This window comes from Serinus canaria, chromosome 9 (genome assembly GCF_022539315.1).
Source record: "Serinus canaria isolate serCan28SL12 chromosome 9, serCan2020, whole genome shotgun sequence".
Classification (NCBI taxonomy): Eukaryota; Metazoa; Chordata; class Aves; order Passeriformes; family Fringillidae; genus Serinus; species Serinus canaria.
Genome location: NC_066323.1, coordinates 17417630 through 17489718, shown reverse-complemented (window position 1 = coordinate 17489718; position 72089 = coordinate 17417630). Strand labels below are relative to the sequence as shown.

The window sequence follows — 72089 nt, the reverse complement described above, 5'->3', positions numbered from 1 at the left end:
TTATTTGTTATATTAATTACCAGTAATCTCTGCCTAGACATAATTAGACTGGAAGCAATTTTATAGTGGTGCAATGTAATTATGTCATTAATATGAAAAATAACAGATTATTTTACTTTAATTTGACATATTATGTGTTTAAGAGCTTTCCAATTAAAGAACAAAGTGCTGAGTTAAAGAACAAAGTGTGCAGCAAGTTTTGGGATAATTTCTCACAGCAACAGCATGTTTAGGCAAATCTTAAGATCTGTACATTTACATTCTTGTTGAGTGCTTAGAAATATGACCTGAACCTAAGTTTTCAGTAAACTTTCACTTTGGACCTGAATTAATTGCTTTCCAATTAAGTAGAGTAGCTGTAAACCCTTGTGCAAATTTTACCCCTACAAATTCTCGTGGAATGCACCTTTCAGAGATACCCATGCTCATCTCAGTAAGAGTGATCTAATGAGCAACATCATTTATTCACATTTATTCCCATTTTTTTTAGTTTTCTGCTGGAATTAATCTCTAATACTTCAGAATAACTTTACCTTAAACACAGATTTTTCAATAAGCAAATATTTTGTGTAGTCCACTGATGTCTGCTCTGTCTTCCTCTTTTTCCCTTGTTTGTCATGGTGACAGTAAATAAATGCCCTTGGGAGTTTCCTAATTTAAGTTCAGATCAGCAAGGAAAAAAAGGTGATTTCAGAGCATAATCATAAGATAGTAAATAGTGATATAGAATATTTCTTTTTGGGGAAAAAACCCCAAACAAACAAAGAAAAAAGTCCCAGGTTTTTAATAAGATTAAGGCTCATATCACAAAGGAAAAATATTTTGCTGAAAACTTTTTGCTGAACTTTTTTGGAGTGGGGCAGTTTGTGAAACACATTTTCAAATTAGGTACACTTCCAGCAGTGAATGATAGTGTTTCTGACAAGTGACTTAACATCATTTAGACAAAGCTTTTTTGTCTTTTTTGCTTGGTGGCTTTTTTATGCACGATGGGGTTTTGTTATCATTAACAATCAGATAATTTCATAAGCACAAGCCCACAAAAGAAAGATTAGCTGTCTCAGATGACTTTATATATATAACTTTATATAGGTTTATCACTTATAATAGCACTAGTTTTATGAGAATTCACTGATAAGAAGTGTGAAAATATGATTATTAAGGAACTACTTTCATTTGTACCATTGTATTACTGCAATTTCTTGCTAGAGTGTTTTGACAGAGGCTCTTCTGCTGAGGAATGGAACAATAACCCATAAATATCCAGAATCCATGTCAGGAGCTCTCACTTTGCTGTTCCCAGACCATCCTCAGAGACCCAGTGGATGAGAGCATTTTGCTGTATTCCCTACCTGAGCAGCCCCTGGTCAGGTTTTCCTGAGTGCCTGCAAGCACCTCCTGCAAATAAAGGCTGACTTTTCACAAGTCATTTTCACATAAAGGAAGGATGCAAATTAGGGTTTGTGCAGCCTCAGATGCATCACTTCAGTGATGAAATTATTTCCAGGGTTTTAATGTGTAAAATGATCCAGCACCTTTTAAAAGGGGTGGTATGTATAGAAGAAACTAATGACTAATGTAATCCCCTCTTTTTCAAAACCTTTTTATTTAAAAATAAATACTTCTTATTACTGCTAAAGCATCTGCTAAACCTGCAGATAAGACACAGTGTAGGTACTCTTTCCAATTTTAAGAAGATTCCATCCAAGCAAATTATTTCTAGATATCTCAATTTCTGAAAAGTATTATATGTTCCTACTTTCAGATTATTTATCAAACAAAAAAAAAAACCCACAAAAAAATCAACCAACTAACCAAGCAACAAAAAACCCCAGAATCCTGCACATATTTGGCTTAGTTCCTCCATTATTCACTGCAGAGTACTCATGAGAGATCTAAGTTACATTTACTGGAATCTGAGGAGTCTGAAAATCATTTTCATTTCAGTGTTGAAACAAAAAAAATCCTACTCTGTAATTGTCTTTAGCTTTTAGGTAGCTCCTGGCTTTCATAGTGAATAGCTCATTTTGAATGTGATTGAGATTTTTAGAGGAAATTAGTACCATTTGTTTGTTAAGTAACTTTCAAATTAGAAGTCATGCTAAAAATGTAGTCAATTTATGGAGCATTTCAAGTTTTGATTTTTTTTTTCCACTCATATTTAGTGATAGTGACAAATCCCTTTTTAATGAAGTTTTAAAATGAAAGCCAACCTCATGTGGCTTTTTTTTATCACCTATTTACTTTAGATCAAAACTCCTATTGTCCTGAACCACAAGCATTATGCAGACTAAAAATGCCATATTAAAGCTGTCATTTTAATCCCAAGCCATGGATTGCACCATAATTTATTGGATAAAATTATAGTAACAAATAGCAGTGATGATGTAACACTATATTTCAACATGTTTTACAGCACCACAATGTTATTCTAGTGATTATAGTGTAGTTGGAATAAATATTACTAAATTTGAGACAGATTTATTATGGTTTTAGACTTTCTTTTCCTCAGTCCAGGAAACAGAGGATTCACACACTAACTCTTATGAACATTAATGAGCATTAATTGCTTATCTCCCTTGTGTGCTGTGAGGAGTCTCTATCCCTCTGGCTGTCCTGTAAGTTAGCACCTTCTAAGGTTTAGTTTGGGACTAGATTGTCCCTCCAGCTTCAGCACTGTGTGACAGGAGGCACTGAGCCAGGAAAACATTTCAATCCTTCTTCCCTTCATCTCCCCTGCCCTTGAGAACCCATCCACTGGTTTCTCTCAGCCAGGCCAAACCATGTGCAGACTTTTTGCAGCTCTGATGCTCTCCTGGGTGAATGAAGGGCAAAATGGATGAGCAGGTCAAACCCAGCCCAGCCTTTGTGCCCCTCGTTCCAGCTGCAGAGAGCCAGGAGGCCACGGGAGGGACCTGGGAGGATGGAGAGCCTCATTTTGCTTTACTGTCCTAAACTGGCAGGTGAGGTCTGATTCCTCATTATATACATCCTGAAAAGACAGCTTCAGGTTTGGAACAAAGAGATTGTTATCAGAGAAATTTGAATGTCTGTTGGGAATATTCAGACCCCATTTTGGGTGAGATGCTGAACGGTGGGAGAAACTTGCACTCTCCACTGACTGGTCATTGACTCTCATCATTCTTGCAGTCAGAGACATCTCTCTTTGATGTTAAGAAGAACCATTTATGGCATTTTCAGCCAGCCCCAAAACAGGAGAGGAAAACCAAACTCCCTAGAGAACCTGTTCTTATGTCAGCAGCGCAGTCCTGCAGAGTGCCATGGCTCTGGCTGTTCAAGGCAGGAGGCTGACAATATGCATTTGCATTTCTCACCTGCTTGCCAATATCTCTGAGGAAGAAAAGGCTGAAACCTGTTTCATCTGTACCAGTCCATACCATTTACTTCAATTACCTTGGCCTGAAACAGCTGATTTCCTTTTCATACTTACACTCTGGTACCAATACGTTACAGGAATGGCTCTATCTGGCCTGTGAAAAGTTTCCTTCCACACTATAAAGTCTCTGCTTAACTTCTGTTCCCATATTTACGTTTTAGATAATTTTCAATATCTCAGAAAATTGTGTCTTTTAAATACAGTCCCCTGCCAACCTGATCTCTGGGGCTCAGCCTAGTGCTCCAGCCAGAATCTCACAGATGGAGTGCTTAATGGAAATGAGCAAAAACTGGGTGAGATTTCTCCATTATGAGTTAAGTCTTTGAGAGCTTCAGAGCACTTTGGGACTACAGAAGGGGGAAAAGTATGGAAAACAATTTCAGCTTTTCAGTTTGGAACCTGTTTTGCTGTAATTTTGAGACAGGACCTAAACCACGGGTAGTTGATCATAATGAAAAAAACGCATTAATGAAAGTAATTGACAAAAGCCAGTACACCTGTCAAAGAAGAGAAACCTTGAAAAGGAACGGCGAGCTTTTGAAGGTCAAGGCTCAGTGTGGTGTAATCCCTACCATCTGTGTTCAGGCTGGTGCTATTCTCAGACTGTCATATGCACTCTCTTCTTTGAAAGTAACAGACAAGGGAAGAAAGGCTTACCCGACAGGGAGCCTCAGTGGAGTTAGTTTTACAGAAAATGAAAAAGCGCCACTGTATAAACTTAAGATGACCCTTAATTTTCCTTCCCCTTGACCCACACACGTCCACAATTGGTTTCAGAGCTGTAGTGGCCCTGGGAATGAAAATAACTAAGGGGCCAATAACATGTAATAGTTATAACTGTGAGTTGGAACAGTAGGCCACCCTAGCCAATGCAATCAGCCAGGCATGGCATTGCCCTGCAAACTCTGATCAAGAAATCTCAGCCTTTCCTTCAGCTGAGACAGGTTCTTGCCTTGACCCTGTGAAAAGCTCTGGGTGCATTCCTGTGCCCACACCAAACTTGCAACCCATGGTTGCCTCAGCCTATTGGATTTTTGGCATGTCCTGCTCCCTAAAGCTTCTGGACAGCAGGGAGAAGCCTGACACACTGGTGCTGGATTGTGAGGGGGAGCACATCCACGTGCTGCATCTGCAGAGCCCAGAGCAGCTCTCAGCCAGTGCCCACTGAGGGCTGGACCAGGCAGTCTGGGCACCCAGCTCCTGCCAGAGGCACTGCTCAGAGTGGGAGAAGCTGTGCTCAAGGCTCTGTGCTTTCTGAACACCAGATATCAGAGCAACCAGCCTCCTCCACACCTGGCTTAGCACCTTGCTTGGGTGACTGAGTATGAAGAGAGTCTTCTTCACCCACAAAATAGCTTGGCTTGCTGATCAGGTCACTTTGTGTGGTCTGGAGTTCAAATCCCTCAGGCAGACGAGGAAATTGAATTCAGGTTTCCCACACACTGACAGGATATATTAATCACAGCGTTATTATATTAAATAAGGGCATTAGCTCCTCCATGGCAGCTCTGCTTTGAAAGAAAAGCTTTAGAAATCCAGCCCCAGAAGCTGGAATGGAAACTCCAACTGTCTCCTCCAGACATCCTCATGGCATCTGCACATGAAGTCCTGATGAAGTGTGACATTTAACACACGTGTTTGTTCTGGTTAAATCATCAAATGCAGAGGGAGCTCCCTGCTTGCTTGTTTTGTTTCTTATTCCTCTCTTTTCAGACATCCACATACATCCCTCAGGGAACCTCCTTGGGAAGTTTCTCCTTTCAGAAGATGGACAGACATCTGTAGTGATCAAGCATTTGGTCTCCAAGTTCAACCCATTCAGGTTTCTTTCCAACTCTATTCTAAATTATTTCACAACAAAAATTCAAGGATGTGAAAATTTTCAAAACCTTTACAAAATCCCTAAATTTTCTAATTTCATTTCAAAATAAAGTTGATATATGGATACAGTAGGCTGCTTCTTTGTTTTAAACATTTTTGCATGAGAAAGGTTCATCTATTAAAATAACGATAAAGGAATTTTTATAGACCTTTTACTGCGGAGTGCAGACATATGAAACTACAAAGCACAACCAAACAGATCCCCCCAGAAGGATCCCTTTGTGGGAAATGGTGTGTATGAAAAGCTGCTATTTCTGTTACTTCTGAGTCACAGAAAGGGTGTGACTCAAAGAGCAGGTATAAATACTATATATGTTATATATATTTCTTGCTCCAGAGAAGAAAAATTAAAAAATAAAAAGTCTGCCTCCATGCACAAAACCAGAACACACCACATAAAGCATCCCTCTGTTAAATGGAGATTCCTGAGAAAACAACCTCCATAAAAATAACCTATAAAAAAGTAATAGTGTTCCACAAATGTCTAATTAAAAAGGTTCTCTACCTCTTTGAAAGAAACACATTTTATTTGCCCTCATTAAGGTGACCTAACCACTGTGCTTCACCCTTCCCTGCCTGCGTGGTGTAATCAACACAATCCCTGAAAGCAGCAAACAAGAGGCAAAGAATCCTTTCTCCCACTGAGCTTTAACTGCCTAATCAACTTTAGGCATCCACCTCAATTAATGATTCAAAAGACATCGTGTTGACCCTGTACCATCTAACTCCACAGCAGATACAGAAGTTCAGAGCTGGATCTGCCTTGAAAGGCAGCTCCAGAGAATCTTCACTGATACCTTTTTATTCACACTCACTCCAGGTAAACATTTATCTTACTATTTTTAACTTTGACCTGGATGCACTCTCTGCTGATAGAATGAAACCTCTCACTCAGAACTACAAGCAGGCAATTCTGGCAATCCTTCCTGTTTGCATTAATTACCTTTTTCAATCAATTCCCTTTCTTTGCCTTTTTCTCCACTGCAGGTCTCTCAGGATGTGGTTTGCCTGCACCAAAGCCAAGGTCAGGGAAACTGAGGGAGGCTGAAGCTGCATTAACACGCAGGAGCATCAGAGCCCAGCTCACAACTGCTCCTGTGGCCAGCTCTGGGGGACCTCATGGCCAAAGCTGTGCTAGGCTACAACACCTTGGAGAAAGCTTGGAATAGGTACAAAAGGTGAGAAGTGTGATCAGGGCAAGGAATGCTTTGGCTGGGATGCTCACTGGACAGTCATGGGAGGAGAAACATGACAAAAAACAGTGTGAGACAAGGCTGAAATCTCTTGATTTATGGCTGTTGAAGCTGCATAGAGGAATAGAAACTTCAGAAAATAAATAAATAAATAAATATTTTAAAGAGTTCACAGCTACACTTCACTAAAAAGAGTAAAGGTTCACAGCTTTACTTCACTAAAAAGTAAAATTGAAATCTAAATTTGAGATGGAAATGCGATGAAGCCTTACTAGTCTGAAACTCAGTACCCAGTGGCAAAAAAAAAGGAAATATGCAGAGAGAAAGAAATGAGGAAGACAATCCTAAAACTCTGCAAAATGTTTTATTAAAATGCATAAATAAACATTTTTCTATTACAGACTGCGAAAAAATCCTATTTTGAAATTTCCAGAGTTTGGTATTTTATGCACTGGCTTGCCAATCTCAAGGCACACCTGAAAAAATAAAGTGGGAAAGAAGTAAAAACATTCATGAGGGGAGCATTTCCATGCAGAAAGAGTGAGAGAAGCCAGATCACAAAAAAAGCTACTAAAGCAAGAGAGATTTCCATTTGTGATGAAGCTCGTCATCCTTTAGGAAAAGAATCTGACAGTGGCTGGGAATAAACTTCTCAGCTCACAATTCCAAGCAGTTTATGCCAACATTTTTTTTTCTTGTAATCCTCAGGGTAATACATTTTTTCTCCTTCAAGAGGTATCAGCTCTGGTCAACACGTAGTAGGTGCAATATTTGTGCATTTCAGCATTATTGATATGTGGCTGGTACATCTCCTACATTTTAATTAGCTGCCCAGCAAAGAGGAGGAGCTGCTGAAGCACTCCACAAAGTGAGTGAGGATCTGGAGGGGTGGAGATCAGGGTGCAGGGCAGGACCTGCCCCCAGCTGCACTTCTACATTTCAATTTGTCACCAATTGGCTCTCCAGCCCTCCCTGCTTTTTTGCAAAGCCACTGGAGAGCAGGCAGGAGTCAGGAGACAAGGCACTGGCTGAGCAGGACTGCACAGTCCCTGCTTGGGCTGACAAGCTGGCAGTGGATGTCTTTCATTCAGTACATCTCTGGAAATTGCACAAAAAAATGCCTGGGGAGCCTTGGTAATGAATACATCAACTTTTGCCCTGCACTGTAAAAACAGCTGTAAGGAAATTATTTCTATGCTACAGAGGGGGTACACAGGCTGCAAAGAAAACACAACACTCGCCAGAAAAATAAATGCCCTGCTCCATCAGAGAGATGAGGGAGAAAGATAAAGTGCTCTGTTTGTACTGGGTTTGCATGGCAAGGTCTGGGGAACAGGGGAGCCACAGGGGTGACTTCTCTGAGGAGGTGCCAGAAGCTTCCCCTGTGTCCAAAGGAGCACAGGACACATCCCCTGCTGGCCAGGGCTGAGCCCCTCAGCAGCAGGGCAGCACCTCCAGGAAAATGGGTTAAGGAAAGGGAAAAAAACCTGCAGAGCTGCACCTGGGGAAGGGGTGAGGTGTGGGAGAGCAAATGTCCTGCAGCCCCCAGCAGTGCAGAAGGAGGGGCAGGAGCTTGGTCAGGCAGAGGAGCTGGGATTCCTCTGCAGCCCCTGCTGGGGCAGCTGTGGCCCTGCAGACCCTGGAGGTGCTGGGGAGCAGAGATCCATCCACCTGCAGCCCGTGGACAACCCCATATGAAGCAGGAGGGATGCCCTAATAGGCTGTGATCCCCTGGGGTGCCCCTCTGGGTCAGTATTGCTGGCAGGACTTGTGACCCTGTGGGGGACCCACAGTGGAGCAGTCTGTCCCAAAGGACTGTAGCCTGTGTGAGGGACTTCCATTGGAGCAGCTGATGGAGAACTGCACCCTCTAGACTTTTGGTGGAGAAGTTCATGGAGAATCTCACCTCCTGTAGTAGTGGGAGAGTGTGAGGAGTCCTCTCCCTGAGGAGGAAGCAGTGGAAGAAGCAATGTGTGATAAACTAACCAAAACCTCCAATCCATTCCCCTGTGTCACTGCCAGGGAGGAGGCAATAAAAATGGGAAGGAAGGAGGGTTGGGGGAAGGTGTTACAAGATTTGGGTTTTTTTTCTATTATCCTGATTTGATTAGTAATAAATTCAATTAATTTCCCCCGAGTTGAGTCTGTTTTGCCAACACAGGTTGGTAACTGGTGGGGGATCTCTCCCAGTCCTTATCTCAGCTCAGGAGAATTTTGTTATATTTTATCTCCCCTGTCCAGCTGATGAGGGGAATGACAGAGCAACTTGGTGGGCCCCTGGCTCCAACTGAAATGAAGCAGACTACAAACCCTTCCCCTCATTACCAGGGGCAAATATCAACACAGACACATACAGCTCCTACCTTCCACGGGATGCTGCTTGCTTCCTGAGTGGAAACTGATTGAGGAAATCCTTTCACTTAAGAAAAGCTGAAGGAAACAAATGAGAAAAAACTGTCATGTGATCTATTGTTACCAGTCCCAGTTTTAACCTTGATGTGCAAAATGCAGCATCCAAAACTCCCTGATGCTGGTCAGTGCTTTCATCCAGCAGCAGCAAGACAGAAGTACCTGAGCAGCCCGTGGTCCCCACCTTGCTTATCCTTTGTCAGGTGCCAATTAAATCTTTGCAATTTTGGTGCTGCACTCTGCTGTTTCCAGAGTCTGATGGAACTGGCAATGGGTATTGTTGGGATAACTCAAAAACAGCAAGAGTTTTGTGCATTTCACTCTCTGGATTCTTGAATTTCTCAGCTGAAGTCCAGTTTTCCACCAGCCACAGCTGAGCTGAGAGCAAAAATAACCACAGAGCCCACGATTTGAGTTTTGATTGAAACAGCTCTCTGATTTATTGGCCTCAGACAGAATCCTTGTACAGATCCATGCAGCAGAAACAGCAGCAGCATCTGAGAGAGGGGGGAATTGCGTGTCCTGTCCACCAGGATGGGCTCTCCATTGTACATATTTATGGAGCTCAGCTGAACCCTCAGGGTAAAAGGGAACAAAGAATAGACTGTTTTTCTCCTGAAGCATCTGGGTGTAAGTCTTATTTTGCCAGCAACCGTGGTGTTTATGGGCATGTTTTACTGGAAACCTGCTGCTTCTCACAACGTTTCCTGAGTGACTGTCTTAGTAAAACTGCATCTGGAAATGACAAGCACACAGCTGTAAATCTGAAAAGCAGTGTGCAGCCCTAATAGCTAGCAGCTACAGCACAGCTGTCCTGCTGAACATTGGAAAGATTTACAAAGACAAAGCAGAGCAATGAATACATTTCTGAGCCCTCTGTGATCACATTACACCTCTTCCTCTTCCAAGATTTTTTTGTTACAGACATAGAAGGGAGCATCACTGCTCTTTGAGTGAATGCCTCAGGCTGGTAACCTATTACTGCTTACCTGCCTGAGGCACCCAGAATTTCTGCCCTGTACCTATCCTCCAAAGCAATGGCTAATGTTGTATTGTTATATCATTTTTCATTTTCACCTGAGCTGGATCCATGACAAGAGCAAGGCCAGGAAAATGAGCCAGCTTGAAAAAATACACACTGCTACAGCAGCGTGCAGCATTTTGAGCATTGCAGGGAGGGTTCATGTAGTGGAATCATCACAAAAAAGACATGCAAGGGGAAGAGATGAAGGAGATTTGTGCTTTTCATTATCATGTGCCCTGAGCTGTGGAATCCCATAACAACCCTGGATCTCCTGAAGCTCTGCATGTGAGGAAGCAGAGGCAGGAGGTGCACAGGGGAAATGACCAACACACTTTGCAGAAATCCTGACTTGGCTGACAGGAGGGATTGTTGCTCTACTGGACCAGTCATTGCCAGGGAGGACTGGAGCCAAGGTGTTGGAGTATGGAACAACATGGCAAATTGCCCAGCATTGTAAAGATATATAGTGGCTCTCTCCTGTGTAAAAATCTAGGCAATAAAATACTCATTAAGAAAACCCCACCCTGATATTTGAAGAATAATAATAATAATAAAAGCGTTTTAATTTATTTTTAATAAAAAAGGGGTTTTTTTTTCATTCCTAAAGCAAGAAGTTCTAATTTTCTAATTCAAAATATCTTTTGTTTCAAGTTCCAGGAAGTATTGCTTAAAGTATAACACCTAAAACCACTAGAATCCTTAAACAAATCATCTCACTTGACCTAAGCTTTTTTGCAATTCCTGCAGAAACTCACACTTAAACATATTAATATGTAGAGGTGTGTTTGTGAAAAACCAGGTGTTATTGAATTTAAACTGGATTGTTTGCTTAAAACTAGTGTTAATTTTATGCATATATATATATATATATGGATATATACACACACAAGTACTTACAGTCCATGCTTGGTTTTGGATTTGCAATGGCAGAAAACAAATTATCCACTAATTCTCTTTCTGGAGATGCTGCTACTCGATGTGTTCTTAAACTTGAGCACCTGAGAATAAGCCTTGAATTTGCTAATTTTGCATCTGCTTATTAATTCAAACCTACTGCAGACTTGAGAGAAGGCTGAACACAAACTGCAGAAATTCATCAAGCCCCTCTTTCTGTGAGCCCAGACCTCTAGATTTTTGATAGTTTTACCTGAAGACCTGTCAATAGCTTCATGAACTCAAATAAGCCTCCAGCCAGGATTCATCTTTGATTTAGAAGCAAATACCTTGTTCCTTTGTAGGTTTTACATTTGCTCCTCTCTCTGTTCTCTGTTTCTGGCATTTTTCCCATTTTACTGTGCTATCCTTTGCCCACTTAAGCCACCTCAGGGTATTCCCATGGAAGGGATCCCATGGTAGAGCAGGCTGCTGAAGGTGCCCAGCTCCACAGGCTTTGTTTCCTTTTAAAGTAATGTGGATGGGGATAAATGAGGCCCTTGAGAACCAAGGCTCTGGGGAGAAGGAACAGAAATGTCTCTCCTCCTGGATAGTTTATACATCTCCTATAACAGGGAATGTGTTTCCAGGCCCATAGAAACATAATTTTTCCTTTTTTTTTAGTTTCCTTACCTCTCCCCCCTCCCTCTTGTAACCTTGATTTTACCTTTAGATTTTAAAATAACAGCTATTTAGGATTTGGGAAGAGTCACCAGGATTAAATCCACTAAACCCCTTTCCTCTTAGCGAGGCACAAAGTGAGGGTGGAGGTGTTGGTTTGTGTTTCTCTGCAGTGCCCTCCCCTTGCTCTGCCCCCAGTTCAACAGCAATGAAGATGCTCCTCACTCAGCTTGTTTGAAGATTAAATTAGCTGCTATTAGCTCAGCTCTTTGAAGATGGACCCAAAGTGGTAGGTGCTAAGTGTTACCAAATGAATTTTAGTCATTAGACCCTGCAGAAGTTTTGTTTCTGTGGGTTAGAGTTTGAGCCAGGGTGAATTCTGGTGCACAGGAGCACCCCTGGGTCCCCTTGGCTCACATGAGAGTTTCTGTCCTTAAACACAGCCACCTTAAAGGCATTTAAAGGACCAGGCTGCAAACTGACTTTAAAGAGTAAACCTTGGTCTTCACAACTAAGAGGAGCTTTCATTTTCCAAGTGCTGTCTCAGAAAATTTCTGTCTCCTTTTTAACAGAACTTTAGAGAACCAAATCACCTACATGATTTATTAAGCTGAACTTCGATTTAATTTAAAATAAAAAGAAACCCTGTCATCCTGTCTTTCAAATTTAAAGCAAAATGGGCAACTACAATTTCCATGAAATCACTCCAGATTGTAAAAGGTGTAACAGAGGTAAGGTTTGAGTCCTTATTCAAGCCCTCTAGTGGTAGTTGTCCTGTTTGTTAACATGGGAAATTGCCACATTACTCAACTAAAGATTTGGAATCTCTAAAGGAAATTAGAGGCAGAGAGAGAAAAAAAAGGAAAATGTTAGTAGAAATTATTATTATAGAGTTATTTCTAGGCCAAAATAATTGTGATTTAAATGAGCAGAGTAGTAGAAATTCTAAATGGCAGGTCAAGGAAACAGGAAAGGCAGAAAGTGCCACTCCAAGCAGGTGACAAGGCCTGTCCTCCAGGGAGTGACAGGTGGGATGGACTGAAAATGCTTCTGCAAAATCAAAGCTGACCCAGTTCTCCTACAGGCAGGGTCAGAGTGTCTAAAAGTCAGGATCTGAGTACCCTGCTGCTGTGGAGAAGCTCTCAGAGGATGTGCTGCACTGGCTACACAGGTGAGCAGCTCCTTTCATTCCTCCAGGCTGCATTTCTGCCACTTCTCTCCAACCCCTACATTGCCATTGCAGTGTGTTTCTTAGACTTTCCTTCCTCTGTGAAGTTCCCTTTCAAAACCAATTTACAAATGGCCCAGTCCAAGGCAGCAGAGACAACACAGAAGCATTTCAGTGAAAATATTGCTGAAATTAGGAAAAAAAAAAAAAAAGGGCTCAAGATTAGGGAAAAATAATCATGGCAATAAAATCAGTATAGGTAGGAGCACTCCTGTGGTAATGTGTATTATATAATGGTTGGCTTTTGTAGAGAGAAACTGTTAAAAAATTAATGTTAAATTTAAGCTTAAACTAATTTTTATAAATGGAGGACAACGTCCCAGTTTGTTTCTAGAAGAAATGTCAGGATTTTAACAATAAAACTGACCTGTCCAGAGCCTGTCAAAGAATCAGCCTGCCTGTCTCAGCCCCCAGGTTAATCTGTACATTCTGCACAGGACAGTACCTGAAGCTATTTTACTTGTTAAATGGCTAAATAGTGGCTGATGTGCCTGGCAGAGCATTCAGTGTTTCTCAAGAATAACTCTCCCAGAATTTTCTGGCAGATAAAAGCTTTACTCTGGTTCTGAGTGTTTCTTCAGCATCTCCTCTTAACCATCTAGAGGATTTTCTGGAGTGCTTACATGAATAGAGGTGCTTGTTAGAAGTACTCATTTCAAGGGAGTGTTTTGTGAGTGAAACAAGAATTATAATAGACAGTCAAGAGATCCTTTGGGGAAAAGGGGCTGGTGGGAACAGACAGAAGATCCTTGCTGAATAAAACATTTTTTCAAGGAATGTCAAAGCTGAGCATAACAAGAGATCTGTTCCAGAGGGGAAGGTCTTCACCCTGGATACTTTCCCATTACTTTTCTCATGTTCCATGAGAGCTCTAAAGTGTCTGAATCAATTTTGGGCTATCCCAGAAAAGTGTTTAAGACATTTGTTTGTATTCTAAACATTTGATAAAGTAATTTTTAAAAAGGCAAAATAATAGATAATACCCTGCTTAGTACAGTCCTGATAATTAGAATAATGAAGTGTTTGCTGTTTTGCTTGCAGTAACAGTATTACCCAAATAAGACAAAAGAAATATGCATATAAGGCTCTCTGAAAACTATCCTTTGTGAGAAGGATGATCACTAGGTAATGTATAGGCCATGTCCAATAAAAATGTACAATGAACACACTGTGCAGCAGAGTTTAATTTCCTGGCTCTTGTGGAACTTAAATCTCAGCTTTAACAAGAGTTTGCTGTTGCACAAAAGGCACCACGAAGCAGTGATGCAATGGCTACAGTGCAAGCTGAGTGCACAGAGCTCTGCTCTTTCCCTGGATCTACCACTGGCTTCCAAAATCATTTTGTACATGTCACTTCTACAGCTCAATTTCCTCCTTGATAAAAATGGGACTAACAATGGCTTCTCACCTTTGACACTCCTGGATGAAAAGTGCTTAGTATTATTAATTCTTGAATTTATCAACCTCAAGCAGAGTTGTGACCTTGAAAATGGAGAAGAGTTCCAGAGTCTGCAGGGGCTTCTGGGGAGAGCATTAGAGCAGTTTATTTTACCAGGCAAGCACGTGGCTGTTAAAGTGATGCTGCAGGGCTCAGGAGGGGAGGCAGTGTCACACACCAGACAAGGGCTGGTTTTCATGCCCACCCAGACAGAACTGTGCAATCACAGTACAGAGCAAAGGCTGGGATAAGCCCATCATGTCCAAGTGGAAGGGCTGCTCTCCTCCTGGGAGACTCAGAACAAAGTTTTGAAAAACTCTCCGTGCTTCAGTCCTATATGCTATGGATTAGTTACAGCAATCAGTCACAGCTATTGATTAGTGTGGCAGTGCACAGGGACTCACAGCAAAACCTCCTTCTCAGCAGAGATCCCTTGGGAACATTTTTCTTTTTTAAGGTATTAAAGTGATCAAGAAAACTGAGGTTGTGTTTTGTAAATCTTTACCAAAGAATGACAAATCCAAGACAATTCATCACTTGAGTTCCAAAAATTCTAAGAACATTTTTCATATGGAAGTCAGCCTTAGCCCATTGATATTTCATAAGTCTATATAAAAACAGCCCAATAGTTTGCCTTACCAAAATATTCAGTGCTTTATTAACTTGCCTTTTTGCCTTATTGCAAAGAGAATTGGAAAGCCCTGAGTGAGTTACAGCTGAGGGTTCTGCAGCTTTTCACTCTGCTCCACAATTTCCTTTGTGCCCTTTTAGCCTATGTTAATTGTGCACCACTGCTGTCACTGGAGCCTGTGTCCCCTGCTGGACTGCATCCCCAGAAAGCAGCTCTTCCAGTCCATCTGTGACAGCTCCAAGAGCACAGGAAACACTCTCTGTGGAGACACTGATTCAGTGTGGCAGGGGATAAGTGGGCTGGCAGCAGTGGCTTTGTGCATTTTAATAACTGACAAAAAAAAGATGGGAATGACATTCAGGAAGTGAAACAGAGAATGTAAATTTTCTCTTCTCAACTGACCCAACATGCTTGGGCTTAAGTTGCATTTTAAAGGACTGGAAATTTAGCTGGGACAATGAAAACTGCATGCATCTCTTATAAAATATATAACACCTCAAAATAACTTGTAGAACAGATAACATTTTACCATATAAAATACACCAATGTGCTCCCAAAGATTTGCTTAGGGCTTTCTTGTGTTGTTTTGTCTTGTTCTTCATGGGGATCAGTGATTAGAGCAGTAACTTGTCTAAGATTAGGCAGTGCAGAGAAAGGAAAAGAGAAGTCCAGCCAAGCAAAATACTTCCCTGGATTACCCATACAGTGTCTGTGTAGGTAAACAGATGTAAGCACATAACCTCTGAAGCTGCAGAGATGTTCTTTAATCTGATATACACAGTGTGGGTTTGGTCCAACAAATGAGCAGGTATCACATCAGACAGTGTGTGCCATATAATCATACAGTGTGTAAATGTGACACACAGAGATTAATGCATGACACATTTCTTCTTGCAGTCTTAGATCATATTCCTGAAACTGGAAAGAGATTTTGGATATCAAGAAAAAAATAGTACAGAAAATGATTTCTTTTCTTCTCTAGAATCTCTGAGCCTTCCATACAGATCAGACTGATATTTCAGCAACTTTCCTCACAAAAGCACAACAAACACATCACAGCAATTCACTGGAACAGACACCAGTGGGACTCTCAGTTGAGAACCTTCTGCTTCATAGGGAAAATTGTGACCCTATGGATTTTTCAGTTCCAAGGAAATTATGACTTAGTGAATCCTAAAATACCCTTGTGCCCTGTCTTAAGCTGCTGTTAAGTCTTTATGTTCCATTTTGAGTTACTGACCAGCTCCACATGGAGGTGATCTAGGAGCCAAGGGTTGCCTTAGCTATTTATTTTTTGTTTTGTCTCCTTGATGTGAAGGAGTTTAGGACACTTTGAACAGCAAAGAAATTGGAACTGTGAGACAACATTTTCTTCTGGGGATGTAAAAAAAGTTGAAGAGAGATACCATCTTTTTTCCACATCATGCATTTAGTAGCCTTTAAAAAAGACAACACACTATCACTTTCCCAGCAAATGAAAGAAAAGAGAAAAGCATGGTTGTTCATAAAACCATGTGAAAACTCTTCCTGATTTTTTTCAAATTTGATTGGAAACATTTTTGCAGCTGTTAAGATAGTGTGTGTGCCATCATCTTTAGCCTTTCAGTCTGAACTGACTGTAAAAGACTCACTTTAATTTAAAACACAAACAAATCTCTTATCTAGCTTGCCTACTTTGGAACATCAGTGCAAACATAGCTTAATAACTAATATAGCTATAAAACTTCTGCAAGGAGAAATTTATAGTGCATTAATCTTTAGATTCTGTATTTGGACTGGGAATTATTAGATGATAATGGAGTAAATGCTTTGCTAAGTGAATACAAACTTAAATACTGTATATATCAAATGTGGACATGCTGAAGAATAAATCTACACCACAGATTAATTAATTTACAGAAAGAACTTTCTTAAATGAAAGCTTCTGAAATAATAAGTCCAGGGAAGTGAGTAGGCCATCATTAAAGGGCAGGAAGTGAATTCAATGTGAATCTATTAAATGAGAGACAGCAAAGTTTTCTATTGGAACTGTGAAAAAATAACTACAGCCACCAAAGTTTCCCTCCCCCAGGTAGGAATCAACTTTTTATGCAGACTGGAGGCGCTGCCAAACTTATTAATTAAAACTGTCTTAATTGTGGGGTTACCTGAATGCAGAAGACTGAAGATCCTGTGGAAATATTCCTTCCACAAGGAGGAAAGTGCAAATAAAATACATCCCAATGTGTTCACTCACTACCCACCAGTGAAAAGCCAAACTCTGTGTCAGGTTTAGTTTGCCATGCATTCTTCACCTTTTTTTTTTTTTTTAATGAGAAATCTGTGCAGCTCTATTACCAAGTGTGGTTCTGCATGTGAAGTTCTAGCAAGCAGCTGGATGAAAATAGAGATCACCAGAAATCAAGAGGAAATTGAATCCTTGCCACATGGTTTGCACTAAGGCAGTCCCAGAACTGAGCCTTGGCCATTTCTGTACCTCCAAGTCAGCTGTGACCCTCAGAATCCTATGGATAGCTTGGGTAAGAAAGCCACAAACACATATCTTGTGCTATTTCTGTCACTACTTCTTTCCTTTCTTCTCAAAGCACTTCTATGCTAATTGAACTGGGAAAAAAAAAAAAGGAAGGAAATTCCCCTTCCTACATTCCAGTGATTTTCAGTTAAAATTAAATCTGGTTAAACTGCAGCAAATGTCTGCTCTGTAGGACTGAAACAGGGGGAAATAGGTTATTTTAAAATGAGAACTTATGGTGGCCCATGTGCATGATACCATGGAGGATTGGGTTGCAGGGCAGGGTTTTGGTGGTGGGGGAGCTGCAAGAGTGGTTTCTCTGAGAAGGTTCCAGCAGAACCAGTGGCAGTTTATAAGGACAGGGCTTCCTTCCCATGTGTCCAAGTGCATTTGAAAGAGACAGGCCCAAGCATTTCAATGGATTAAACATTGCTTCACTCAGCGTTGCCCAAGTTCTCATTCTGAAAATTGAGCTGTGCCATCTATGTCAGCTCAGCTGCACAACACCAGGTACAGCCTCCTGTTTGTGTAAAAGCAGATTTTCCTGACTCATGGCCCTCTATCCCAACGAAATGCTCACTTCCACTGATAAGGGTATTGCAGGGAGAAAAACAGCAGGGTGTTTGTTGGCAAATAATGTTTCCCAATTTGAGGAAACAGCTGGGGAAGACGATTGTCTGACAGGTTTAAGAAGCACAGAACAGACAGGAGTAGCAAGAAAGGCGAGGAAACATGACCTCAACTCCACCCAAACCACAGGCCACCCACATTCATTTTCTGATATTTACAGATGAATTAGGAGTTAACTCTTCCCAGGTTCTTTCTGTTTTCCTGCCTGCCCTAAAGCTGTGACCTATGGCTGCAGCTCCTGCCCAGGCTCAGTACATCCCAGTCCAACCCTCTGCATCTCTCTTACTCAGACCTGGAGTTCTCCCAGGGCACGAGTTGAGCTGCAAGGAATGGCCTTGTCCAGACCTGGGCACACTGGGAATAGGAGTCCAAGGAATGAAAAGGTGATAGTGAAATAAAAGCATGAAGATGGAAAAGAGTAAAGAGGAATAATGTTAGAAGTTAAGAATAAAGATAGGTAATGGAAAAAAACCCCTCTCCTCCAGCCTGCCAAGAAAACTTTGGGATGTTTAGCTTTGGAAAAAAGTCTTAATTAGAATACAAAACTTCAAATGATGAGCCCAAAAGCATTCTTATAATCTTGAAATAGTTTTTCAATAGAGAAGTGAAAATCTGAGAGAGCTGTGTTAATTAACATCCTAATATCATGTCAGTGCTGGTATAGGTATGAATTACTGCCACAAACCCTAGAGCAAGAGGTGTGCTGTTATCTCTCTGATAGCACTCACATATTTGTTTCCTGAATTATTTTGGTAATGCTGAGAAAGCTATCACCCTATGTAATCACAAAAGACAGCTGAACATGGTAAATAGATGGTCTCTTAGTATCAAAAGTTTTACAAATATTGCCATTATTTCCTTGTTAAAAAAAGTCTTGGTTGGGATTTTTGAAAGAAAAACCTTTTTACCATAATCATGTACTGGACTCATCACTGGCCTCATTTTTCACACACCAAACTTAAACAATTTGCAGTCAAAAAGAATAATTTTCACTAACTTGCCATGAACCATTTTTGGTTTCCTCCTGAACTGGAGTCATTATCAAGTCAACACAGAGCTATTCTGTAGGTAAATTCACAAATTATGTATGCCTACAGGACACAGGACACAACACCTTACTTATTTACAGTTTTTCTCCCAGTTACTTTTCTTTCTGTTTTATTTCTCCCTCCTGATCTACTTCCAAGAGCTAAGTCTTTTGGAAAATAATTTTCAGTGTTGCAGCTTGTGTGTATTTTCAATTTTAGAACTGATTCCTGATAGTCTGTGCTCAGGTGGGAGGAAATGAGTGATAGGGATATTAAGGGCCAGGGATACTGAGGGCTCTTCAAGGTATCCCAGTAATTCTGAAAAATCTAAGGCAGCCACAACTGGTTGACAAGGCCTTAGCACCCTTGTAGTTCACCTCTCAGACTCTTTGCAATGATCCTCCATCCCTTTCAAGTCACAAGGTCTCCATTCATTTAGCTGGGCAGGATCAATCCCACCAGGCTAAAGCATGCCAAAAACCTGTCAGAAGCTAATAGCCAGGACATGTGACAGCAACACTTCATTCCCTGGGTGAACATGGGGGTTCACCTGGCATGAAGAAGAATTATGACTTCAGAGGGGAATTTTCTGATAAAACCTCTGATATGGATCAGCTGTAGTCCCTGTGACTTTTAGTTCTAAGCACCAGACTTCCAGGCACATTTGCACTTCCCTCAGCTATCCCATGCAATGCCAATATCCTGTCCTTTCCAAATTGCTTTCCATAAATTAAGGTGGGGCTAATTTAGCAAACTGTCCATCAGAAAGGCTTTTCAGATTAAGGAAAATTTTTCCATAAAGCGATTTTTCAAAGATGCCATAATAAAAAAAAAAATCAGAGAAAAAGTATTTCAAGGGGCCACGTTTGTGAAAAAACCACATTTTTAATGGCACATGGTGGCCAACAGCAACAATGGCTGAGGCTGGGACACTGCTGCACAGCAGAGGCTGCTGCTCCCCTAACCACTCCAAGTCCACAATGAACACAAACTTAAGTGAGGAATTTGAGACTATTACTAGCTTTCATCAGTTTCTCTGTGGCTTATTCATGGAATCTGGACAGATCCCAGAAGCATGGTTTCTCAGCCCTCATTAGGCTCTGCAAAATGAGCCTCTCCTACTTGGAAATACCTACTTGGCACTGATTCTCTCTGCTCTCTCTTCTTTCAGAGGGTGTTCTGTTGCAATATTCAGGGTTCAGATTGGGCCAGATCCTTTTCCAGAGGAAGGGCTGAACCACGCTCACAGCTCGCCTCTAACAGTGAAGGGAAGGCTGCACTTGCCATTATTTCTTACAGCTGCACACACAACACAACTGAAAAAAACCAAGTTCTGCAGAAAACCAAGTTCACTCTCAAGCACCATGAAAAACTCCAGCAGGACTGCCTTTGTCCCTGTGTGCCCTCTCTCTTGGGTACACACGCTGCACCAGACCTGCTCCCTTGCAAACACACAGAGTCAGTGACCTGTGAAAATGGTCCTGATCTTTCAAAAATGGTCCTGATCAAACAAACATGAGCTCTGCTCTGCCAGCCCCTCATCAAATAGAAAGATCATTTATGTAACGAGCCATCCACAAAAGGCTTTTATTTAGAACACACAGACCCGTGAGTCACTTTCTGCTCACAATACCCAACATACCAGCACAAAAGCAAATTCACGAGGATGAGGTGGCAAAGGAACAGACTTTTAAAAGGTTAGAGAAATGCTGAGTTCACTTGAATTAGCCAGAAGGAGCTAGGTTTGGGATGCTCTGTCTCCTGACTGAAAGCTTAGCTGTAGGTCAGCCAGAGCTGACTTGGGTTAACAAGCTAGCATCCAAAAATGATTGTTTTGTCTGCTAGGAAAACAAACCCACTGAAGTCAGGAATGTTTTCTCTTTTGAAGAATGGGCAGCAGTAGTGCCAGATGACAATCCTCTTTTGGCTGGATGCTGGCTTCTTGCTTTCAAGCGTTTCATGGACCTTTAAAGTAATTCCCAATTTTACTAACTCTTCACATTTAATTTTCCCAAATTCTTCAACTTCAGGGAGATATTTGATGTTTATACTTACTGAAACTGCAAGGTATTTTCAACACCAGCAGTCCTATTTTACTCTTCATCCTTCTCTGGCACAATTTCTATCACCAATTCCACCACTGTTACACCTTCTCCTTCAGTTAGACTCATTAAAGCATGGTGCCCTCATAGTAGAAATTTTTTGTCTAAAGCAATGACAGACAAAGAAAAAAAACCCAGATCTGTTAACTGATATTACTGACACGAGCCCTGATTTCTAAAGACAAATATATGAGGTTTTCATGAGGGATTTTTTTCATGCAGCAATTTTTTTAATTCCCTGCAGATTTTAAATGAGTTTGTTACCAAAAATTTGAGCTTTGTAAGTGGCTGTTGGTGTATTTTTATGTGCATAAAGGACAGAAAAACAAAAACACTGATGTTAATCAGTGGGGATTCAGTTGGCATTGATTACAACCACAACCAAAGTTTGAGTTCTGCCTCCTGGATGTCTTACAACACAAGCAAAGCTTTCCAAATGTTTCATAGAAAATATCCAAAACAAAGTGGTGGTATGTCATAAGTGTACATTTTTTTTTGTTCTTTGAAAACCCAGTAATAATGCATTCAGTTAGCATCTTTAAAAACATGCAATTAGGGTTTCTTTTCAGTCATATTCTGTTCAATATTGAGAAAATAAAAATGAATCATGCAAAGTGGACTTGAAAGACTATAAATATGACTGTTAATTCTGGGATATTCCACTTTTCTGGTGGCAAGGATTAAGAGTTGGGAATTTGCTATGTCTCAATGGAAAGTTTGATATTAAACAGCTATCATTAGGCAGCACCAAGAAAACCACTTGTTCTCAACATATTTTCCTTTCCATAAACCAGGGAGCCAGAACTTTTCCATAGAAAAAGGAAGAGGAAATAAATGGATTTCATATAAAACCGCTGAACATTTTTGGTCAGACCTCAATTATTTTCAAAAGCTTCCTGGGGTGGTAGTGGTTCTGTTTCAAATTAGGGAGATGTCCAAGAGGCACACAAGAGACTGGGATGTGCCTTCCTCAGAACACAGGGATGCTGCTACCCCAGGCAGATTCAGTTAACTGGGGAAATAGAAAGCACACACAAAATTTTAACATGAATACAACCAAGGAATGCAGCTGCTGGTTTCATCTGCACTGTTTTCCTACACAATATCTAATTTACCTCTTCCAAAACCACTGACTGGGAAAAGGTTGGCTTGTCCAGGCACAGTTTTCTTCTTTCCCTATGAAGCCTGGATTTTATGCAACATATCTAAAATCAGCTACTTCCCAGTGCTTAAACTTGCTGCTAGTCCCAGAAAAATTATATTGCTCATTATTCTGTGTTGTTGAATGGCTGGTCTGCTGCTGAACTCATTCATCAATCTACCTTAGATTTTAATAGGAGGACCCAGCTGTGCTGCCACCAAAATTCATGGCACAACTCTCAGTGATGGACACTGCTGGTTACCAAGGAATACCAAGGAACAGCAGCATTGTACACACACATTTATATAATGTATAGCATTAATTTCTTAGCAGTAGTAGACGTGAGCCCAAATATTGCCATTCCAAAGCCTCAGTAATCAATAATAATGATGAATGAATTATCAACATAGAACTTAATTCAGGAGGTCCTGCTTATGGAATTTTCACAAGGTGGCTGTGAATTATTCAAACACACACTGGAAACAGTGTGTTTGCAGCATTGTTCAAATACTCAGAACTCAGACTGTCTCTTGTTTTGGCCAAATCCATCACATGGTTCCCCATGGAATGAGTGTGCTAAAGCCTTTCCTGTAAATCTTCCACAGGCAAACACAATCATGGAGTGATAGAATCACTGAATCATTTAGGTTGGCAGATACTGCTCAGATCATGAAGTCCAACCATTGGCCCAACACTGCCAAGCCCACCAGTGAATCATAACCCTAAGCACCCTATCCATGGTGTTTTAAACACTTCCAGAGATGGTGACTCCACATTTGACAACCCTTCCTGTGAAGAAATGTTTCCAAATATCCAAACCAAACTTCCTCTGGTGCAACTGAGGCTGTTTCCTCTTGTCCTGTCTTGGTAGCCAGGAGAAGAGACCAGCCCCCACCTGGCTACACCCTTCTTTCAGGTATCAATGGCAATGATTAGCTAAGAGAATGATTAGTTCCTCCCAGAGTTTCCTTCTGTCCAGGCTAAACTCCCCAGCTCCCTCAGCCACCCTTGTGCTCGAGAGCCTTCCCCAGCTCCATTCCCTCCTCTGGACCTACTTCGGCCCCTCAATGTTTTCCTTGCAATGAAATTCCAAAAAACTGGACAAAGCACTCAAGGTGCAGCTTCACCAGTGCTTATTACTGGATTTAATTCCCTTTTCCTCTGAATCTGGTTGCAACTTTTAGAACTTTCCTATTGCAACTCTGGTCCTTTGCAGACTGGGCTTTTTCTTGGACAGACTTTAAATAAAGTCAGTTACTGTAGTCCAAAATTTTCTGTTACCTGACTGCCTGACACATGACAGGAGAGGATGGAGGTACCCCAAAATTGTCATTCTTCCTTGTCCTCCCTCCTTTGTTTCCTCACCACTCTTGTAATCCACAATAAAACCCCCATTGAGAACCTTTCCTGTGCAGTTCCCAAAAGTTCCCACCTCTAAAGCTGGAAGCTCTGGCTCAAACAGCTAATTAGAGAATTTGCCTTCTATAGTCTCCTCTACCCTGTAGTTTGCTAACCCTAATCAGCTTTGCCCATTTGAATGCTTCCCCACATCCTGCATCCTAACTAAGCTGACATTTTGTCAGCCTGAGCAGCTTCCTACCTTCCTTTCAGCTAAACTCCATAATTTGATCAAATAGTCAAGATACAATTACTCTGCAGGCAGGAACTCAAAGCTTTCCACAGTTTACTTTGTCCAAAAATACCAGTATTTGAAAAACTTTTTAGAATGGGCAAGATTTTCATTTAATTTAAAAGTGAAGGGCAAGAAAATATTTAAGAAACAAACTAGAAAATTCTTGTTCTAAACCCATTTTCAGTTCAGATACCATTTCAATTTATTAATCTTGCACTTTCATCAAAGAGGAATACAGCTCTAAAATTTGTCTGTGAGACTCCTTATTTCCATATACTTCCTTTTAGAGAGAGACAGTTTCAGGAAGAATCATACAGCAGAGGCAAAACCACTAAAGAGATCAACACAATTTATCAGCCAGGTTCAGTTTTTCTTATTGATTTTTACAGTATGAAATAATTTTGCTTGGATTTTTTGGAGCTGTTAAAGATTAGCAACTCCCCTGCTTCCCTAAAACAGCCTCTAGAATCTCAGGAAATCTGAGCTAAAAACTTAGAGCAGTTGATTTGCATCATTTCTGCAGAGGAATGTGACAGCTGAGGCATCCACCATCCTTTATTTGCCAGAGCTTTCAGACAATTGACTCCATCCACGCAGATTCCTGACCAAGGATGCCCAAAGGTCACTCCAAAAGGTGTCCCTCCAGGCCATGTGGCCTTGAGTGCTCCTGTCCACAGCTTATTTGCTGTAGCCCACTGCTTTTAGGTCCATGTGAAAAGAGCTTTGTGCAAAGCTCATATTAAGACATCTCTGCATGACCTTCCTTTGCTTCTTTCAAAGATTCTGGACAGATCTCATCTAGGTGGCAAAGGTCAAATGGGAAACCTCTTGAAAAGAGCTACTGAAGCAACAAGGGAATGTGAAACTTTGTGCTCTTCTGCTCTCAGCCATGAAGCTACTGTACCTTATGAGTAAGCTCATGGTTCTTTGTTCCTTTGAGACTATTTATTAAAAAATAAGCCTTTGAAAGCCCTCTTTATTTTCAGTTTGAATCATATAATTAAGGGGAGGAGGTGGAAGCACACTTAAAATGTTTTCACTGGAGTCACCTTTGTGAGTTGAGGGGAAGGATCTGTACTTACAAGAGATGAAATACAGGTCTGTGAAACATAATCACAGAGAATGTATTGGTATTTGAAAATGGCAGTGGTACTGAAAAACTTCATCTTGAGGTACATTTTTTAACAGAAATCTGACAGTTCAGAAGGTTTGATCACTTGTGAAGCTTTTCATACTACATTTCTATTCTCTTTTAGCATCCAAGACAAATGGAAAAAGAGGCAAATCATTCCAAGCCTGCTCAGATTCACAGGTTTTAGTAGAATATTGCCTTGTTTTTCATAGTTTGAGATCTGATTGCCTTGATATGTCCTCATATCAATTCTTTTTCAGAACAATCAGTTTTCCTGCTACAAGACCTGCTACAATTTTGCTCTCAATTTCAGAAGAAACCTCCTGAACCTCTCTGAGATAAGCAAGCAATAATATGTCACACCCAAAGAAATTATGGGAAATATGCTGTTATTAAGGCTCCCCAGAAAAGGCCAGCTATGAAAACAAGAATAAAACCAGCATTTCCATCCCTGCTGAAGGCAGGGAATGTTAAGCACTTCACTAAGCAGAGCAAAGTGCTGCCCCAGGCTGGGGGCACCTTGCAGCCCAGCACAGGGGGCTGTGCTCAGGCAGAGGTGGCCATGGAGCAGATTTTAGGGGACAGGCTCTGTCCTGCCCTGGCCAAGTGCCACCACTAGGGCTTAATTTGAAGGTTTAAATGGAACCTTGTTGTGCCAAGTGATGAATGCGTTTAGAAACATCTGTATGAAAGGGACAGATCCTTTTTGAGGTCCCATTTCTGTACCTTTCAAACAAATTCATGGTGTCAGGTGAAGAACAGGGTGCCATTTGAAAACCAGGGATAGGCCTTTTGGCAATTTGCATAATATGCAGTGGTATTTGTGATTTTCATTTTGTAACTCACACAGAGAATATTTACTTGATATAATGTTAAATGTGAGCTCTGTGAAATATTGCAATTCCAGAAAAGTGTCAAGAAAATGCACTCATCTCAAAAATCAAGCCGAAAAACCATGATCTGCCTTTTCAGAATCTGCCTGTGCCAATAACTCCAATTCCTTTTCCAGTATAAAAAGCAGGATGAGCCTATTTAACATGGCCATAATGTTATCTTACAGAAGCCCACAGAAAACATGAGACATTTGTCTTACAGTCCCTAGGTGAGCACATTATCATTTTCTTCTTGTCACTCAACACTGAGCATGTTAGATAACAACCTATAATAGAATTTAATATAATGGTTTCTCCAGTCAATACTGGGATGAAGACTGAGATTTTTCTAATGGGATCTGAGTAGCCAAATCCCCTGGGCAGCAGGGAGGATCCCATCAGCCCTAAAATTCAGCTGAGCAAAAAAATGCTGTCAACATAATTTTAATATTGGAAAACAGATGTTGCCTTCCCTACCTTAAAATGAAAACCCACACATAGAAATATGTACTTAATAGAACATTTTTGAGAGAAACATTTTTTTCTTCAAAGAGTTTTTTTTAAAGAAATGTCTGCTGCATTTAAGGAATAGCACTTCAAGAGTCTGCATCTGCCCTCCTATTTCTATCATGCTAATGAAAAGAAAATGGCAAAGAAACATAACACAAAAATTCTGGAATTAAATAATTATTTTGATTTTTCTCTTTTGTCTCCTTTAATTGGGAAGAGGAAGGGAGGATAGTGGCAGGATAGGAAGGTGCTTTGCTGGCTGATCCTGTGCCTATCTCACAGAGTTTCTGGGCTCATGAAGCAGCACTGAGCACCAAGGTAGGGGAAACCTGCCAGCCTCTCGTGAGCCCCACCTGCTTAACCCAAGACAGGTACAAAAAACAGTCCCACCAAGGGTTTTTTTAGCAGGAAAAGGAATAGAGCTTTTCTGTTACAATTTACAACATGGCTCTGCCCGGGGCTGTACCAGCTCTGCTCAGGTAGCAAATCCAAGGTGCAATTAGTTACTAAAAGATTGGAGACCCAGCTTTGACTTCAGGCATCCATGGGGAACCAAACATCCTCTTTGCCTCTTTGATCCTGTCCCTAAAAATAAGCAGGTGATGATGGGACAGTCCCTCTTATTGTTGCCTTTCCTTGCACAACAATCAGCCACTCTAACAGAATTCAATCTGATAAGCCAACTCTTATCCTCAACTTTTCTGGTTCAATTAACTTGTAATAACTGAAACTCTCAAGGCAGCTGAGAACCAGTCAGCAATGATCTTTCATGTACACTAACATCTGATTCCAGGGAAATGAACTGTAATTATTAAAAATAGCTTTCCAGTTGAATCCATATACTGACAGGAGGCAAATACACATTAAGAAGTTAATTTAAAACTACTAGAGACATGGAACCATAAGCACAAATTGATTTGTGTGAGTTTCAATGTTCCTCTGCACATTAGAGCTTGCTTTTACTGGTGTGTGTGTAAAAACACCTTACTAGCAGTATTTTAATAATGCACAGATGTAATCAAAGTTGTGCCTCTTGAAAATTTGGAATTATCCATATTAGCTATTGAGAAAGTAAGCATCACACAAAAATTCTCAATGTATTTTTATTTACTTGTCATGCATAATATAGAAACAATAGCATTTCTATTCTATTATAATGAATAAATAGATGCTCTAAAATATAAATCTCTACATCCATGGATTTTTATTGAGACCCTGCTTTGAGACTGGAAAAATACCAACACCCAGTTGTAAAAATGATGTCTTCCAGTAAGACCTTACAGTATAAATATATAAATAGACAATAATGACAGGGGATGGAAAAAGAAAAAAAAGAAAAAAGACTTGTTATGAACACTTTATGATCTTGGACACTGAGGGAGTAAAAGATTTTCCCCACCACCTAAGAAACTTCTGACAGAAATGAGAATCAAACCAGAACTCTTAAAATGCAGTCTTGTTCTCTAGCCACAGGGCCAAAAGTGTCTGTAAAATATCAAAGGTTTAGCAGGAAATGATGTTGTGAATTAACATGGAGAGTTGCTAATACAATAATTGAGTTTATTTTGCATATTTGCCTTCTGAACTCCTGGGCATAGCAAAACTCTTCAGGGAGTGGGTGACTATGCCAACAAAAAGAGTGTGCAAGTGTATTTCAGAGACATCTTTTCAAATCACAGGGTTTATTTATTTTCTTCCCACTGACCTTCCTGAAGGTAACTTCGTGCTGACATGCTATTGTTGAATGGTTTTCTATGAGAAAGAGAACAAAATAGACTCTGGATTAATGAAAAAAATAATTTGTTTGAAGACTGTGTACTGCAGGAAATAAGATTGCCTCAGCAATCTGAAAGAGATTTGAATCTGGAGAAGAACAAAAATAAAAGAGAAGGATTCTGGAAGGTAGGAGGACCCCACAAGTGTCAGTTCTACCACAGTCTGGGCTCAAACACTGATAGACACCTTTGTGACTAACACGGCAAATTAAATGCAGCTGCTAAAACATTTCCTGGCTAATCTTTGGGTATGTTACATTTCACCCTCATTGCTGAAATGCTGTTCCAAACTGAGTCATGTCTGGTGGACAGCTCACAGATTAGTCCAAGCAAAAAGCATCACTATAAGAAGTCAATGGAATCAGCTGCTCCCCCCTCTTTGTCACACAGACACAAAACCCAGAGCTGCAGATGAGCTCCCCATGGCTGTGGAACCACCCATCCTCTGTAAGCACAGGCTGGAGCCACATCTGAGCACAGCCCCTGCCCAGCTCTCTCCTGACCCATCAGCCACTCTGCTCCTCAGCCTTCTCCTGGCTCCCCCTGCATACACCTTGAATTCCCCTCTATGGACTCCAAAACCAAAAGTAAATTTTATTAACATGAAATGGAAAGAAAATATTATGGGAAGTATTAAAAGGCTGGGAGTAACCAAACTCAAAATAATATTTTTTTTCTGTTTGATTACTGTGCTGGTAGAGTACATTTCTGTTCCTTCTGAGTACAGTGCTGAGTATGAAAAAAGTCCCCAAAATTATACAATAGAAGTGCAGAAGGAAGAATGAAAACCAGATGTTGAAAAAAGATACAATTAAGAGTATAATTTGTGGCACCATACAGTTATCCTCCACAGTCTCAAGCCTCACTTGCCTCACCAGGTCAGTGTAATGCAATTGTCACCTATAAAAATCACAGCAATCTCAATTTTACACCTATCTCATTCCTCCAGGTTGTAGCTCCTTTCAGCCAAAATAACTTCTCTCACAGCAAACCCCAACAGGGATGGACTCCTCCTGCATGCATCACCACCATCCCCAGATATTTTATGTTCAGTTTCATGTCCAGACTTCTTGGAGCAGAATAGCACTAAAACCAAGCAGGGTTTAGTGTTTGTAGCATGTTTGTCTGTCAGTCAGGGCACCAACAATGTAATCTTCAAGGGCCACATTTCCCAAGCCTTTCATGCAGGGCTGAGGGTTTCAGCTCCTCTTTACTCCCACCTTCTCACTCAAGAATCACAGCCCTGTAAGGTGCCCACAAACTGCTGCTTGTGGAGAGCATAAAGCAATAAAGCATCACACTCTGACAGTAAATTAACTGAGGAACATCTTTAAGCCTGTGTGGTATTTTAGCTGTTACTTTCAAGCACTCCTCAGCTTGCTGTTTTAAAAAGTTCCTCAGCAGAGTCTCCTGTCTTACAAAGGAGAGGGGTTTTCAGTGGGGACAGGTTTAGTGCCATCCCCTGCTTTTGGTGCTCAACTGAAAGACTTGTTTGTCAAATAATTTTGGGGAATTTAGGGAGAACCCATCACAGAACTAGATATGTTTCTGAGGAGTCCAGAAGGAGCATCCATAAATCTTTGCAGGACAAAATTCCTCAAAAAATTCTGATGGAGCACCAAGCCCTTACAATGAGCAAGAAAAGAAACAAATCTGTTTTTCTCTTCAAGCTTAGCAGATAATTAAACCATCAGAGATAAGAACAATGGAACCCATCATTGAAAAAAAAAAATCTATCTCAATCTTCTCTAATGTTCAAGGGTGGGCATAAATTACACATAGACACTTGCCAATTAATACATACAACCTATCCTCGTGTCCTATGCATTTTCATAATTAACTAGAATTACTAATACAAGCACACGATGCTAAAGAATGCATGCAGCATACTTTAATCAAATCCTGATGCTGGCTGATAATGGTCCTTAATTTTATAAGCAGTCTTAAGGCATTTAATAAAACCTCTTATTCTTTCCTCCAGCAGTAACCATAGCCTAAGAGCAAAAATTATTAAACTTATTGTAGAACCATTCATTAGCTTCTTTTGCATGTAAACTCACCCCAGGAGAAGAAAAAATGGGATTTGACATTATTATCACATCAACCTTCTCCAACTCTCTCCAAAACTTTCTCCTTGTCTTTCACAAAAGTAACAGATTTTGTCATTTTTCTGCCTATCTTCTTTTTCCAGATCAGCTCTTGTCCTAGCACAAAACTTTGTGATTTCCATTATAAAAGTTCACCTTTTATCCTTACTACTCACATTTTTTGCCTCACACAGTCTTTTGATGAATTCCTGTACTTTAACTTCCTCACTTCTCTCTTTCTCCAGTCTCTTGTGATTATGCCTCTCCAAAGCCTTTTGAAATGTAAGCAGGTTCTGGAGTCAGAATGCCTTCTTTCCACTGCTGTGTGGATTCCTTCCACCTACACCAACAAATATAATAACCATGATGTTCTTTAGCTGAACCTCTGGTAGCACATCAAGTTTAAGGACATGATTTTGAAAAATCTCAACTCATGAACGTGGTAGGTTTTGATTACACGGGAGACATGCACTAAACTGGGTTTAATTTCTGTATGTGATAAAAAGCTCGTTAAAATATAGAAATTAAAACCTCCCAAACAGATGGAATTTCCACTTACTGTCACTCACAGGGATGTAGGTGTCTGCATGTGTGTGTAGAAGAGCATCACATTTTGATCAGCCATGGTTCCTCCTGCAATAAGAGAATTTATTGCAGGGAAATGAATGCCCTCAGACTGACCATCAATCTCTAACCAATGCCATAAGTTACTGCTGCCCCTTTGGTAGAAGAAAGGAAAGCTGCTCTAGGCATTTGTTCTTAATTCTTGTTTTATGGAGGTCCAGTATCCAAAAAGACAAAGACTTTTCTTCTTCCTGCTTTGATTAGAGGGTAACCTCTATTACATCCATATTTGCATCTTCTCTCCCATCCCATATCAAATGTTACAGCTCAAATACATCTCTGACAGAGATCTGGTCCCTCAGTCTTCTGAAGTGAATTATTAGTCAACTATTCTTTTGGAATTCTTTTGGAAGGAGGGGCTTTTGTTATTTGACATCTGGCAGTCATTTAAAGCACTGGCAACTCCTCTTTAAGAACACCACACATATCTGATTTTTTTTTTCAATATTTTCTTGGTCTAAATGCCACCCTATTGCTTTTCTTGGCAAAAAAAAAAAAAAATTGAAAAATAAAAATTCTGTTGGGTGGAGCTAGATTTCCACTGCTAGATTTTCACTTTACCTCATATTATAACAGCTCCTTTAGAACTACCTAATGTGCAAAATCTGTTGTTTATACAGATCTGCAGCTGGCTTTGTCCCAGTTGCTCGAGAGTGATATCTAAACATAAAATAATCTCTGTATAAACTGTGGGTTTGTAAAATATGTAAGCACTCTGTGTTTGTTCAGCCCAGGTCACTTGCTGAAAATGAAGGTTGAGCCTGGATGATAACCATCAGATGCTGGTTCAGAAGGGAATCCAGATTTTTCCAAAGTTTTGTTACGCTCAAGTCACAAGGACATGAGATGGGCACAGGTTGGGTAGAATTTTGAAGCAAGCCATCAGCACATGCAAAAACTTAGCCAGAGTAACTGCACTTCCTTGAATTCTGTGAGGTGAAGTCAAGCAAAGTAAACAACATTTAAAGACACAGCTAATAATGAGATTGCACCCTCGGAGTCATTAGAGCTGCAATCAGGAACAATGGCTCTTTCTGCTCACACAGAGCAGTGATCCTGCTCTAATGATCCTGCTCTGATGATGAACTGCTGCTGAAGGGGAGCAAGAGGCAAGGTTGGAGCAGTTTTCAGGCTATGAAATGTGTGTGGCTCTTGAACAACACAGCTTATCACATTAAGGGTCCTGTCTTGCAAAAGTAAGGCAAACTGCAGTTATTTTAGTTTTGGTGCGAGGAAATCTCACCTATCAGCTATAAAATCCCACTCTGCCACTGTATTTGGGGTTTGAGGACTTAATAGCAGAAGTATATTATTTACATCAAGGTTTAGAAAATCATCTTTTTATGTTAGAAGGGACTGCCATGTGAAAGCTAAACAAAATATTACCTGAAAAAAATGACAGACATGGTCTAGTTTTAATTCCCAGGATAACCAACCAGAGAGGAAAACCAACTACAAAGGCCAGTAGGTCATTTTTGGCAAAATTATTATTTTAGGCTTTTCAATCAGATATAATGAAATGTATCACCCCTACTTCAGCTATGTAGATTACCACTCAGCACAGCTCACTGACCAAAAATAGCACATACAGCTTGGCAAAATTAATCATTTCTTTTCTGATCCCTCCCACAATCTTCTGCATGCTCCAGAGACCAGGATCTCCTCTTGTGGAGGTGCCACTGTCTGAAACACAGGGGCCCATTTCCTTAGGACACCCATCAATGAACATGCCAGCCCAGCACCTTGCACTGGTATGGCTCCATGGGCTCTGATATGGAATTTGTCTTTCTCCCAAGTTTCCCTGGGACTGGGATCTTCTCCTCAAAGTCTTTCCTTCTGAAACCCCCTCCTGCCATGGAGTGTGTCCACTGCAGCAATGAAAATGTTTGGGTGGCATTGGGTCATCAGTATGATCCTGTGGAAGTTTAACACATTCATTGATAGAATAAAAGCCTGAGATTCCTGGAAATTTATCATTCTTTAAGTCCTCAAATTATCTTTCCTTTTGCCTAGTTGAATAGTGAAAGGATCAGAGCAGAGATTTAGGTCTAATAAAGAACTTCAACTTAGTATGTGCCAATCTTCTCTTCCAAGTCCCACCACTTCAATCCTCTTAGTGCCCTTTCTGAACTCAAATTTTTGTACATTAAAATGATTGCAAAAACATCCTGTGCAGTCGTTTGGAATACAGGTGATTGAACCAAAACCTCAGGCTGTGTTGGCTCAGGGGTGCCAAGGTCCAGGTGTGTGCTCAGGGTTTGCTCTCCCTGTGAGCCAGAGCTGGAAGCAGCAAGGTGTGATCCCACAGCAGGTGTGGCTCAGGTAACCCAGTGCTGCTAAAGCACCCCAGTCCTTCCAGCCAGCCCTTCTCCTGGCTCTAGTAAATTTGTGGCAAGGAATGCATTGCTTGTCTTTCTAGAGCAATCTTTAATAGCATTTGTTGCCTTTACCACTGAAACTTGTTTCCCACCCTCTGTTTTTTACCTTTCCACAAAATGACACCCGCAGGGTTCAGTGGCTCCATTCCAGCAGCTCATCTGCATCTATATTTGCAAACCTTTGGGACAGGATATTGGGCTCTCCTCTATGTCCTCACTGCTGCAGTGATTTGCTCTTGAGGGAACAGGAAGCTGAGGCTGACCCCAATTTTGATTCCATTTCCCAGTTAGGTTCAGAGTCAAGGTTACTTGAGTGACAATAACTTTAATTTTTACTGTGCCATAAGCTTAACTGGTTTTGAGGTTTTTTTTTCCTAAAACGTTCTCAAGTTTGCTTTTATAGGATTTGTAATAATCCAGCATTTCTCTAAGGATTAATACAGGGGGTAGAAAAGGCTGAGGCAATCATTAAATTGTCTCAAAAGAAAAACAGGAGGGGAAGAATAAGTCTCCTTTAGCCTAGGGAATTTTGGGATCAGATGGATTGTTTCTTAGTGAACAAGAGAGTCAAGATTACAGTTGAGTTCCCTCTTTGGGAATGTCTAATATTCTCAGGTGGCTGCAGTTAATTCTGTGTTTTTAGTTCATCTCTTCAGCCAGCAGCCGGCACAATTTCAGACAACAGAAATCCACAACTCTCAAACAAAAATACAAGATTGACCACCATAATCAACCCAGAGCAAATATAATCAGAGTTCAGTGCTTGGATCAGAGAGAGAGCAGCATCCTGACATGGCAAACATGGGACAGCTGCTGCACCTGACAGCCTGTCCTTTGCCAGCTCCTGTCTGCCTCTCCTCCCCCAGCCCCTCTTGCTGCCCCTGGAGCTGGGATCTGAGCCTGCTGAGAGGGGGCCAGGCCATCTGCACCAGGTCTGCACAAGTGCTCAGCCCTCACAATGGAGCCCTGATTCTCCAGAGGCCCTGGCACCCATTCAGCCACCTTCCTGCAGCATTTTCACAAGTGCTTGGCCACGAGCAGTTCCTGTTGATATGAAGAGTGTCTGTGTGCTCATCTACAGCTGTCACCTCTTCTGCAGGTCCTTTGAGCACCTCCTGTGCTGGTGGCTGTGTCAGCAGCAGGACCTGCCCCACTGTCAGGAGGTGAGGTCCCACAGGGGGAGAAATCCCAGTCCCAGCAGCTGGTGGGGTCAGCTCTGCCTCCCTGGGGTCCTGCCAGCAAGTGGGGCACAGCCCCAGCTGCAGGGCAGCCCCTGGACCCTCACTGAGCCCTGGGGCTGTGGATGGAAGGTTCCAGGACTCTCCTCCCAGAGCTCCCAAACAGGTGAGCCAGGTCTCAGGATAGGAGGGGGAAAGAATGTGAGGCTGAATTCTCTTGTGTGAATCACAGGCTCAGCATTTACGTGTCCAAGTGGGTCTGTAAGCAGCAGAGACAGGAGCAGTAAACACTGACTGCCTCTAACCAGTTCCACCTTTGCTCTTTGTAAGACATTGTTGCCCTCCTACAACATTTTGAAAATGGCTGTTAACCCCGAGGTGAGATTCACAAGAAATTGTTCCCATTTATCCCCTCTTTGCAACGCTCCACACAGATTTTCTTCAGGCTTGTGCCATGAATGTAGCACACAGGAGTCTCTCCCCAGATTTCTGAGCATTGCTCAGATAAAGGCAGCTTCCCCAGAAACGAATCTGGATGGAAATATTCCTGTTTTGTAAACATTTTCCCTTTGTCTGTTAGAACTGAGATTGCCACCCACCTAAAGAGAAGCACAAGGAAGTAAAGCCAAATTCCCTACTCCTCACAGCTGGAATGGGCACAGGCCACCACATTATTGTTTAGAGGAAATATTTCCCTTATAAATGTGTCTCTCCTAATGTTCCCTTCAAACTGCAATTAGCATTGGCTGATACCTCAGGTATAATGATGATTTGCTCTCCTGCCTTTTCACCAGGCACTGTGTTTGGAAAATGCCAGTCTAACTCACCAGAAGCAGAGAGAATGCATGGATCCACTCTGAAAAGAGCACCAGGGAAGTGGACATGCAGGTAAATCTATTGAGACATCCCACTACAATGCCTGAGCCAGGCTGCAGGACACAAAGTCTGCTGAGGAGCAGAAACACTAAACTACAAGGCATAAACAACAACAGAACACCAAGTCAGCTGAAAAAATCTAAACCAGTTTTGTCCTCCAAAAGCAGTTTACTTGCCTTCATCCTTCCATTTTCAAAGGTTATCCTTTTGTAAAATAAGTAAAAGAAATCTTTTTAAAATGATTAATCTGACAGTGTCATTTTTAACTTTCACAACATCCCATGCTGTTATGACAAACAGAGCACAGTTCAAAAGAAGGGAATGTTTCTATCAAAGTATTCCACACAAAGAGTACAGAGCCCAGCATGGAATAACTAATGGCCCAAACTACAGCAGTAGTGGTTTTTTTTAAAGTTCTTCAACCCCAGATGCATTCAGGTTTATCAAGCTGTGATACAAATCTTTTCTATGCATAAATATCTCTCTGTCTGACTCAATACTTGATTTTTTCTAAGCATATCACATAGCAACACAGAGGTGGGGTTTTTAAGGGCTCCCCATTCAGCACCATCAAAGTATGGCTTCAGAAATGCCTTTATTTGTAGCATGCATTTGCTGATGATTGTTCAAATGGGCTGCTAAGGAGAGGGAGCAGATTGAAAAGCAATTACAGGGGAGGGCACTTTCAGGATGGTCTGCTTGCAAACAGCCATGGGTTTGAAGGAATTTTGAGGGGCAACAATCTTCCTGGGTAGATTGTGAAGGATAGGAGGGAGGCTGGAGCCTGAGCAACAGAAGGAGGCTCTTCATGCAAGGAATTCCTGGGTCAGGTCATGCAGGTCCCTAACACCTGAGCTTGTCCTGCCAAAATCAGCTCCACCAATTCAATTTATTTCAGTATCAACATAATGTAATTTTGTCATGTGAAGCCTTAACATTTGAAAACTACTCCTTGATTTGTGACCTCTGCTTGCTTACAGACCACACAGATAGGGGCCAAATGCTAGAGCTGCACACTGGCTCTGGTGCCACACCACCTTCCCAACGTGCTCAGCTGTTTGGCCGAAGAAAAAGGAGGTAATGATCCCCACTACCAAACATCCACAAAACGTGCTGATGCTCTTCCTTGAAATATCTTAATTCTTTTTCTCATGACATGCTCACTCTCTATCTGTGCAGTTCTGAAGGTTTATCCAAATCCCACTGAGATCAGTCAATTCTATTTCATCTCAGGGCCTATTTCTACTCTGACTAGCAGCACATCAGTAGAAAAAAATTAGAGATTCACAGCACTACAGCATGTCAAATGAAGTTCTATATTTTTAGCTGTTCAATCATAGTATCTTTTCAGCATTAAAAAGAGCAAAAGGAGTAATAAAGTTTTGCTAAAACTAATAAAAGAGGAAGGGGATTTAAAGAAAATGGATTTAGTTATTGGTTATGAACACAGACAACACCAATATTTTGCTTCCTTACTTGTTTTTATAACTAGTTCCACAAAAACAGAATCAGGAAATGAAGTTATGGATTCCAAAAGAGACAGTGGCAAATAGACTCAAGCTGCAGATAATTTCTTCCCTGCATTATTTTTCCTCACTTCCCCTCTCCCAGACAACCAATTTTTTTACACTGAAAATCCTTCCAGAACAGGTCAAAGAGATCACACACTACTGCACCATGACTTATGAAAAGAAGGAAATGTTCATTGCTTTGTTAACATGTTATTGCCAGAAATACATTTCCACTGCAGCATTAAATCAAGATTTATCAGAATTGTTCTCCTATTGTCCTGATGCCCAGGTACAGAGTGGTTTATCTGGCCAATAAATAACTCCTTTAGATGAAAGCTGCAGTGGTGCCCTAGCAATATGTCATTCCAGACCTGAGCAACACTGCACTACTGGAAAGTATTCCACAAGTTTTTAAAATGTTTTAGGCCATGAGAAATCTAAATGTGAAAAGTAACCCCTTGCCTGTGGTTTTAAAGACAAAATGAGTAAATGTAAGGCTGTCTGATGGCTGTGGGAGCTGACCCAGGCTGGGAGCCCAGGTGAGCCCAGGGGATGTTTGGGAGCAAGGATGGACTGAGGGGGGTCCAGGACAGTCAGAAATTACTTGAGGCCATGAGAGGGTACAGGCTCTTGCTCTTGTCACATGTTCCAGGCAAAGCCACAGAGTGATTTCCAGCTAGAAACTCCTCCCCACATCAGCCTACCAGCATTTGTAGCTGCCCTTCCCCAGACTCAATGCACCCTCTATTCTTTCCACTGCAAGAAATAAATTAAGTTTACCCCTGTGCCAGCACACGAAAGGATGTGTATTTTCTTTTACAAGTAGTGAAGCCTTGGGCAGGAAGGCTGGATATTCAGGATCCTGGGAGCAATCCAGAAGGAGGACATCTCCTGAGGCTAATGCAATTATGGTTCCATTTTGGCTGGCTGTGCAAGGAGAAGGGACCGTCTAACTCCCAGGAACTGCAGGCAAAGGTTACAGCCCCGAGTCTGTACAACACTGGGGCAGGCCAGACACTGATTTTTTTAGTCAGTGAATTTGTGTAGGAATAGCTGGAAAAGAGAGGTAGTCCTGACACTGCTTAGTCTGCAATCAGGGGGAGGGCTGGGAGCTCAAACACACAGAGTCAGGCTCTGGCACAGAGACCAGCTGCATGGGGACATCTCTGCATTTCGGCAGAGCAGCTTGCTGAATCAAAGCTGAGCTAGTTTATTTCATGGATTATACATGTATTTAATTAAATTTCTAGATAAATATTTGTAGCAATAAGTTTTTGAAGCACTCAAAGTTACATTGTATTAAACATTTATTGCAATCTTATGAAATATTCCTTGTGTTAAATATTTACTGTTATTTTCAAGATATTGGAACTGAGCTTATTATAAACATGGCACAAATGCAAAGCCATCTTTCTCAGAGCAGTACAATTCCTGAGCTGCTTTTAGACTTATTTCCTGATGGATATTTGCCATTAATGTACTATGACTTTTTCCTTTATGAAAAGAGGCCCTAGCTCAAGCTAAGAGAAACTTGTAATTTAAAAGATAGCTTCCACAGTGCTCAGCATTCTCACAATAATAACAGTTTGTCCTTTTCCTTACTGCAGCTACTGTATTAAATATTTATATTGATGTTTATTTTGTAAACAAAGAAACTGAATTAGGCTAACATAGGAAGAGCCCATGATGTGGTTTAATATCTATATTTGTTTTATGACTATTTGTTGCGGCCTTTTATGCAATTGATTCAAAAGATGGTGTTAAATAATAAGTAACATTCTTTAAACCATATGAAAGTATTTTTATTTGCTGAAGATCAATTTTTAAAAAATAAATAAAAACTAGGATTACACACTGTGGAGAATATCCAGCCTCTAATTTATGTGCAGTAAAATGGTAAAATTACTAGTAAGTGTTTGGTTTTCTTGAAGACAGTATGATTGTCACAGTATCCTTTGGAATTTGACCTAAAAACCTCCACACATTAAGCCCAGAAAAAGCAAAAGGCTTTTGAGCTGACATTTTTTGTGATATTTTCTTCCTGATCAATAATTGAACAGTCCAGCCAACTTGAAGGTGCTAGATGTAGGACAACCACTCACATTTATTTGGTTCATGATGTTTCTGAGGTTATCTTGGGATTTCTAGAAAGTTTGTCTCCTGTAAACTCTCCTGCTGCTTGCAGCTGCACACAATAGAATGTTCTGGCTGGGGAGCACCTGGGCTGTGTGCTGGAGGGAAGAGCATTCACCTGCCCAGACTTACAGCCCTGGGGTTTGTACACTGCAGTTTCTTTGGCATCTTTAGCCCAGCAGGGTCTGACTGTGACAGGGGTAACTGCTCTGCATCCCTCTGGCATCAGTGTTAACCCAGTCACCACTTCACAGGGCCTTGGAAAGTGTCTGGCCAGTCTTCATCCACGGAGCACTTAGAAGGTGTCTTGCTGCCAGGTTTCTCAGTCATCCCTTCAGTGCAGGTCGAGAGGTTGGGGCTTTTTTTTCCTGATTATCTGAGGAATCTGACACTAAAAAGGCAAAGGAAATAAAAAATCAACCAAGAAATGCACTAAGGACAAACTGAGGAACTGAAGCATTTATTATTCTTCAGATAAGGTGGGTAAAGACTATCAATGCACTGACTGTTATCAGAGAAAAGGTGCTTGTGTTTTCCTGTCTAGTTAAAGCTGTCAGAGCTCAGGACATAATGCACATTCCTCAAGCTCAGTTATCAACACAGCTCAGACAGGCTTGTATATTTTTATGTTCCTACTTTAGCATCACAGTGGTCTGTTGCTGTACATTCTTTAGATTTAACACACATCTATTGGAAGTGTCAAACATTAGTTTAATGTTCTTAGATCTGTGCTCTCTTTTCAATCTGATGCTTAGTCAAGTATCAAAACTGCAGTTACATGTTTCTCCAAAGCTGACTTGAAAGAGGAAAATTAAACTTTAAAGATGTACCAAACCTGGGATGAAATCAATTGCTCCAGAATTAGCATACACCATTTTTCTAGGTCTGAGATAAAGACAGTCCTTGTGTACAATGTATGTTAGCTGTGTGCCTACAAAACTCTTCCATAAACGCTTTCAAAAACAAGAACAATTTTTTTTTTTTTTCAGTGAGCAGTAAGAGATGTGAAATGGGTTTTTTTTGGGAAGTTAGAATAACGTTTGCCTGAAAATCCTGCATATCTAGAGAAGCAGTCTGGAAGTTCTAACATGTATCTTGGCACAAAATTCAAGTACTTTAAAGAGGTATTTTAATGAATGCTCTCAGAATCATTGGGTGCCATATTTATACACATTCAACTACATGTGTAGTTTCTAATTAATTCATAATTAATTATCCCTTGTTGTAAAATGCTGTTTGAATTCCCCAAGTACTTGTTGATGGCAGTTAGTTCATCTTGTTCAGTGTTGTCTTTGATTCCATTTTGCTGAATTGCACTGCCCTAAATGAAGGTCCATTTTTATAGAAGTCAATCACAAGGGCTTCATGCACCATCCAGTGAGAGAACACCATCATCTTCTAAAATAAGAATAATGGATTGGGTTTTATGGTGCTTCATGTGTTTTTGATCCCCAGCTAATCTTTGGCAAGACCCAAAGTCCTACTTCTACCTTCAAGCACTCCTTTGCTTCTGTCCCAATTTGCCAAAGAAATGCTTTTTCTTTTAAAAAGAACCTTTAGACTGAACCAGAAATCTGTCCACCAGGAGTTAGCAGACACCACTTGCTCTGTATAAAACATGAAGACAGAGGACATTCCTCAGCTGAATGAATGCTGAAATAAACAAGATCATAGGCATTGTGTAGGCAAGGAACAGCACACCAGCAGGCTGCTGAATTTTTATTTGTACAATGTTTTATAGAGCATATTAAAATAAGAACCATTCATTTCCATCAACTATCAAACAAGATTTTTTTAGCAAGCTGTAATCTTTAGTCATTCAAAAATAGCCATTGCTTCTGAAGCAAAGCCAGCTTTATTAGGGAAAAAAGTGCCAGTTTAGTTCTTGAATGTACCTCTCAGATTTCAATAATACCCATTTGCTAGAAGAGGTATCCTTCCTGGTTCCATAGTCTTCATTCACCTAGGAGTGAAACAAGCCTTATCATGTTGAGATAGTCAATTGGTTTCAAGGTCTGATCAGGGGAAAAAAAACATTGCTGAAACTAACATGAACTGGACTATAAACAAGGAATTCTGATCCTGCTCTAAGTTCAAGACACTCCAGAAATGTTAGAAAAAACAAAATTAAGCTTAGGCTTGAAACTGGTCTCTGTCCCCTGACCAAGGACTTCTGGGTAATTCCTTGGTGTTTTAAAGGTCAACAACAGCCTCACTGACTAGCCTGGCATGTTAGGAGCTGTATCAGTGGTTTGCTTCAGTTACACTTTATTCTCATCCTCTTCACATGAAACAGCCCAGGACCACCCAAAAACACTTGAACATATATTGTGCATGAATGTTAAAGCAATCCATGGGATAAATTGAAATATCAAACTGTGATCCCAGTCTTTATGCATGAATTCCATTGACTGACAAGTTTGGGGTTGTTTTAGTATTTTGTTATCCATGTAAAACCACAAAGTTCCCACATGTCCTCATTATTCACCTACTGGAAAAAACCTACATAATTATTGAAATATAAATTTCATACTGCATATTCCCATCAAAATCTAATTCACGAGGTAAAGGATACATGATGTGTTGGTGAGGTTCTCACCTTGCAGGGCACACACTTCAGACCCTTTCCAGACCCAGGGATACACACTCAGCCCACCAGAGATGCAAAGGGCATAGCAGCAACTTGGATCTTTTCCATAATTGCTGCAGCGCATGGCACAGTTGAGATGGCCACGATACACAGAGTACCCACACACCATTCCAGAAAGCTCCAACCCATACAGGGTAACTCCTCACCACTTCAGAAAGCTTCAGGCATCTGCCCTCCTTGTTCTTTGTCCCAGCCTTTTATCCCCTCCTGTTGCCCCTGTGTGCCCTCTGCTCCCTTTGGTGGTTGGTCAGTGCCCCTGGGCACTCCATGGCTCATTGCTGTCAGTGCTGCTCACCTGCTGTCACAGCTGTGCCCACTGGGGATCAGGCTGGGCCAGACCCATCCCAATCACCACAAACTGTGTGCCTACATATAATTACAGATAAACCTGTGAAAACAGTACAGAAAACCTGGACACTGATGTACAGGTGACTCCATTTGGAGTGATGGAATCCTGGGGCACTTGGCACCTAGGAAAAGATGTGTAAGCAACAAACATCACACTAACTTGTCTTTATGACAAATCTAAGTCCTTGAACTTTTGACTACAAAAGTCTGAATTTTGGCTTTGTACTATCAAATTTTTAACTTTTATTGTTTTGTCTTGACGCATGAAAAGACAGACCTCTTGGTAGTTCTGATTTCCTGGATGCATTGGCACAATTACTAAGGTCAGTTATGAATCCTTTATTAGTTAAGCCTTGGACAAGGATCTTTCTACCCTGAACAGAGAAGTTTCTCAATAGAGAGAAGAGGCAGCCCATTATTCAGATGTAGGAAATAAAGTAGCATGTTAAAGAAAATAAAAATGCTTTAAATTGTCTCCAAACTGATTCCTGAAATATATTTAAAGATAAAAGGGGTCATACTTCATCCTGCTGCATTCAGAACATATCAATGATGAATGGGATGGCAGGATTTGTGCAGATAAGTGTTTTTGCATATATTTGTTTTAAACTTTACATGCTTAATTCTCCTTCTGGCTCATTCTACAGTGAATTGCAGAAGGAAAAGTCAACTCCAGTGATAAATTGCATAAGATACAATGAAGAGTATTCACTCCAAAAATGCTAATAGTGAAACCACCATGTTCCAAACACTTCTGTAACTAAGCCTCAAGGAAACAGCTCTTACTGAACAATGTTGTTATTCAACATCAGACTCAGCATCAGAAGCATTGGCAGTCAGGCAGTTCCTGCAGTGCTGATGTGCTGATAAAGTCATTCTTGCTTTTGGCTGGGCCAGGGCCCTAAAATAACATCACTGGCACTCAGAGGTAAACTCATGACTGTGAAGGTAAAAGATAACACTGCACCTACTATATCACCATTTTCAACACAAGTCACTTCATGTACTCCAAGTTCAGCTTCCCCACAGAGGAGCCAACAGGCAGAGCACTGCTCTGGATTCACTTTTTGCTTCCCAGTAGGTCCCAAATAAGTATGAGACACTCCTGTTGTCTTTCTCCTTAATCATGAACCCTGTCTCTTTCCTGCAAAAGCACAAGGAAATAATGCACTGCCAGTAGCTTTGCCCAATCCTAACAATGCTTTAGGAATAAATTTTTTCATCCACTCCAGACAGCATATACTACTGGCAGTCTTACAATGGCTTGTGATATGAAAAACTTAATCACAAGAAACACAGCTAACAGTGAAATTACATTAGCTTGAACAATGTTTTACATAATCCTCAACTGCCTGATCTGACATATTAGGCTTGTTTTAGACTCTGATTTCCAGAAAATAGCAGAAGTGGCCTTTTTCCCCAAACTAATTGCTGATATCCCTTTTGAGATCCACCAAAATTCACCTTGCACATGTCAGTGTAGAACTGAGATACCAGTACTAGTGTGAATACTATGGTGATCCTTTTCTGAAAATAAGTATAATAAGGCATATGAAAGAAAATTTCACAGCTTGAGAGAGCTCATTAATACAGAAAAATAATGCATTTCAGTTGTCCTGGTATTTTTCCATAAAGTCATTGAACTGATGGTGATGAGATACTAAGGGCTGCTTAGTTCAGAGTACCAGAGCTGACTAAGAAATGTGATGCTGTCTAGAGTCTTTCCAGAAGCTGACTGGACAACCAACCTCTCAAAATACTTAGAAGAAAAATAACTGCTAACACTTCCCAAGTTTTCTTTCTTAACTGAATAACGTCTATAAGAAATGTGTGATAAAATCAGAAACAGAAAATAAAGGTGAAGAGTGAGATAAAGAATTTCCTAAAGCTTTCTGTCAAGATGCTTTACTCTGATTTTCCTGTAATACTCAGTCTATGGTTCTGCAGCTTTAAATAGGGCACTTTTCGGACCACTAACTTAAAATGATAATTGTAATTAAAATGCATTATCTCAGTAAAATGAGATTTCTTATGTTTTGCATACATTGTCTTGAAGTAACCAGTAAACTAAAAAGAAAATTCTCTACACTCTCTGCCCAGAAAAACGTTTTCTGTTAGCACAGCTCAGGAGAGATAACTGTGCACTTGACTGAGCATTTAATATCAGGAAAGTTTTTAAAGTCTTCTGTTGCAGAGAAGAGATTGCTCAGGAAGTTTCATCATTGCAAAGATGCATAACTACATGAATTACTTGCCAGCAAGAAGAAAGGGGGAAATGTTGGGTGAAATTGAACGGGATAGAGCAATAGAGGGGGGAAAGGAAGATGTTGGAAGATAAACAAGTGTTAAGAAAATCTGCTTGCTGCACACAGAGCTTCAGAGCCAACCCCTGCAATATTGGCAGCAGCATAACAAAATCCTGCATGTGAACAAGTGTGGAGGAAAAACTGCACCCTAAACCAGAGCCCAGGCTCAGCCAGAGCTATCCACCTTGATTCCAAACTTTTTAACATTCAAAACAACGATAAAAGATCATCTTGGACATGTAAAAGAAACAGAATTTTATTCTCAGCTGAGTTTAGGGAGCTCTGTCTAGAAATGGGTAGAGAAGACAGAGAGTATTTTCTGGCTGGCTCAGGCTGGGGTTTTGGGGCTGCTGCAGAGGGTTCCTGGGCTGCTGCTGGGTGCAGAGCACACACATCACACCTCCACAGGGCCCTTGATGCTGCCCAGGAGCCCTGTGAGCACCTCAGGGCCTGAGTTCCCCATACAGGCAGAAAACACACCAAAGCAGGGTTTGGCAGGTGAGGTGATGCTCCAAATCTCAGGGCTGCTTTTAATAAGAGCAGACAAGGCGGGGGAAGAAGGGGGGCAGGCTGTGAAGGGAAAATCACCCAGCTAATTGAGGAAAAGATTTTCTTTTAATGCTAAACAACCTTGAAGAAACAAGGTGCCAGTTTAGCTGATGATAACACTAAATGCTGGTTAAGGGGAGGGAAAAGAGTTGTAAATACAAAGTGAGAGCAATGAAGTTCAGGGCAACTTGAGTAGATCAGGAGAACAGAATTTTAAGCAACTGCAGTTCCAAGATAAAAGCAGCAATGTAGTGAGACAAGAAAAGAAATTCCAAATTGTCCTCTGTTGCAAACCACTAAGCATGAAAAGGCCCTTAGCCTGGTCATGTCTAAGCCTGCTTCATGCCTTCCACATGGAGCTTGGTGGCAGAAAAACCTCATCTAGCAAAGCTGAACAAAAAGTGCATGCAAAAACAGACCCTGGGGAGTAAGTCCAGTTCTATGAAAATGAGTGAAGATTCATTTGAAGTGCAATAAGAAATACCAGAGAGAATGTAATTTCTCTTATGATGCACAGTAGAAATAACAAGGCTCTTAAGGGGAAAGGTGTTCATTTGGGAAAAGTAAATAATGGAGTACATAAATGACAATGCTTAAGGGAAGTGGGAAAAGCTACTTATGTGTCCCAACCCATGTAAATGTTTCTATATAAGCACAAAGCAGACCTTCAGACCACAAGTGACATTTTTGGTAATTACAAAAGACATGTTGAATTTGATGGATAAAAGTGAAATCTAAGAATATAAATCTAATCATTTGTCCAGCTCCCTGAAATTTATCAGTGCATAAGTTGAAATACTGTACCTAACATAAATTAATGTGACACTAAAATATTACACATTTTAATATTTTGCTATGATGGGTAAGCAATTCTACAGTTTCACTGAAATGGATTGTTTTCCATTAGCTTTACTTTTTCTTAGCAAATGAATAAAGGCAGTGGAAAACTGCAAGCTCAGACACTTTAAGACTTTATTAACCACACAATTACTTATGGTATTTGTGAAGAAATGAGAAGAGACATCCATAGAAAATGCCAAATAACCTTAAATTATTCCAACACTTACCTATATAGTCCATCTCTCTCCAACACCACATTTAGTTAGATTTATACCTGCAGTACAGTAATACCAAAAGCTTTTAATTTCATTGTGTTGCATAAAATTAGTTGCAGTGCTTTTCATCATCTCATATTATGAATGATGGAAGGGGACAGACACAGTATTTAAAATGCTGACTGAATAAACCCCATGAGTTATTACAGCCACATATTGCAGGCAGAAAAGAAAAGTAGGGCTAAGACTGAGAGACCTTATTCAGACTTAGTTTTGGAGACTGTAATACAACATGTCTTATTTGCAGCTGTACAATAAAAAGGCAAGATATATGTCTTCCAAACTTGGCATCTGACACACTGGTCAAATCCCCAGAGATGAGCAAAGGGATTTTTTGGAATAAGATTATCAACATATTTAATGTCCTGAATCTGTATACATCATAAGAATAAACTTTAGCATTTCAGGGATTATTTAAAACATCTGGTCTCTCCCTTGGTTAGCAGAGTCCACGTTTGCCTTCCAGTTGTTGATCACAAGCACCAGGACAGACGTGGGAGCCCCAAACCCCCGTGCCCAGGGCAGTGCTGCCCATGCTGGGCTGGCTGGGGGGACATGGCCAGAGCCAATCTCTGCTGACCAAACTTTGCAAGAGCCTTGAAAGGCAGTGGGGGCTGGGCTGGAGGAGGAGGAAAGTGCCCCAAAATAGCTATTTCTGTAAAATACATGGAGTTCCCACAGATTCAGAATTAACACATCTAACTGTCTTTTTCCTATGGAATTTTAATTATTACACTTTTACAAGCTCTTGTGACTCATAAGCAGCATTACTACATATAGACCATATCAAAATACTGAGTCAACTTCTTAGGATGTTCCACATTAAATCATTAAAAATAAATGCAGCTGCTCTTTCTTGCTGCTTGATACAACTCGTCAAGCATCCTCTTTGTGTGTGGGAACAAACTATTATCAGATTTAGATTTCAGAGTTACAAAATAAAGAATTTATATATATAAATATAAATGAATGTGTATATATATCCTGCCACAGACAGCAGAATATATATATATATATATATATTCTTTTTCTCATCACTAGTGAGGGGGAAAAGAAAACCACTAAGGTTTTGAATCAAAAATTTGTAGGTTTAGTCATAGTATTCATGCAGGATGTCATATATTCTGTTCATTAGATGCTGGGAAAGGGCTGGTGAATCCAAGCATCATTAGACTAAGCAATAATATCCTAGATAGCAGCCCTTCAAAAATTATCATAATAGTAAAAGCAGAAATAAAGCCAGCAGCCCTGTTTGCTTCATCCCAATCCACCAAAAAAACCACCAACCTGTCTCAAGAATGTGAATATATAATCTGTCAAGATACAAAAGATCACGTCCAAATTATTGCTTTTGATTAATTTCCTTCTGCAGCAAGAAATCTACAGCTTGTATACATTGCCCAAGTCCCACAGGTCATTCATATTTACAATTCTTTTTTCTTAAGTAATGTCTCATGTACCATCATGCACAAGTGATAAACGGCGCTTGTCAAACACCCAATTGGCAATTCACTTTTTGACTTTAAGGGTCACACTGCCAGCACCTGGAGTAAAATTCTTCAGAAAACTCTGCCAGCCCTCTATTTCATCTTCAGTTACATTGGTGTAATTCAGACAAGGAGAAATCCAAATCTGTTCTGAGCTGCATGAAAACGATACCACTGTGAAACAGCCGCGTGCACCAAGCTCTGTTTAACAATCCATGCTCTATTTCAGGGATTCGTGGTGGGAAAAGTGATAGGGGGGGTGTCATCAGTTCTGAAGGTAATTTAAAAGTTATATACATGCCACAGACAAAGACCTGGCAGCAGTAAAATGCTGATACTTATGCTGAATCTTTAGAAAACCAAAAATTCCAAATCTAGCATAAGCTGCATGTAGCTGGAAGGTTGTCACCAACCTCATTATAAAGGCTGATACCTGCAAAGCCTGAACTTTCCTTGATAAAGGAAGCTATGGGGCTTAAATTGTGACCTTTTGGGGCATTTTTCTTATAAAGGTCACTATTTTGTGACAACACTGCAAAATCAATTGGTTCGTCTGGTCCCTTAAAATGCATTGCAAGTGATGTCACATGGGCCAGGGCAGGATACCTTTGTCAAATATTGTTAAAGCCCACTGTTTTCTAGGAACCATAATTGATGAAGTGTGAAAGAACCAGTTCCCTCAATTCTGCCTGATTTCTCATTAACTTATTTCTTTGGCTGATTGGCAACTGCCCAGTTCAGCAGTGGTTGTGTTATCATGCAAAGTCAAAACCTATGGGCTGAGCTTGCCAAGAAAGGTTTGAATGAGGAGGTGGGAGAATGGGCAGAAAGGGCCTTTGTTCTACACTGAAATTAAATTAAACTAAAACATCCAAGTCCCCTGAAAGTAAATTTTTTCTCCTCATGCCTTTCTCTAGAAACCTTCAATATTTGTGAAACACCGCTTGGAACACAGGCTTTGCGTGAGATGATTAGTTTTCTAAATTGAAAAACAATTTTTTGTCTTTGTTTCTTCATTTTCTAATATTTCTAGCAGTAGTTCAACATGACAGATTGGGTATGTAAACTGAAAGGGAATTACAGATTTTCACACTCCTGAAAAGATGTAAAACAAGTATTTCATGTAAAGAGTAACACTCATGGGGGCATAAATATCAGTTCAGTGAAGATGCACAGACAATATATTCAGGGAATTTGCTGTGTTACTAAGAAACCTCTTCATTAAAGGGACACATTTGTTTGGATTAGACTCTGCCAGTTGAACACAAAGTCCTCTTCCTGAGAAATCCCCTTCATTTCCTGACATTTGTAAAGTACTAGAAAATGCTAATTGGTCTCATCAGCAAACAATTAACATTCTGTTCAGTTTTATTCTCAAGGCAAAAATCATAATAGGAAATAAAATGTCATACAGCAAAGGGATAGCTGAAGACTATGAGAGATAACCACATCTTCCCTTAGAGGTTCAGTTTACCTGCATATGACCAGGTAAACTCTCCTTCCAGATAGCCACAGCCTTAGCAGCCAAAACCAATAAACATTCCTGCTTCTGACAAGTTGACTCTGGCCAGCGAAGTCTGCTGCTGAAAGAAAAAAAAAACAACATTATTCTAATAAAAAATCTGTCTTTGATTCATTTTCTTTAACCTCTGTATTCCTATCATTTCTTGCTAACCCACAGAGGGGCCCCAGCTGATCACCAGTTTGGGGCCAAGAAGCCCCAGACTTTGCTTCCTCTTGCATTAATAAGTCAGGCCTATCCTTTGCTCTCTCCACCACCAACCCTTGGAAAGAGAAGCCTGCCTGCTCGACTGTGCTTTAGTACAAGATGCCTTTCATAGCTCTACTAGGCTAAATACTGCAGAGTTCAAGCACAACATGGTATTTGAATTAAACTAACATGTAAAAACATTTCTGGATAAAAAATACTTTATTGCCACCAATTTAAAACCATAAACATACTTTGAATCCAATTCAATATATTTCTTATTTGTCCCTGATTCTCTCTTGTTATTATTATTAGAAGGCATAAATTTCCAGCAAGGCTTGTGCTTGACAAGGCTCCATTATTTGCACATGACAAGGTTTATCAAAAACAGTTGGATTTTTATGAGGAGTCTTTTATGTTTCCTTCATAAAATATAAATAAATGAAAAGGATTAGATGGAGGAAGCAGAGTATAATTCATCACCAATGTGAAGCAGAAGGAGCAGGCTGCAGATGGATGAACTGAAGAACAGCATGGTGACTGGAAATCCTTCTCTCTCAAATGTCGGGGAGCAAAGAGCAGAACAGAGGAACATTGACTTTTCTTGCCATTTCAAGGTGTCCCTAAAAGTACAAAGCACAGACTCTTCCTGAAATGCAAACCCACACACAAAAAAACAGTCGTAGAGTTGGTGACTTTTTTGGCTGATTTTTTTTTCATGGTTACAAAAGAAATTAAAAGACCAGAAACTTAAAATTAAATTCACTCCTTGTAGTTAAAGAACAATTAGGAGGAAAAAAACCCTTCTAAGGTGGCAGTGTCTTACTTTGTTCACCATTACTTTCATGTCAGTCAGAAAAAAATCCATTAAATTGCCTTTCATTCCCATAAAAACTGGTGGTGGAGACAACAGCCCACATTTTTACCCAACCAAACCCTAAAAGTCATCCTGCAATCCTAAAGCATTTCCATGGGTTTACTTCTGCCTACCACATGTGCCATGCCACATGAAGAAACTCCAGGAATGAGGTTGTCCTCTTACACAAGGTAATGGCATGGACAAATTAGGCACAGGGTAATTGTGTTTATTTGGAAAGAATTTACTCAGCAAGCCACAAAAGTCTGATAAGCAAAGTGGTCACAAGCATCAAGTATTGAATGGCTCCAAAATACATCTTCTCAAGCCCAGTCCCTTCTTTCCAGCACAACTGAATTTCTCTTGAAACTGTAAAATTTGAGTGTTCACTTTGTGTCCAGTTCAGAATGAAAATATTTTTGCAAATGGTAAAAATGCTAATGTTTGTTTTCAGTAAGGTGAATACAAAAGCCAAAATGTGCACAAAATATATCAATACAGAAGGAAGTCAAGATACCTTATTATCAAAAAAGAGTAAAAATATATTTATAACCACCCATTGATGCACATTTTCCTGCTGAATTTCATCAAAGACATTATATTCTCACGGATCATTTCTCTTTTGGTGAAATTTCAGTGAAAAATTTCTCAATATGGTACAGTTGGAAGTGGGCATTTCCAAGAACTTTCCTGAAATAAAATCTGATGGTCATCATAGTTATTTATGGTGGAAAGCATGCAGGTTTTAGATGCAAGTGCTATGCAAATTCTTTTGCAGATTAATTATGAAAATACTATTTTACATTAAACCATTGCAGGGTTCTATGTATTTTTTCCAAAACAAGTCAAAAGACCCTCCCCATAGCTGATCTCTTACATCCCCATAACCATACCTATAAAACCTTCTGGGTTTTATCTATATGAGGTGTTTCTTTCTTCCCACACCTACACAGGACTCTGCCTGTCAGTACTAAATCTGTTTGCAGCAACAAAGGAGCCAAGGGAGAATATCCTCAGAGACAAAGTGAATTATCCAGAATAACTATGAAAGCTTAAGTTAAAATAATGGCTTACAGAATGATGGGTACAAGATGGAAAGAGACTGTCTCAAGGAGATAAATTTTGCTAACAGTTTTTCCACAGTGAAAAGACATATATTATATTTAAACAACCCTCTGATTCAATTGGGTGAGAGCTGCAGTAGAAATCCAGTGGAGAAACATTTTCTGGCACTTCTACATCACATGCTCAAAGCAGGAGTTAAACCACAAGTGTTAATGTGCAAGCTAAAGGAAAACATAAACATTTTATTGCTATATTTTAGAATTAGCTCAGAAAGAACTAATGTTTTCCTCTTTCCTTCATTTTAATATAGTCATTTTAGATCTAGATCTTAAAGGTTTTGTACATGTGATTTGCCATACAAGCAAAGCAGAGATTGCATTAGGGTTTGCAGGATCTGTGCCTTAGCACTGCAAGTTCTTCATTCACTTTTCCACCAGTGCTAAAGAGAGAAATAATTAATGGGACATAGAGAGATTCAGGTGCCATTTAAGATAAACTCACTCCCAGGAATTTCCTTTTGATGCATGCTATGTAGCATTGCACTGCATTGACTAACTAAATCTCTGCATTAATCAAGTCTATCTTTTATTCATGGGTCTGAACATTTTCATTGTTGGAAATGAGTTGTGACCTCCTGGTACCTCTCTCTCTACCAGGCCCTGTATTAAATGTGTTGGATATGCCCTGATTTAATCAAGTTGCACAAATCTGACTCAGATGATGATAGAATCTGACCAGATAGCCTCATTACTTGTTTTGGACTGTCGACTAAATCTTTGGCACACCCTGTGCTGGATTATAGCATGGATCAAAACAGGGTAAAAAAAATGGTGCTGTGACATGATATTTCAATGGATGGGAGAGCACTATATCTGATCTGCAGACATGCTGGTTATAAACACACGGCAAAACCCAACTCTGGGCAGGATGGGAAGGCTTTCTATAAGCCATACACAAAGCACCAGCATTACATTTGTTCTTGTTTCTCCTTCTGATCATTCAAAACAACATGGTGCTGCTACCATTTAGCCCCTCTTGTTACTGGATGTAGAGCAATGATTTTCATGAAATCAAAATTAATGAACTCACAGAGTACTGATATTTAAAGCAACATTCAATGAAGACATATTAGAGGTATTAATGGCTGCAATCTGGGACTCATTTCCATTCAAATGAAGCAACTAATTAATTGAGAGCAGTCAGCAGACAGAGTCCAGCAAAAAATAATTGTTATTCTACAGGTGACTAGAGCTGTCCTTGAGATTCCTTAATAAAAGAGGGACCTCAGCCACCATCTCTAGTTTCAGACTCTGCTGGCATTCTGTATGTCAAGAAAGTGCCATGTGTGATGTCTCTGGGACATCTGGGGCAGGGAGTGAAATGCAGAAGTGACAGAGGAGAGTTGATTTATCCACTTACTCTCTTCCCTGCATTAGATATTACCAGAGTGTGCCTACCCCTCACCTTGTACCAGAGACAAATACCAACCCCTGAACCACCAAAAGAGTGAGCAGAGGAGCAAAGTTAAACCAGAGCAAGCTCAAGGCTCCTCTGTGCTCTGCACTGAGCTTTGTCACAGCAGGAAGGTGTTAGGTACAAAGACAGGTGTTACAGCATGGGCAGAGCATGTTTGAAACACAGAGGAACAAAGGAAAGGTCAGGCAGAATTAGGTGGACAAAGTGGCACAGAGACAAGTGGACAACTCTTTCTGTCACCAACAAGGGCTAGAAGGGATCAGTTCTGAGGAGCTATGGTTACACCAGTTGTGTTTCTCTATTTGAGTTCAGCTGAAGTGGTTTCAGAGCCAGCTCAGTAGGTTGCACAAGGCGAGCACTGCAGTTCCAGCACACAGAGGGCAGGGGCTGACCCAGATTGTGCAAGTTCTCCTTGGACACAGGGACTCATTGCTCAGCAGGACCAACCAGATGCACAGGAAGCAGGCTGCAGGTGCTCCACACACACCATCACCACCTCTTGCAGAAGGATTTGCTATCTCTGACTAACACAGCTCACGGGCAGCTGCCGGGCCACGTCCCCTCCTGTGCCCATCCTGCCACACTGGTGAGAAGGTCACCTAACAACAAGCAGGGCTTGGAACAGGAAATCTGAAAGCTTCATGAAAATGATTGTCCTGTGAGCTGAGTTCCTCATGCCTCAGTCTGTCACAAGAGCACAGGAAGAACCTGGAGCGACTCGTGTGCACTTCTTCTGAATCCTCATCACATCAATGGCTTTATTGCACACCAGGATGAGCCACCTCCCAGTCTGCCTCTCTGTTTGGGGCTGTGATTTGTCACTGCTTTCATTCTTAATAACAGGTTCACAGATTCAATCAGGGAATACAGAAAAATATCTCACACCATCTGTTTAGAAGGTATATTTCACACCCCAGGGCTAATTCAAGAGCTAGTAAAGAGGTGACAGCTTTAGTCTAGCTCTTAAGATCTTCCTGTATGGCTTTAATAGTAACTAAAAGCAGCCTTTAGCTCCAAAATTTTACCACAGCCTGAAACAAAGAGGTGATAGTCACATATTAGGGCTCAAATTCTTCCCCACTAATCACACAAGATATCAGTTCATTCCTTTCATAGTCTGTTATTTAAAGGAGATTCCTCATCAGCTGGTCCATTGTCATGAGCAGGATGGGAATTCTACACACTCTAAATCAAATCCATTTGTATGTACTGAAAAGGAAATGCATCTGAAAACATCACTAATTATTATTATCATAATCATCACCATCATCCTGCTTGCTGAGAAATACAAAATAACAGATTCCATTACTTAGAAATACCAAACTATGAAACCCAAATAAATAAGTAAGAACAAGGAAGTAATTTAAAAAAAAATTATGTAAGATAGTTGATCAGAATATCACTATTTTCTGTCCAGAGAAATTGCTTTTCCTCTCTAAGAATTAACACTGCAAATTTTGTACAGAGCTGTATTTGGTCTGTGGACACATTTCCATGACCTGAAAGTATGTTTTTACATAAATGAACTGTGGTTATTTTCATGAACAACCTGCTAAACTGGGAGCATTTGCCAGAATAACAAGAAAATATTTGATTTAGGGCAGTGATTGCTCACCTTGGAAACAGAGCTGCACACTAAAGACATCCAGTCATGGCAAAGTCATCTGTCCCAACGAGACAGCTTGCTTTGCATATTGCTCCTACTCCAAATGTGCCAAAGGCACTTCTGAACAAGCCAAACAGAGTCCAAGAAGCTCTGTTCTACTGAGAGCCACAGCAATGCTCAGCTTCAAATGAGGGCAGATTTGATTTATTGATGCTCTGCCTGCCAGACAGAAGCTGTACAAGAGATAACCAACACACAAAGCTTTGTAAAATGTTCTTCCTAAAAGCAGGCTTCCAGGAGGGAGTAAAAAAATAAAAAAAAAAACCCTATAATAATTGTTCAATTAAAAATTCATGCAGGTAACACTTTGAAATCCACTGAGCAGCTGTCCCACAGTGACTCAGAAAGCTGCCATTGCAATTTGCCCACTCCCAAAAACCCTCTTCTACACAGGCAAACTTAAGGGAAAGCATAATTGCTTCAGAGCATGTTCTAGTTTGGTTGGAATTTGACAATCAAACACCATCACAGCAAGCCTGTTGAACAGAGTGCTGCTTTCATTGCCTGCTCTTTTCCTGAAACCCAGACCAGGACAACCCAAAGTAGAGCAGCACCGATGTGACCGCAGCAGTATCGCCCTGCTGTTCATTCACACAGCCTTGCATGGGCTTGCTTGGAAGGCTCTGCTCATCTATCAAGCCTGGAGACTTGGCTGGAGAAGACACATAAATAAATGGCATGTGGCAAACCCCCCAACTTCTGGCTGGAGGGAAACCATCAAGTGCTTTGAAGTTTCTTTTAAAATGTAGAAAGCGGTGCCTGATTCAAAGTGCAAATATGCAGATTAGAATTCCTCAGGTATTAAGCTCTACTGGCTCACAAATTGTTTGTGTTTGAATGCAGTCTAAAGGAAAGGAAAATAAAAAGAGCTGTACCATAACACTTTTTATGACACAAGTTTGGAAACCATTCAAAATTCCTGGGTTTTTCACCTCACAAGGAGTCCTTTTAGCATATGTTGGAAGCTGTTGTTTGATATCAGTAGATTTTATGCTAATTTTCTGCAAAGAACAAGCTATGTAGTCATAATTTTTACAAGAATTTTAATTACCTGTCAAATTATTTTGTGCTTCACCTAGGGCAGGTGTGAGGGTATTTTTTACCTTGCTTTTGGTGCTGTTCACAAATTTTGGTTGCCACCATTTAAGAAATGTTAATGATGCTACAGAACACTCAGACACCAAGCTTGTGTAAATTATTACAGCTCAGTTGATTTCTTCACTTCTACTGATTTACAGTTATTGAGGACCTGAAGATCCTGGCATTATTGCAATTTATTAATCTTGGCTATAGATTTTATTCCATACATTCAGCTGTTCAAAAGTACTTGCAGGGTTAAGTGAAAATGCAGGCTGATGCAGTGAGTGTTAGTCAATATGAAAAAAACTTCTCATTCATTTCCACTTGCATTCATGGCTCCATAATTTTGACCGCAGTTTTTTGAGGGGGGCTTTGGGGCTATTTTCTGTTTTTAATGTGAAAACACACCAAAAGGTGAACCTCAGTTTAAACCCTTCAAGTCTGCAACCAAAGAATGAACAGGACATTACACATGGCTTCAACTGCAAGCTCCAAACTCCCTGGTTTTGATTTGCACACCCCTACACTTGGAGCATCAGACCAATCTGCAATTTTAGTATAAAATCATCATGCAACAAGCCCACAACTGGGGCAATATATTAAAAAATAGAGTAGATAAACTCTTTGCAGGAATGTAAATGCCATTATATTTAAGCAAAAGTCCATTCAGTTCCATCCTCATTCCTAGTTTCATCCTGGTTTCATCCTGAGTGACTCACCCAAGGGTGTGGGGTTACCCTCCTGCAGGACACCTGAGTGTGTGCCACGTGTGTTGGGTCATGATCCCAGAGCCCTGGCCAGAGTGACCACAGCCTCTGTTCCCTGGGCCTGCTGATGGCACAGGAGAGGAGAGCTCTCCAGGGCAGGGTCACCCAGCCCTTCCAAATGAGTCTGAGTTTTAATGGCAGGTTTGGGCCACCTGCATGACACAATTACCCATGAGAAAACTCCTCTTTACTTCAGCGGGAAGTAGAACACCAACACAGAGCTCTGCTAAGAAAAACAGTGAGTCATCTGAAAAAACAAGCAGACAAGTAGAGACTGTTGGCTAATAATTCTGCATGAGACCCAGACTTTCTTGAAATGGTCATCTAAAAGCATCATGAGATAAATCAGTATAGCCTAAAGAATATTAGCTCTTCTAGGATTAAAAACAAATCAGAGATTTTACCATCTGGGGAAAAATGTAAAACAATTCTTCAGAAACATTCATAAGAATGGGACAAAATATAAAATGGCAATGATGACTTCCCTTTGACATCAGGATAGACTCAAAATGATTATGAATTTTCTCTCTTACTCTCATCAAATAATGAAAGAGTTCAGCCAGAAAAGAAAATAATCTATTCAATGTGAGGTGCTGTAAAGTCACTGATTTGAGTCTGGCAGAAGAAGGATTTGGATTTAGGAACCTGACAAGTAAGACAAATGTTTTACTTGAGAGGTTAAGGAGGAATGGTGTATGAGCACACTCACAAATTTATTTCTGGAGAAAAGAAAGCAGAGTTTTGATGAAAAAAATATTTGAACAAAAGTTTTAGTCAAGAAATAAACATTTTCTAACCAAAAAGGACACCCATCCCACCCTTAAGCCCCACATACTCCTGCTGTTTTCATTATTCTTGAGAAATGTCCATCTGACCCTAGCTCTGAAACACCAGAGCACACAGGTGCACCTCCCAGCCCTTTCCAGTGAATTACTCTCTGCCAGCCTCAAGCTCAGGTGTCAGTGAAAACACCTGAGTGAAAACACCTATTGCTGAAGGGCTCAGACCAGGTAAAGAAATTGGGTCTTTGAGTCTTCCAGTTTGAATTCTTTCACTTGTGTGTCTGTCCCAAGATCTTTCCTACCCTATAAATGTGGAGGAGATCAGCAAAGACTGTAGGACGATGCAGGGAGGGAGGCACCAGTCACTGCTGGATGTGGACAGTGACTCTGTAAGGCTCCTGCCTCCCTCACTGCCTTACCTGAATGCCATTGCATTATTATGAAAGGGCAGTTCAGGTAGAATTCACTTTTACCATCACAATTAGCTTTTCTAAAGAATATTCAAAGTTTTAGTGTTTCCAGTCCTCAGATGAAAGCTGGAAGAATCAATTATCTGTCTTGCCCTTTTTGTTGATTTCAATTCCTTTATCCCCATTTAGGAATAATACCCTGCAGCAGGCTGTGGTAATATAAAATGTATTGGTTCCCCCAGTGCAAGGATATTTAAAAAAAGAGCAAAACCACCAAGAGGAATGTGCTCAGCAAAGAAACAATGGCTCTGGGTGAATGTGTTGGTGTTTGGAAGCAGAGCCTGACATAACCTGGTGCTAAAGACACATGCAGTGTGTTGTGAGTGGGATTTCATACACAACTTCAAGATCAATGAAGGCAATTCCCCTTTTTCTGAAGGCATCAGAAATCCTGGAGAATAAAACATTTTTAATGTAAGCAAATAGGTTATGGAAAGGATCAGACAAAGATCAGATGGATTCCTAAAATATTTTTTTCAAGAGAATTATCAGTGTTAGTTCAGAATTATACTAAAATAGGCTTAAAAGCTGAACAGTAATAAACTTCACTTTTTAGAATTAGATCATTTCAAGGGGATTTTGGTTAGAAAAGTGCTTGAAAAACTTCTATCACAACTTTTAGAATCTGGGAACATAATTTTGTGAGAGATGCCACATATCTCCCTTTGTGACAAGCTCTGCTGGCTGTTTACTCTGGCACCAGCTCTGCACCTTGTAAACAAAGTATTGTACCTAACAGGTACTTGGACATTTGCTGCTATCCCTTACCAGGATACATATGAATTTGGAATATGCATTTTACACCAGCTTCTTTCTCCTGTCCCCCAGGGAAGGCACAGAGCTGCATTTTGCACTCTCTGTCCAAGGAAGCTGCAGGAATCCTTGAGGTGTGGACAATCTGTGGGCTCTTCTATTACTGTTGTCAGAGCCATGAACAGTTTTTGACTCTTCTCTTCAGTTTCCTTACCCTACAGGTGAGATGAAAGGCACCTTTTTCCTGTCTCTCCCAAAGCATGCAACACAAGGGCTGTGATGGCAGTTTATTTTACCTTTAATCTGCATAAATGCAACCCAGCAGTGGAAATGCATGTTGTCCTCTGGAACCCATGGCAATCTGCTCTTCCTTCATTTCTATCAGTTTTAGATGAATAACACATCAGTCAGACTTCCATGCCTCCCACTGTCATTCACACCTTGCCCTCCCAGAGCTCCTGCTGTGAGGCAGCATGGCACAAGGAAATTTAGGTATATTCACATATCATGTCATCACAGCACAATAGTACAAAATTAAAGCAAAAAACCCCTGTCATTTCAAACTAAACTAATTTAGACATAAATACCTGGCAGCGTGATGTAAAGATAAAAACAGACTGGAGCATAAGACAGTTTGAGCTGTATCTGACTGGATGCTCAGGGAAAGAAAGGCAGCAAGGAGAGAGCAAACACCAGTTAATCCTTCCCCAATACACCTCCAGCCTACTGCAGTTGTTGAATATATTCTACCAGTAACAATCTCTGTAAATGAAATGCTGTTCTACACTTAGAGTGACCAGGAAAATATAGCAATAGCAGTTTGACCCTAATGATTTCCAGGAAGCCCTAAGGGTAGACCCCTACCATATGACACAATGTCAAATGTGCACAGCAGGAATCCAGGGAAGGAAGATGGGGAGAGGTTAACTTGTTTGGGCACAGCTGGGTAACTTTTGCACCAAGCCCATCAGTCAGCTGAGAACAAGGACACACTGAAGATATGTGTACATCTGTCCTAAAAGCTGCACTCAATCCTTCCACTTCCTTTGCAGACAAACCTCTCAATTTTCTTACACTGAGGAAGAAACACCTGCTGTGCAGCCTGTCCCTGTGTATTTCTCCCTGTCTCCCTTCCCATTCATGCCAGGAGGAGTCTCAGCTAACCCTACAACATGGTCATGCATGGAGCAACCTCTAGTCAAGGGTGGATTTCTATGATGGCAATAGCAGGATGTTTTACTCTTCCTTCTAGTCAGGACATTGTAGCCATAATTACTATACATTACCTTTCCAATACAAATCACTACTTACCCATGTTGCCCAGGGGAAAAGTCTTGGGTAGAGAATCTCCAATATATCTGCCTGTACTTATTGCCATTGCAAAGTTCACAGTGAGAGGAGGAGGCCAGAGCACCTCTGAGGGCTCTCAGGGCTGGTTGCACAAACGCTAATGAAATCCCATTAATCACAGCCCCAGCCATCGCAGACTTGTCAGCACAGGAGGTTGCAGACTACCCACAGCAGGTAGAGAGGTTAGAAAAACATGTCACAAGAAGGTCCATGTATGACCTTTCCTGAGTCTGCAGCATTGGGCTGAAATTTTTGTGCTGTGGCAAAACCTGGGATGGGAGGAAAACGTCATGGGGAGAACATCTGCAAAACTCAGCATGACACTGTCCAGGGAATTCCTATGGTTCCACTCTCCACCTTCCAAAGACTTGAATGGGAAGTATTTCTCCACCCACTTTGCCAGGCAGGTAATTATTTGTACTCCTCAGTACCCTTATGAACTGCACCTGCAAAGGAATGTTGTTTTTTTAGTATTTTGCATACAAAGTGTGGCAGAGACAGAGCAATTTCTCACCACCAGCATTAAAGCCCAGGTAAAAGTCTCATAAGCAGGAGCTCCAATGCCATGATGAGCAATGGCTTTTCTTGTCATGGTCTTCTCTGCAGTGCCTGCCAAGCTGTGGCAGACACTCAGCAATCCTGCAGCTGCCCAGGAGATCTGGCACCTGATGAGGTTTCACTGCTCACTCTGGGCTCAGGTTCACCCAGGTACACTGCTGTGTATTTGCCCACAGCCAGCAGATACTCCAGCACAGCCTAAACCAAAGCACACTCCTGGCCTCTTGTTACTATTCTGGACACCTCATTATCATGAAGGAATTCAGTATCTCTGGAGCAGGTCTGGTGAAGAAGGGAAGCTTTTACTGTTCTCCTGTGCCAGATAAAGTGTCCTGGAACCTGCTCACAGATGCAGACTCCATCAGATAGAAGCTGCACCCCTGTCCCAGGTTTTCCCTGACAAACACAAACAGATGTAGGGGGCTGTTTGAAAGTGTAATTTAATAGGAGCTCTCTTTCCTAATGTTCCCATAACAATATCTGAGGGCCAGTTTGGAAGTCATGGAGCATACAGTTGTGAAGTCACACAAAGGTCGTTTTTCAAGCCTGAAAGAGGCTTGATTTGTCTGTATAACAAGTCAAAAGCAGCCATTTTATAGCAAATATGAATTTCTGGGTTTGTATCTTAATATATGACAAAGTTGGCTTATTTTCTTTTTCTATCAGAATGGCCTGTGGTTTTCTTCTGTCCCCAGGCAGCCGTATTCTGAAAACCTATAGAAAGAGTTATGCACATTTCCTCCTGTGTGTATTTACAGTGGGAAAAGAGTACAGTGAGTGAAATCTAAGACCACGAGGAAAATCTATGTTTCTGTAAACCATGTTTCTAAGTTGTTTGGGGGACTTTGTTAACAAGAGAAAGTACTCAGCTATGTCTTTTATTTGTTTGAATTTATTGGGGTACAACTTCTTTTGGTGAAAAAGGCCAAATACACAGATTTTCTTTGTACAAACTTTCAAGTGATCATTCAATAACGTTTTAGAAAAGAAACAGAAAGGCTGCACTCAAAGAACATGCACAAGTGAATTCAGTATTTCATATGGGATGCAAAGAGAAAGAGAGTAATTTGTAAACTGTGAGATAAAAAAAGATATCAAGGGAAGAGGGATTGCCTTATATAACAGGCTTTGATTGTAAATAGCATGTCTGGGCAGGATGTTTAACTGTAATAAATTGGCTGTTTGGGTCTTTGCTGACATATCTTTTTAGCTTTATTGACATTAGCTATTTTTGTATGGAACTTTATTGTATGGGAAAGAGTTTCTCGTTTGGAATTTGAAAAACTAACAGTACAAGCATCTTGAAAGCCCAGAAGATGCTGCTGGAAGGAGACTGAGAAGGGAAGAAGACAAGAGCTGAGTCTCTTGTATGCAAGAACATGACAGAGAAGACAGGCAATGGAAGGTGGATATGTTTAATTGCATTTTGAGCAGGATCAGCATTTTGTTAGATTTCCTTTACTGGCCATTTGTAACACAGTAAGAAAAGGGAGGAGGGAGAATGAGCCCTCTCCATACTGAGTTATTGTAATCTGAGTCACCAGTGAAACCAAAGGATTAGGCTTTGACTTTAGCTGGGAATGACATTCCTTCCACCCAGCCCCAGCGCTTACCGCTAAATGAACAACAGCTCTGCCCTCACATTCCAAGAGTATGGAAGCAGTTCATCAACCAGGCTCTGCAACAAGCCTAAATGTTACAGAAAAGACTCAAATAACTTTCCAGCCTGTTCCACTCAGCTCTTCAAGCAAATTTAGCATTTTCATATTCTTTTCCTTCTTGGCTATTCCTAATTGAAATATCCCCCTCGTCACGGTGAATTCTTCTGTTTCCACCTAACAAGGTTCAAGAACCCACCCAATGCTCAGACTTTTGGGAGATGTGGCCCTTCCAGTGACCCTCCCAAGGCCCTGGGGAAGTGTGTGTGCCCAGAGGGGAGGGCAGATGGGAGCAGGGAGGCTGCACAGTGCTGACCTTTCCTCCCCAGTTCAGCAGAGAGGGCTCACTACACTGGCCAAGGCACTTCTCCCATCCCAACCCTACTCTCCTCTGCTTGAGGAGCTTTCCCACAGCAGGGGTGATGGAAGAACCAGCCCTTTTCACTCTGAATTTCCCACCACAGGGCTTTTACTAGAAAATCTGCCAGTGGAGAATGGAAAGATCTATCCATTTAGGGAAGAGGTTTATAATGGCTGGTGACACCTTTGTCCAACCAGGCTGACACAAGGTAATCATACATCCCCACTCTCCAGGAGGTGTGGTCTCACCTGGACCATGGCAGAGTTCCTCCCTGTCCAGAATTTTAGGTATCATCTCAATTTAGAGAGGATAATTCTCATGGCAAGACAAAAGAAATAATGGGAAAATCTCAACACTCCAAAGCACAAAAGAGAAAGCACACCAAGCACATCTGGAAAGAGATCAGTGCTACTGCAGTAGGTCCTGTGTCACAGTAGCTTCAGTTTCCTAAATGAAATATTAGGGGCCTGAAGAGATTCTAAAAAGACTTATGGAAAAAAAGGATCAAATTACTAGAATTTCTACCTTTTTTTTTTCAATGCCCACACTTTTTCCTTGCAAACAGGATGGCTAGAAATTTATCCCCAAATGTAGTAAGCACATGAAATGCATAGCCTTTAATGTGCAAATTCTATACTGCACAAGGGATTAACTAATGAGCCACAATTTTAATGAATCAAGTTAAAATGGCAAGGTGACATATCTCATTTAGGGGAATGAATTCTTAATGTCACTGTAAGATGAGCCCCTCCTTCCCCTCTGAAGGGAAGACAGTATTGGTTTGGGTTAAAGTCCTGCCTTTTTTGTGTTGGTTGCAGATTTTCCACAGTCCTTGGGAGCTCTCCATGGATCATACACTTCTGACAAAAAGTGGCAGCTCTTGATCAGGGAAGTTTCTGAACTTTAGGCACACCCAAGAGCTACACAGCAAACAAAGATGAGCAGAACAAGCCCTGCCATGGGTGCCCAATGCCCTGAGTGGGCAGGGTGGGCACTGGCAGCTGCCTGGCACAGCCTGGGGACATCCCTGCAGCCAGCAGTGCAGCATCAGAGAACAAATCTCCTTCCTGGTCTCTCTGCACCTCCCATTTCTGCTACCAAACACCTTCCCACCTCCCCCTGCCACGAGCTGCTCCTCACAGGACTGCTCCCAACACCCAGGTATTCCCAGAAGAGTGCTCCATGCCTGATTTTAGCAGTTCAATGAAAATCTTTCAATCCAAGGTAAAAGGAAATCATCAGCCTAAGCCTTACCACCTCTTTCCACATTTTTAAGCTGCATTGGGAGTGGGTGGTGGGGAGCTGGCAGCAGGGCTGTGGGACTGCCTGGCCCTCAGGGAATTGGTGCTGCCCATGAGAAAAGGCAGTGAGGACAGGGTGGAACTCAGCCTGGCAGCCAAGGAAAATGTGGGAGAAATTTACTTCTGCCTGACCCTGAGCATTACTCAAGACAATGATCTGCCCAGTTAATTAACCCAGAAATCTGAAAGGATCTGCACTAAATTCCTGCCCACTGCTGCTCAGGCTCCCGTAAATTCTTGATTCGCATTGGCAGGTCTGATCCAAATCCCAGAAAAGTCAATAGGAATCCTTCAATCAACTTCCCTGCATTTTCTGAGTCATTTCAAAGCTCCACTGACCGCACAACTTTTCTTAAAGCAGTACTTAAAGAAAAAGTGCATTTGCACCATTATGCTTGCAGTCTCCCACCCCCAGTAACTACATAAGATTATCATAAAAAAAATGTACCCTGCAGGTTACTGAGCTGCTATCAGACAATCATTTGCTTGCAGACAGTACTGCAAGAAACAAGAACTAATTCAGTAAATTTTAATATTTTTCTTTTAGTCCTGGCTGGCTAGCACGACTCTGAGCAGCCTGTAATGAACAGGATTTCCAGTGCCCAGCAGGCACATGTGACTGTCTCTGACTGAAGGAAAACAATCCCTCAGGATGGTGTAAACAGTGCTCATGGCAAGGTGCTATGGACAAGTATTTAAGTAATCTCTGCAGCTGGGAAATGAAAGAGGCTGGAATCATCTGTCTATGAAAAGGGAGCAGGGAAGAGCAAGGCTGTGATTTCCTGAGTGGGGTGGACTCTGCAGCAGATAGCTGATAACCTCTTTATGCAAAGCCCACAAGCTACAAAGATTGAAGAAGGGATGAAGGGCTGTCCTGGAAATAGGAAAATAATTTATTCATAACCAATTGTCCATTACTATTCCCAAAGAAATTGTCAGAGTCCTAGAGTCCTAAATGTATTCATTATTTCAAATTGTTCCATTTATTTCTTCAGCAAATAAGCAATGTATTCTGAAGGTTCCAGAGTTGTGAAATGCACAATTGACTATTCCATTCACAATCTGCATTGTCTTGGATAGCTGAATTATTTGCATAGTTTAATTACATAACACAGGGCATGAAAATTGAGCCTTTAATCACCATGAGTAATGCTTACTCAAGGAAGAAGTCCTATTGAAGTCCAAAGACTAAAGACTTTTCAACATCAGAAAATGAGTCAGAATCTGGCCTTATTCATAGTTTACTCCTTGCTTTTCAAATATGTACCAGTATTGCCAGGAGCAGCAGCAGATACCTTTTGACTTGCTTAGTCAGCCAGCATAGCACCAATCCAAAAGTGAAATGCTGAGAAGAAGGATGTGAAGTTCAACAACTCAGGCTGAGAAAAGAGAAGAGGGAAATACCTGTTTCTCCAGAGCCTCTCTGGTCACAAAGTACAAACACTCCTGTTTTAAAAAAAAAGAAAAGAAAGAAAACACAAAAACCATAAAATAACCAATATTCAAGCCTGTTTTGAAATTTAGATAAATATTGGTAGGTTAAAATAAAGCCTAAAATATCATACAGCAAATGAAAAATAAGAGAGAGCTGCACATGATTAGCTTTTAGAACCAGCAAAGAAAATTATGAGCTGTTCTGTCATCATTTCTGGAGGTCTTTAGGAGGGATCTAAATTGCTATTGTGGGAAGAGCACTAATAGAAAAAAACTACAAACACATGCTAACTTGCAGGGGTTTGTTTGCCAATTAACAACACACCAACACTCCCCAACAAATCAGACAAAGTCAACAAGCAATATTCTTCATGGAGAGAAGAGCTGTAAAGGAGACAGGAGCACAAAGAGCTGACAAAACCCCTCTGTGCCCTGACAACAGTGAGAGCATGGATCAGAAGTGAAGCCATGCTGGAAGTGCTGACCAGCAGAGACAGCACACAGGGCACTGCTCAGGGCCAGGGCACCTGGGCACCTGAACCTACACATGCACCTGTAAAGGACAGGGCTATGGAGGGGCTAAAAGGGAGGAATCTCCAAAATCAAGCTTTTCTATGAGTTCTTCTCTTTTTACTTAAAAGGCTTCACTTTGCTAGAACAGGGATTTTAGCAACAAGACCTCTGAATTGAGTCAGAATAAGTTTTACCAGCCCTTTCTGAGAGGTGTCCCCAACTTTCCTTGAGGAAAAGGTGAAGCAAAGGTTCAAGGCCACCTTATTCTATTTAGAGGTTGAGCCAAAGCAACGCTAAGAGCTGGTCCAGCCAGTAATTTGAATGTTGAGCTATTTGCCTGGCTTCATTATTATTTCAGTTTGTACCTGCTTAGTACAGTTTTGCCCACATCTGATGTGCTTGGTTCATTACAAGAGCTTGCTAATAAATAAACTGCTTTAATAATAGAATTTTGTGTCTTGCACTGATGCCTTAAGTTTTAGCTTTCATATTTTCCAGATTCTGTACTGCATTAGTTATAACTCTGAACTTCAAATAAAGTTAGCAAGTTGTCTTCACAGTTTAGTCAGACAAAGCAATCCTTTTCCAGTCCAAGGACACTGTTGCAGCTTTAGGCCCAAAAAGTATAAGCAACCACAAATTGAAGAGAGCAATCTGGGAGGATCGGACTTCACATTGAAGCTGTAATTGGACAATTGACCCCAACTTGTAAATGGACCAAAACTTATAAAAGTGTGAAAACTCATGATCCACCATCCATCTTAGGTCCATCTTGGGTGCAGTCTCAGCCAGGCTCTTGTGCTGCCCAAGGTGTATCCTTTGAAGGCCTTTTTAATAAATCCCTATTTTACTCCTTTAACACTGTCTAGCCTCTGCTCTAGGTAGCCTCTCAAGGCATCAACACTACAACAAAGTTATCACTCACATCTTGGGCCTTTTGTCCTCCTTGTATGTGGAGGATGGAAGTTATTTTTGTAGAGGATTTCACAATTTCATTTAGTTTTCCTTGGGGAAAAAAAATCTGTGAATTTGCAAACTTCACTAGATATTGAAAAAAATTGCTCCGGATCAAAAAGTTTCAGTATTGATGGATTCAATGGAGGATGTTATGCAATAGGAGACAACAGAGGAGAAGAGGCAAAAACATTGCCAACTGTTCAGATCCAGACACTGCTCACTCCAAAGCATTGAGGGAATGTGGGCCTTCTGGTGGCAGCAGTGATTTGGGTTTTGTTTTTGTTTTACCATATCCTATCTCTTAGATAAGCATTCAGACTCAGGTCTCTGAATCCTTCAATTAGGCTGGTGCAAACGTACCCAGACTTTAATGCTCTTCCTTTTCCCTCCTCCTCTTTCATTTTCTCTTCCTGCTTCCCCATCCTCACAGAGAAGCCTCTCAGACTTGGCAGGAGCTGCTGGGCCCCAGCCAGCTGCTACTTCAGTTTCAGGTGGTGCTTTCAAGGCACAGTCCTGCAGCAGGGTGGGGCTGGACTGCAGGCTGCAAACCAAAGCCAAACTGCACCATGCCCGGGAGAGCACAGCACACAGGTACTGCTGCTGCTGCTGCTGCTGCTGCTGCTGCTGCTGCTGCTGCTGCTGCTGCTGCTGCAGGAGCCTCTCCACAGCCACCACCCACACAGGTGAGTGAGGACACCAAGGCAGGCCAGGCACCTGCATGGCAGTGTTAACACCACCCTGTGTCAAAGTGAACACATCCCATTTGTCTCAAGCCACTGGACCAATGCCTTTTCCACCAAAATCCAGCTAGGGCTCCTTTGCTTTACTGACAGGTCTCAGACAATGGTTGTATAGCTCAGTTCCTCAGGACTCCACCCCATTTAGCAGGTTAACTATTCACTGAGGTCCAAGGGAATAAACCCAGCTACAGGAAACAGAAGAAGCCATTCCCTTTCCCTGGGTCTTCAACTGGCAGTGTTAACCCCAAAGGCTCCAGAGTCACAAGCCCCCTGCTCTCACAGGCATATTGCTTAAAAGGAATGACCAGATTTGATGGGGACAAATAGCAGGTCTGCATTCAGTTCAACCAAGCAAACCTAAACCTATTTCCTAGCGACTTAATTACTTGATATCAGCTGCCCTCTTCTTTAGGACAACCAGAATTAGGCACAGCAGAAAGCCTGGTGGACAGAGGTGTCCCCACAGAAATGGTAACACCCAACCCTGATGGAAATCTTCAACAGCAGCTGGTTTCTGCCACACCTCCTGCAAGCTGGCATGCTAAAGAATCAGCCACATTTCTAAGATTTCAGGAAAGGAAATAAAGCATCTGCTCTACAAGGGGATACATGAGATCAACTTTACCCTTTCACTGGGGCAGAATGAAAGAGTTAAAAGAAGTTCCTGCACAGATTCCACACAACTTACATGCCCAAAGGCACTGCATTTGGCTTCCTGTAACTTATGTTTTCCCTTTTACTTATCCCTAGTGGTTCATTATTGCAGGCCTTTTGACTTGTGAGAACAAGACTCATGATTCCCTCTGGGAGTTTTGCCGCTGCCCTCTCGCTCCCCATTCCTCCCTTTTTTGTTTATCCTCTTCCAACTACCTCTCCCATTCAGGTTGGGAAAGGAGGCAAAAGGCAAAATTTATATCATGATTTTTCCCTCCTCCACAGCCTCATTTCAAAATAATTTTGCATTTAACCAGAGAAACACCACCGTAATGGGAAGACACTCTGGTGTCTCAAGCCAGACAGGTTTATTCAGAAAGCAGAGAAAGAAACCACAGCCCAAGTTAGCAGCAGAGATCCACAGCACCCTCTGAAATGTTGGCTGCAACCCACCTGAATCTCCCTCTCCTTGTGAATAAGTCTGTAATTTAAGCAAATCAGGCCTCAAATTCTCCTTGCTTTCAAGTCTCCTGCACTTGGTTGCAAGACTCAAATGCTTAAAAAGAGTCAGAGGCTGCTTTTGTTCAGTGTTTGTAGGTGTTGGCAAAAGTACTGTTGCACCAAAAAGAAACCCTCTTTTCTACTACTATCAACCAGATATAATAACAAAGACTACTGTGAGTATGTCTATTTGCTGATTTATTTGTTTAGCACAGTTTTTCACCCTGCCAGTCTTTTTGCCTGTCTTCCTGCTTGAAGGACCTCATTTGTGAATATAGCAACCACCTCTATGACTGCCGAAAAATATTTAAATATTTGAATTCAGACCTTATTTTTTCCTCTGTAGGAAAAAATACACAAGTATCTTCCAGTTGAAACAGGAAACTGTGACACAAGGTGAAGGTGCACCCTTCTCTCTTTTGTCCAGTCACCTTTAACTTCCACCTGGGACAGAACATCTGAAAGAGCAAGGGAAGCTGAGCTCAAGAAAGATGGAAGTGGTTGAAGGAAAAAGGTAAAAAATATAAAGATAATTTACTGCAGGATTTTTCTAAATATATTCATTTTTCTTTTGGATGCAATAACGTGTGCTGCACATGTTTTCTTTTCTTTTTTAAGAATAAATAATTTGCAGGTGCGTGGAGCTCTGCTACAACAAATATTTCAAACTGAAGTTACGTTTTCTTCATATGATTAATATGTTACATTACAGCTTGCTTATAAATTAAAGGAGCAGACTATGATGTACTGCAAAGGAGTTGTATATTTCCCCTGCTAAGCTACAGTGACTGTAAATCATTTTCATCACAGCTCATTTTTAATTTGAATTCATAAAAGGTTGTACATTTATTTGTGGTTTTAAATAAAAAAAAAGATTAAAGGCCGTAAACTTAAGTGTTTATTAAAGGAAAAAATATGCTGATCTGAAACTTCAGGAATTAAAATCCATGTAAAATATAAGAAAGGAGAACAAGTAAGATTTCTAGTTAAGCCCTGGGAATTCAATGTGAAATTTAAGGTCTTCTACTATAAATGCATCTATATTTGGTCAAGTGAGGGTGGTAGGGGAAGGAAAGGATGAGGAAATGGAGGGACAGGAGTGTCCCCAGCTATACCCAGAACAGGGATTTGTGAGGTCAGTTCCCATGGTAGCTAATCATTGAACAAGTGGAGCCTAGAGAAACAAAAAATAAGTAAAAACCACTTCCCACAAGATGCCAAACCTCATTCCTGCCCTTCTGTAAGCATAGGCCACCAGATGGGCTGGCCAAGGTGGACTTTGATGTCATAAGGCCAGATCCCAAGGGAACCTTCAGATCTCATTTTTGGCAGCCACAAGGTTCTGGCTACAGAGCAAAGGCTCTGAGGCAGCCTCAGTGATGGTCTTTGGTGAAGCATCAGGGTTCTCTACAGATCATGCTTCTCTTGAGTGGGGGGTCTCTATTGGCATTCTGCTCATTGCTCCTCCTCTCATCCAGTTTAAGGAGAGAGCACCAGGATTAATATGATGACCAGCAGGGGAAAGTCATTTTAACCACATTAACAGCAAGGAAATCAACATGGCATCAGAGTAAAATTTTACTCTGCAAGTACAGTAAACTAGATGCCAACTGTTTTTACTGCCTCTTTCAAGAAAGTGTTCTGCCCATCAGTAGCAATCTCACAGGTCGACTATTAATGGAAACAATAGCCCTGATTTCACACATATGAATTCATAATTCCATAGAAATTAGCAGCCTTCCTGCCTCACCTCTCCATTGACTGATTTCAGTGGGAACACGTGTTTCAAAGAAATCACAGAATATTTTTTTCATCGTGTAAGAATGCACAGGTAAGTATTTCAAGATCCTTTCTGTATCCCACATGCTTTAATATGGACACCAGTAGAACAAACTTTTCAGAACAAACTGGAAGGCCACATTTGAATGGCACACCCCATATTTCAAATGGAAACACTCCCATTTCACACTGCAGCTGCTGGCAGGTCTCAGAGAGTCCAAGAGCAGTGGGCAAGCCTCAGGATTACCTCACCTTTCAGTGCAAGCTAAGAGTAACACCCATAAAATAAAGTTTGAGATTTGTGCTCTATATGAGATGAGAATCACCTCAGCCAGGATCACTAACCCTGCACTTGGTGTCTGGAGCAAGTGTAGGAAAACCCCTGCCAGCAGGACCCAACAGGCTGCTTGGAGAACCATTTCTCTATCAGGTGCCTGAAGAATGTTGTTTTGCTTGGCATTTCCTGCTTGACTGGTTCTCTTCCTAACAACCCAACTTTCTTTGTCTTAATTTAAGATGTTTACTTTTACTGTGATTACTGTAAAAGCCCATGCTCTCATAAGCCACAATCTGCAGGGCAGGAAATGAACTCCTAACAGTGTCCAACAAACTGAGCCTGTAACATTTCTGCTAGGGACAGTGGCAAACTAATGAGCAATCTCCTAATTACTCAGAAGCTATTTAAGTTAGCACATTACCCCAAATGATGCTAAATTGACACCTCTTGCAGGCAAACTGTTTAGTCACAATTAACCCAAGCAGGAGCTGCAAACATGCATAGACTGTTCAGTCAATAAGCCTTTGTCAGTGATGAAAAATAAGTTTATTCTTTTCATAGATGAAGTTTGTTTTGTCTTCTTTACAGCTCCACCCTGCTGTAAATTCTTTTAGAGTCTGCCTTGCTAGCCAGTTAAAGCCTTCCCTTGAAAACAGTGGGCTCTGCAAGAACAAAAGCAGCTCTTAAGCTGAGCTCCAGACCCAGATGAAGTTTCACAGCAGTTCCTCATTTGCTGCAGTTTTTGTGCATTTATTTCTGAAGATCACCTCTCCCGTATTGCAACACCCTGTCACAGCTCAGATCTCATCATCAAAGAATGTTACTTTTCTGAACAGTTTCTAGGGAATATAGGATTTTTCTTGCCCTCCCTTCTTTCCTAAACTTAATGTAAAGAAAGCTTTTGCTGTCCACCATAAAAAAAATATTTAAAGGGAGCTTGAATTATTTAAGATGCATAACTGAGTATGTGCATTTTTAATACCAACTACAAAATCAAATAAAACAGATTACATAATACCAGTTGTAGTTTGGACGTTAAATTGAAAATCAAGTATGGAATTAATATACTGACCTTCTCCATGTTCTACACTGAATATCTGCTGAAAGATCCAGTGCAGAATGCTTTTGTATTAATTTCCACGAGCTCAGGACCAAGTCCCCAGCTTTCACTATCAAGCAGCAATCAGGAAACACTGAGTTCTTTACACACCAGCTGCTCATGAAGATGGGAGACAGGAAACCCAGGAAGACAGGAAAACCAGGAAAACTTGGAATCCTTTCTAGACAGGAAACCCAGCCTGCACTCTAGATATGGAAAGGAGATCTCTAAGTGATGGCTGTTCTCCACAGAAACTGTGAAGTTCCAGCTGCATTGTGTTCAGCTACACCCTGCTTGTCAGGGCTGGAGTACCCTAGGAACAAGACAGGATATTGCCAGGGATGAAAATAATTTTGGAGATTATCCAACATACTCCATAACCCAAAAATGTCTCTTCCTTTTCAGTCCAGCCAAAATGGAAGATAAGACTAAATAAATCTGCTCACATAGACAAGGCCATAATAACAAAAAATGATAGATCCATTATTAATTTCATATTTGCTTCCCTTGTGTTGCAATTAGACATTATTTACTTATAATTCTATACCATAAATCCTAGCCCCAAAATGCAAATTAAAGTACCTTTAATTGCACACTGTCCTTGGTAGTACTTTTTACTACTCTCCTAAAAGCCAATGTTCAAAGAAATTGTCTCGCTGAGATAGAGTGATTCACAGTATGACTCAGTGTTTTCTTTCATAAAAGGACTGCATTCCACTTGTTCCCTGTTTCAAGTTTTATAACAGACTGTGATGGAGCTAAGATATGCACACTGTACAGTACCACTTTGCAAGTTGATTTACTACCACACAAACCATTTAGAGTTCTCCAAAGAAGCTTTGAAGGCTTTAATATCACAATCTTTCTCCAAGGCCTGCTTTGGTACCAATACTTGATTAAATTAAAAGCTAATTATGGTCTAAAATGAAGGATGTGCATTTTCTCTCCATTA

The 72089-nt window shown here is 40.9% G+C and overlaps 1 long non-coding RNA gene across 1 annotated transcript; it reads right to left on the bottom strand.

The window, feature by feature from the left end:
• Positions 1-40683: 40683 nt before the first annotated feature.
• LOC127059919 (uncharacterized) lies at positions 40684-48901 on the bottom strand. The gene is made up of 3 exons (XR_007778269.1): positions 48807-48901; positions 45798-45844; positions 40684-40840 (listed from the first exon to the last, which is right to left on the bottom strand). It is a non-coding gene; the product is annotated as an uncharacterized LOC127059919 (long non-coding RNA).
• Positions 48902-72089: the final 23188 nt, after the last annotated feature.